Source organism: Macrotis lagotis, chromosome X, assembly GCF_037893015.1.
Source record: "Macrotis lagotis isolate mMagLag1 chromosome X, bilby.v1.9.chrom.fasta, whole genome shotgun sequence".
Classification (NCBI taxonomy): domain Eukaryota; kingdom Metazoa; phylum Chordata; class Mammalia; order Peramelemorphia; family Peramelidae; genus Macrotis; species Macrotis lagotis.
Genome location: NC_133666.1, coordinates 549,009,932 through 549,082,020, shown reverse-complemented (window position 1 = coordinate 549,082,020; position 72,089 = coordinate 549,009,932). Strand labels below are relative to the sequence as shown.

Below are 72,089 nucleotides of genomic sequence, written 5' to 3'. Positions count from 1 at the left end.
TACATCTGACCACTCTCCCCCCCCATGGTCCATCCTCTCCTCCTTTATTCACATCCCCACCCCTTCCCCCTGCTCCCCCCCTCCTTCTTACTCCAGATGTCTATACCCCATTGAGTATATATGCTGTTTCCTCTCCTAGCCATTTCTGATCAGAGCAAAAGTTCCCTCATTCCCCCTTGCCTCCCCCCTTCCATATCATTGCAATAGCTCATTGTAATAAAAAAATCTTATTATGTGAAATATCTTGGCCTATTCCCCCTCTCCTTTTTCTTTCTCCCATTACATTTCCCTTTTTTTTCTATTGACTCCATTTTTACACCATATTTTATCTTCGAATTCAGCTTTCTCCTGTGTTCAACTATAAAAGCTCCCTCTACCTGCTCTATTAACTGAGAAGGTTCATATGAGTATTATCAGTGTCATTTTTCTATGCAGGAATACATGCAATTCATTATCAAGTCCCTCATATTTTCCCCCTCTCCTCCAATCTCCTTGCTTCACCTGAGTCCTGTATCTGATGATCAAACCTTCTGTTCAGCTCTGGCCATTCCAAAAGGAACATTTGAAATTCCTCTGGTTCATTGAAAGTCCATCTTTTTCCCTGGAAGAGGACATTCAGCCTTGCTGGGTAGTTCATTCTTGGCTGCATTCTAAGCTCTTTTGCCTTCTGGTATATTATATTCCAAGCCCTACGAGCTTCCAATGTAGTTGCTGCTAAATCCTGTGTGATCCTGACTGCAGCTCCACGATATTTGAACTGTGTCCTTCTAGCTGCTTGTAATACTTTCTCTTTGACTTGGGAGTTCTGGAACTTGGCTATAATATTCCTAGGGGTTGGTTTTTGGGGGATCTCTTTCTCAGGGGGATCGGTGGATTCTTTCCATTTCTATTTTGCCCTCTGCTTCTAGAATATCAGGGCAAATTTCCTGTAGTAATTCTTTGAAAATGATGTCAAGGCTCTTTTCCTGATCATGACTTTCAGGTATTCCAATAATTTTTAAATTATCTTTCCTAAGTCTGTTTTCCATATCAGTTGTTTTTTCAATGAGATATTTCACATTTTCTTCTAATTTTTCATTTTTTTGGTTTTGAAGTATTGAGTCCTGATTTCTGGTAAATTCATCAATCTCCCTGAATTCTATTCTTTGTCTGAAGGATTTGTTCTCCTTTAGAGAGTTTTCTTATCTCTTTTTCCATCTGGCCAATTTTGCTTTTTAAGGCATTCTTCTCCTCAATAACTTTTTGAACTGTTTTATCCATTTGATCTAAGCTTGTTTTTAGCATGCTATTTTCTTCAGCATTTTTTTGGATTTCCTTGACTAAGCTGCTGATTTCATTTTTCATGTTTTTCCTGCATCTCTCTCCTTTCTTTTCCCAGTTTTTCTTCCAACTCCCTCATTTGATTTTCAAAGTCTTTTTTGAGCTCTGTCATAGCTTGAGCCCAATTTCTGTTTTTCTTGGAGTCTTTAGATGCAGGAGCTTGTGCTTCCTCATCTTCAGACTGAGTGTTTTGATCCTTCTTGGGCTCATATGCAAAATATTTCTCAATGGTCTTCCTCTTGTTTCTCTGCTTGCTCATTTTCACAGCCTGGGCCTGGTTTTGGGGTACTTCCTGAGCTTTTGGGGCACTCCTAAAAGGGTCTCAGTGTGTGAGGCTCTGTCCTCCCTCCTCCCCTGTGAATGACCATAAGTTCCCCCCTCTGCCACAGGGCTGAGGTGGAGGGGGCCCCTGCTGTTCTATTGGGGGGCCTAGACTGCGATCAGGTTCTGAATGTGGTCAAAGCCCCAGAGTCCTGTTCCAGGGGCAGAGGACAGAGCTCTGCAGTCTCTCTTCACTCCCCTCCCTCAGCTCAATGGGCTCATGCCCTGGGGGCTCCTGCTTACCGGCTCTGCCTGCTTCTGTTTCTGGATCAGGGCTGCTGAAAGAGGTGCTGCTCACTGTGTGCCCTGAGGGCTGGGCTCCATGTGCTTGCTCTGGCAGAGGTCCCCCGCAGTTCCCCCACTTTGTGCCTGGTGCTCCCTGGGGTGCAACTCAGGAGACCCCCCCACAGCTGATGTGAGATGGGGCTACCAACTCCCTGTGTCTGCCTCCAGGAGGCTGAAGTTCTTTCACTCTGGCAGGCCACCCCTCGGTTGGGCCGCCCCTCTCACCCTGGGGAGCAGAGCCTTTCTGCTCTTTTCCAGGTTACCTTGAGTAGGAGAACTGCCTCACAGGGTCCCTCTATGGGTTCTGTCTCTTGAAAGTTTAGTTAGAGTCCTTAGTTTCGAAGTTTTATCAGAGAGCTCCTAAGACTCAATCCCTTCTTGTTGCCATCTTGGCTCCACCCCCCCCCCTACAATACACTTATAACAAAATTGACCATGTACTAGGACATATAAACCTTAAAATCAAATGCAGGATGGCAGAAATATTAAATATATCCTTTTCATATGATGATTCAATAAAAAGTACATGTAATAAAGGACCATGGAAAGATAATCCAAAAATTCATTGGAAATTAAATAACTTAATTTTAAAGAATGAGTGGATCAAACAACAAATTATAGAAGTAATCAACAATTTTATCCAAGACAATGACAACAATGAGACATACTAAAATTTATGGGATCCAGTTTTTAGGGGAAAATGTATATCTCTGAATGCTTGTATGAAAGAAGAGATCAATGAATTGAGCATACAACTAAAAAAAGCTAGAAAAAGAACAAATTAAAAATCCTCAAATAGCAAATTAGAAATTCTGAAATTCAAAGGAGAAATGAATTAAATTTAAAGTAAGAAAACCGCTGAAATAATAGATAAGATAACTAAGAGTTTGCTTTATGAAAAAAATAAAATAGATAAAATTTAGTCAATCTGTTTTAAAAAAAGAATGTCTACTGCTATTACATATCAGATACCATGCTAAGGACTGTAGAAACAATGAGAAAAAGAAAGACTTACCCTCCAGGAGCTTATAACATAATAAGAGAAGACAACAAACAATAAAGTGCCTAGTACTGTGGTAAATACAATAGGTAGGAAAAAGGAAGATGGAAGCAAGGGAAGCAGAGTTACTGATAGAAAGTGGCAATATCAAACTGTAGCAGTTTATAGATAGTAGATTGTGCATCAGTCTATTTTTCTGACTGCATATGACTTCATGATGTCCAGGAAAAAAGGGGGGAGTCATTTTTAATCCTTCTACATGCTCTCCCACATGAGTAAAGGGAACAGCAGAGCTATGTAAACTACTGACCCAGACTCACACGTAATAAAATGTAACAACCACTTTTTAAACAGCTGACCTAAATTCATTTCCAAGTTAGCAAACCAATACAATAAAAAGTAAGGGGATGGTGAAGAAACTCTCAGAAACAAGAATAATGAGTCTAACCCAGTAGAATGTGGAGAAAAAGTAATTATGGAACCCATGTGGGCTTCAAGATCACATTACTCTGTGAGAAATAAAATTGTAGAGAAGATAGAAGAATCATTCAACTAATGGTTAAGGTCAAAAAAGAGAAGAGCCTAATGATTAATGGCATAATTGTTGTCCTCACTTTAATATATGTCCTTCATTTTTGAAGACCACGACATCAGGGAGGTGATACCATGACACACACATGAATTGGATTTGAGCCAAGGGGTACTGTGCTAAGTCACTAGCCTCACTTTCTCCTCCACAATCATATGGATCCAGTGGCCAGATATGAATGATATGAATCAGGACAACTGGAGATGGCCCCAGATCTGAGATGATCAGCATTAAGCAACTTGCCCAAGGTCACATAGCTAGTGTCAGAGATTGAATTTGAACTCTCATCCTCCTGATTCCAAGGCCAGTGCTCTATCCACCATGCCACCTAACTGTCCCCCTCAGTTTAATTTATATCATTAGACATATGGGTTATCACAAGCAATCAACTAGTAAGAAAGGACTGATCATTGTGAGGCTACAGGTCAACCTGTAAGGTTGCCAGAAGCAAATAGTCAAATTTCCTCAAATCTGAAGGCATATAACTATGTGTTTTCCATTAGTGATATCTTTATAGAATAAAACTGATGTTCACTTGGTACAAAAACATTCCATAGTCAAAAAAGTTCATAGTGTCCACTCACATATATGATGTGGGGTTCAAAGGAGACCAACAGCACCAGAATGCCAGCAAAAATCTATTAGGGACACATTCCATTATGGCTATTCCTAATCACATAACAGACATGACAATAATATATTATTCTCAGATTTTATTAAATACATAATGTAGATGGGCACATGTTGTCTCAGGATGGATATTCCTTGAGAGTAGAATTTTTTTCTCTTGTATGTTCAGCACTTAAGACACTGCTTAGCAATATTGTAGGCATTTAATAAATGCTTGTATTGATATTAATAAATTTTGTTAATATAGCTAAGTTGTAAAATGGATAAAGTACTGACTTTGGAGTTAGAACGAATAGAATTCAAATCCATGCTTAGACATACTTACTAGCTATGTGACTCTGGGAAAGTCACCTACCAATGCATTCTTCAGTTTCCTCAACTATAAAATGGGGATAATAATAATATCCATTTTGCACTATTCTTAGAAGGATAAAATGAAATAATATTTATTTTAATAAAAATGCATAGCAATGTGCCTAGTACATTACACTTAACAAATGTTTGTTCTCTCTCTCTCTCTCTCTCTCTCTCTCTCTCTCTCTCTCTCTCTCTCTCTCCCTAGTAGTCCCCAGAACTACCATGGTAACATATTGTATCCTGATATTAGGACCAGATACTCTCTGACCTATCCAAATATAGCTGCGTCCAAACAGTGCTTTCTGTCACATTGGATATGTCTTTTGGATTCTGGACTAAAAACAGTCAGGAATCTTCCTTTGACTCCTCATCACAAAATGAACATGACCTAGATTCTTGAAAGTTACAATGGTAGAGATAAGCCTTAGAGTTTCTACTAAGTTGATAGAATAATGAGGTATATCTATAGAATAATGAGGTGCATATATATATGTATGTATATATATATATACATACATATATATGTATGTATACACACACACACACACACACACACACACACATATTTTGGACCAGTGGAGCAAAGCTCAGAGAGGTTCGTCACCAATATGGTTCCAGGTGATAAAATGTTTATTTACCAATGGAAAGTTCTTTGCGGTCATGATTGTTTTATGTTTGTTTTGTATCCTAAGGGGTCAATAATGTGACTGGCACATAATAGATAAATTATAAATGTTTTATGATTGAACCCTCCAAAACACTATGTCAGACATTTTTATTTTTACATAAATATGTAAATATGTGTATGTGTATAAATGAGGAGGGAACAGATATGGGAGACAGCTTTTACAAGAGATAGAATGTGTATGAAGAACAGAAAGTCTGCCAGTTTGGCTAGAAGTTCATAAGGGGCGAAAGTGTAATAAGGCTATGCATGTTTTAAGAAATTTTGTATTATATGTGTATGTATGTGTATGTATGTATATATATATATATATGTATAAAATCATATCAATTTTATTATGGACCTCCTATGTGCCAGATACTTTGACTTATAAATGATAAAATTTTGTTACATTTTATTAATTTTATAAAAAATTTATTTGCATATAAATATATTTGTATGTGCATATAGCTGGTTCTTGTTGTTCGTTATCAAAGAAGACCAAAATGACATCACTATGTTTGAGACAAATTGCAGTGTGCCTTACTGTGACTGATCAGACCAATACGAACTCGGAATGCTCTACTGCAGGTTGGGCACAAATAGTCCATGTGAACACCTGGCGTGGGTATTCTAGACTTGCATATGCCATGTTTCTTTTGAGCTGCTTCAAATATACCTTCCTCAAAGAGTGCAGCACCCTCACTGATGAGGGAACACACTTGCCTTGTATGAGGTTTCCATAAAATAGTCTTATTGGCAAGTGCACATCTGGCATTCTAACAACGTGTCCATCGCAGTTGCACTCTCTGTAGTAATGTTGAAATGCTAGACAGTTTAGCTGGAGAAAGAACCTCAGTGTCTGGTATCTTCTCCTACATAAATGTCCATATATGTGTATTATACATATAAAACCAAAGTGCCTGGCATATAGTAAGTTTTATGATTGAGATATATCTCAATATACGTATTACCAAAGTCTATAATAAATGTTTTATGATTTTATAGATATGCTATATATATTTATATCCTTTTCTCAAGACATTTATAGTCTTATTATATGTTTTTTCCCTTATGCACTTTTCAGTGCAAACTGCCAATCTTTCAGTTCTTCATATACCTTCCATCTCCTTTGTACTGGTTCATATCTGCTGTCTCCTCACCTCTAGCTCCATTTAGAATTCCTAATTTCCTTTGAAGTTCAGCTCAAATTTTGTTCCTAGAGGAGACCTTTTCCCAGATCCCTAAATGATCTTGAATTTTTTTTATATGCTTACATCTCATCTGGAGTTATTTCCAGCCATCCTGATCCATAGCTGGCCACTGGCCAGAGATGGTTCTGGGGGGAAAAAGTGAGGTTGGTAACTCTATATAGCATCCCCTCACTTAAATCTAATTCACTTGCATGTTATGGCACCACCTTCCATGGTTCTCTTCAAGAATGAAGGACAAACAACTTGCTTATATCTGTACATTCTGTCCATGGAATCAAAGGAAAATAGATTTAGAACCAGAAAGAAGCTTAGAGGTCATGATTATTTGAAAAAAAAAAAATGAGGAAACAAACGCAAAGAAATTATGTGACTTGCCCACAGGTTGTAAAGTTATAAAAGATAGCATTTGAACGCAGGTCTTCCTGCTCCCAAGTTCAGCTCTCAGAACACTCCACTGTTTTATCTATTGTCTCCTTGCCCCCCTTGAGATCAAGGACTGACTCATCTTGGTCTTTGTATTCCCAGTGTCTTGCACAGTGTCTGACATTTAGTAGGTGTCTAATAAATAACTGTTGATTGATTGATGTCTTCATGAAATAAATACTGCTGATAGAATTCTCTTAATCTGCCTATCACATCAATGACTTGTTATACATTATCCCTGTTTCCTTGTCTCATTTTCCAGGACCCAGTAGGAGGCAAAGGAAACAGAATTTTGATATTTAGAATTTGGTCTGCAACCACTGATAGGGCTTTAGGGTCCTTTAAATAATAATAGACCGTTTCAGGAATTTAATGGTTAGAGGCAAAGTGCAAGATATTTCTCCCTCTTGTCAACTCTCCATTGACTTTCCAACCTTTTCATCCTTTGCTCATCCAAAAAGAAACTATTACTGAGATTCTGTAAGACTTTCTATCTCTACCCTCCTGTTAACCTCTTAAGTAGGTTTTTTTTTCCTTTTAAACCCATTACTTTTTCCTTGCAAGTCTGACCTTTTTCCATTTCCAGATTGACTCTCTTAATTTTCTACTGAACTTATGCTATGTGACTGAAAAAAAAAAGGAAATGCAAGAAAAATGTGTAGCTGCATTGTGTATTTCTCTGCTTCCCAACGAAGACCCAACCCAGTGTTCCCTGAAGCTCTAGGAGGCCAGTGGCGGGGCTACAGTTTCAGCAGCTGCACATCAACAAGGGACACTCTCCTGTCCGCAGTAACTCACCTCACACCTTGGAATTATTCATGTAATGAAGCCTGACATAACAAGCTATTGCAGTTAAAGAATTGTATCCCAAGTTGAGGATTATGGTTTTGTTCCACTGTAAAAATAATAATAATAATAATATGTATATTTGTATATGGACATAAACCAACCAATACACTTAGCTGAGAGAAGATGTTTACACTGGGGGCCAGATCTTGTTGAAGTTTATAAATACACATCTGGAGAGCTGGAGAATGGAGGGGGAGGGAGGGGAGGGATAAGACCCAGGGATAATGGATTCAATTCAATGGATTGTTACTAAGTTCAGTCATTTTCAATCATTTCTGACTCTTGATGACCCCATTTGGGGTTTTCTTGGCAGAGATACTGAGTGGTTTGCCATTTCCTTCTTCAACTCATTTTACATATGAAGAAACTGAGGTAGCCAGGTTAAGCAATTTGCTCAAGGTCATACAACTAATAAATGTCTAAAGCTAGATGTGAACTCAGGAAGATTTTTCCGGATTTCAGGGTTCACCTGAAGTCCAGTCACTGAGCTACCTACAAGGATAAACAATTTAAATAAACTAATCTTAATACCATATCATAAGCAAATTGAATGTGTAGGGGAGTGGAACATTCTTTTGTTCTCTAGGTTATTAGCAGATGTTTGATGGTGCTGCTGCTGGTACTGATGATGGTATAGCTAACATTTACATAAAACTTTATGGTAAAGTGGCATAGTGGATAGAATTCTGGGTCTGGAGTCAGGGAGATGGGAGTTCAAATCCAGGATTAGACATTTCTTAGCAATGTAATTCTAGACATGTTATTTCACCCTTCTATGCCTCAGTTTCCTCAATTGTAAAAAGGGGATCATAATACCAATCTCCCATCAAATGAGGGATCAAATGAAATAATATTTGTGTAACACTAAACATAGTACCTATGATTTAATAAAAGCGTATTCCCTTCCCAAAGGATTTTTATACATTATCTCAATTAATCCTTAAAACAGTTTTTTGAGTTGGGTGATATTATTTTCCCCATTTTCCCCCATTTAAATCCCCAGATTTAAATTTTTTTTTCCATTTCTGTGCAAGGATAGTCTTCAGCTTTATTCATTTGCAAATTTAAGAGTTCCACATTTTTCTAATACCCTCCCTTCCCTAGCCCTCCCCATGACATGTAAGTATACAGAATTTTCTTTCTCTGGTATAAGTTTACAGATTAGTTTACAGAATTTTCTTTCCCACTCCTGCTATCATGTAGAAACATAGAATCAGAAGTATAGCATAAGAAGGAACCTGAAATGTCATCTTTTCCATTTTAAATTGAGAATACTGAGGACCAATCAGTCAAGAAGTATGATTAAGTACTAACTAACTATGTGTTAGGCTCTCTTCTAAGCACCAGGAATACAAATACAAATAAGAAGACAATTCCTGATCTCAAGGAGCTTAATTTTAATGGACCTAACTGGTAAGGTGACTTGTCCAAAGTCTCTCAACAAATTAAGAGAGTAAGAACTGAAACTCATATCCCCAGATGCTCCACCCATGTAGATTTAGAATTAGATTGATAAGACTCCAGGTTAGTTAGTCTAAGCCAAAACTGAAAAAGGCTTTTCTTACATGGGTCAGTGAAAAAGTGGGAGTGTTCCAAAAGAAAGGATCAGATTTTAAGATACTTTAATACTCCGATAGATCTTCAATTTCATTTGTATGGGTGCTCCCTCAGAAAGTAGAATTTTCCAGGGCGACTAGATGGAGCAGTGGATAGAGCACCGGTCCTGGAGTCAGGAGTACCTGAGTTCAAATCCCTCCTCAGACACTTAATAACTGCCTAGCTGTGTGGCCTTGGGCAAGCCACTTAACCCCATTTCCTTGTAAAAACTTTAAAAAAAGTAGAATTTTCAAGCCACATACACCTATGCATATCATACCATTTTTATCCATGCCTTCCCACAAATTAGCCACAGGGATACCACCTAAGATAATAGGAGTTTTCTTCTCTGTCTCCTGGTGGCATGAGCATCCTAATGGACTACTCCTACCTCTCACTCTATTTCTAGACATTTGGTTCAATTTCCACTCTCCCTATACTGGATATATCTCATGGATATTGTGTGAATCACAGATGCAGTGAGCATCCTATATAGATCTATCACCTTTCTTGGACTTATGCAAAAGGCCGTGGAAAAGTACATGGTGGGTATAAGTAGGCTATAGTACTACAGTCATAAGAGTTACATAGGGAAATGTCATAAAGGATGGCATCAGAAAGATGTATGACTGAAAAAAGAGTTGCTGAGAGAATATCAGTTTCCTTTAGATATAATGGCATCCTCAGAGGATTTGTGGAAAGTCATGGAGAGAAAAACGCAGCATTTATGGCAGGCATGGATGGGTTAGGGCTTTACCCTTAGAGGAAATGTTCACAATAAGATCACATATCCATTGAAGTCTTTTCTTTTTTTAATTTAATGCAATGGGGTTACGTGGCTTGCCCAAGGCCACACAGCTAGGCAGTTATTAAGTGTCTGAGGTCAGATTTGAACTCAGGTACTGCTGACTCCAGGCCCAGTGGTCTATCCACTGTGCCATCACATTGAAGTCTTGAAATCCACTAAAATTTGAATTTTTTTTTTATTTTTGTTTTTTTCTCTTTCCTATTTTTCCATTGGTACAAAATATGAATTTCTGTTCAGGTTTTCAGTTGGACAAATAACAAGCAGTTTTTTCAAGATTTAAGGCTTACAAAATGCTTTACAAATATTATCTCAGTCTATCTTCACTATAATCCTGGAAAGTGGATGCTATTTTTATCCCATTTTGTGGATGAGGAAACTGAAGTAGACAAAAGATTGATAAAGAGGTCTGCTCAAGGCCACAGTGTTGGAAGGGGTAATTAGCAGAGTCATGATTCTTGGATATTTTAGTGTAGAGTCAGCATTTTTCCCTCTGCCACAACTCCTCTGTTTGAATTTCCATCTCTTCAATCCCTCTAAATTGAAACACTTGATGCACAAGCTGCACTGGGGATCTGTAAGGTCTTGAGACTCAGAGCTATCATTTGCATTTTTTGGTGGCTAGGGAAAGTTTTGCAAAAGAATGCATATGGAGGACAACCAGTACTATATATGCTTCCAAATAAATTTCAAAAAAAATTCACTTGGGAGGGGATGGGGCAGATTAGGCAGACACCCTGAGACATCATAAAGTGCACTGCACTTTGGAGGGGAAGAAATAGAGATATGGCTTCCTATTTTAATTAACTAGTAGTCTTGCTAATTAAATGCTCAGTTCAGTTATTTCTTCAGTTGGGTCACTGCACTACAAATTTCAGGACCCAAAGATAAAACTTCAATTATCCCATCCAAGTTAAAGCTATATTAAGGGTTTTACTTGGTTGAAAACTCATGCAAACATATGTGAGCATTATTTGGGAAGAGTTCCCATGAATTCATATTTCCTATTTTTTTCCCTCCCCTTTGAGTTTCCCACTTACATTTCGGATTTGTTCAAATGATCTTTCTCATCGTCTCTACCTGACACTCCAAATAGCTCAGGTTCCTTTCAGAATTTGGCTTAAGTTCCTTGAAATCCGGCAGAAACTCGATCTTGGTTTGTGAACTTTGGCAAAAGAGTCCCTGAGCCTCCTCCAAGCTCCCCCCCAGCTGTCATACAGCATGTGCTCCCCTCGCTGAGCCCCAGGAAAACCAGATGGGTTTTATGTTGTTGTTGGTGTTCACTGGTCTCCCTGAATCCAGATTGCTGTCTCTACTTCTTGCAACTTTATGTCCATCCACCTTTCCTTGGCATGGACCACACCATACTCCTGAGGGAAAAATAAGAATCCTGTGGCCATATTGCAGTCTGAACAAGTACAGCCTTCACAGAAAGAAGCCAGGTTTTTTTTTCTTGGACCCACTCCCAATCCATTGAATGAGGGCAACAGCTCCTACATTCTGGTTTGCCATCTCCCTGGCAAGAAAATTCTCCTAAGTTCCAATACAATTGGAAACATTACTTCTTTACCAAACCTCCTGTTGTACTATGAGATCAGAGGTGCATGCCCCTTATCTCAAATCTTTTAATCTTACAAGGCTAAAATTTTCTGAAGTCTCTCCTCCCCAAGACAAGATGGGAAGTTCCAGTTGAAGAAACTGAGTTCCATACTGATTGATTTACCCTTGGTAATGAAAGTTGGTAGAGAACTAAAATTTCAAACCACAACTCCTGGGGCAAGCATACTCTTGGTTGGGGTAGGGTGGAGCCCGGTGATCTGGGGATGAGCTCCCCATTGCCTGCCTTTAGGCAGCTTCTTCTTTCAAACACTGAAGTTATTTTTGCCAAGTAATAATCTCTCTTCTTTTAGTGGTTAAAGGGCTACAAATCTTTTCAATGCCTTTGAAATTTGTCACCCTGGGTCAAATGCCTGTTCATGTGAGCCCAGTTATAGCTCTGGCTGCAGATGCACTCCCTCTAAATTTAAAGCCAAACAATTCTGGACTTTCCAAAAATTGCCTTGTAAACTTCCTGAGTCTAGCATTTCTGTTAATTGTACCACTATTTTCACAATTATTCCTTTTTAAAGCCTAGAAATCATCTTTGACTCCTTTGTGTTTCTAATAATAGTTAACTTTATATTGTACTTTGAGCTACTCAGTGGTGGACAGGGTGTCCCAAAAATCTTAGGACAGTTAGTCCTAAGACTTTGGAACGATTTGTCTATGTGTGTGTGTGTGTGTGTGTGTGTGTGTGTGTGTGTGTGTGTGTGTGTGTGTGTATACTTATTTATCTATTAAAGATTTATATGTGTACATGTATTCAAATATGTGTAATAAAATATATAAATATATATGCATGTGTGTACAATATCCAGAGCCTTTTGTGTTGTTTTTGCTTCTTAAAAAATAAATCAGTCACTCTACTTCCCAAGGATTTCTTAGAATAATATAATATATAATATAAGACATATATACATATATTCCTCATTTTTAAAGTGAGAAAATTAAAGGAGATATATAAAATAAACAATTTCTGGAGAAGGATTTGAACTCAGGTCTTCCTTAATCCAAATCCAGTGCTCTATATATTATGTTACATTTATCATATGTAACCCATCACTAATTTTTATCAAGTCTATCAAACAATCGCTCTCTTATCCCTTAAATAAGCCAACAATCATTTGATTATTTGCTAGGTGCTGGGAATAGGAAGAGAAAAATCAAATCATTTTATCCCCTAAGATTAGTTCTATTAAATGAAACAATGAGGGAAAGAAACAACATGGAGACTTAAGAGAGAGTGGTTACATGGAGAGATTAAACTGGAATTTGTGTTTGACCTCTGGTTTCATGAATTAAATAGGGAATTCCTAATAAGAAAACTCCCCTTATCAATATGGATAAGTCCATCCCTTGCAGTCCTAGAGAAATATGTGGGGCATAGAGGAGGTTACATAACCCAAATCTAGATTTCAAGTCTAGTTCTATACCCCTCACCATGAGGCCTCTCATTTACAAAATGGGGGGGGGGTATATAAAATGCAGGATGACATGGAAAGTCCTCAAGGAAGAGGTAGTCAAAAATCAATAGTCAATAAACATTTAAAAGGCACATGTAAAAGGCACTGTGATAAGTACTAGAGATGCAAATGGGCACTTGATCTTGACATGGAGTAGAAGCCAAGCAAATGATGGAAAATGGAGAATTACCTGGAAAGATCTGAACTCTTTACAAAGAAAGACTTTGGATGGAATTTATTGCTAAATCCTTCAGAGAGGAGAGAGAACTAAGAAGCTGAGAAGGTATCCAGCACCAGAACTAAGTCAATCTGTATTAGGATGGCTTTCAGTTGATGGGTTTATCCTAGGGGGAGGAAAGATATTTTAGGACTAGAAACCAAGCAAAGCCCTGGATAGGAAATGAAAATTAGTGTCTGAAAGAGGCAAGGGACTCATTTATGCCTTCCTTACCCCTGTGCTGTCACTATCCTAGTCTAGGATTTAATAATCCTGTCATAGAATCACAGGATAGAGTCAACTGGTAATAAACATTTATTAAAAATCTACCAAGTGCTAAATATAAGATTCAGAAGAGACCTTAGAAATCATATGACTTAACCTCCCTCTTCCAGATAAGTAAATTGAGACCCGATGAAATTAAGTGATTTGTTCAAGGCCATTTAACTAGTTAGTAGAAGATCTGTGACTAAAGCCTAATTCTCTTGCCTCCCAGCCTAGAGCTCTTTCATAACACCATAATTCATCTCTCCAAATTCTTTAACCATAAAAGCCATACACAATTTGTCCTTAAATTTTTCAGTCTCTCATCTGAACTCTTGTTTTTGAGTTAGTTTCTCTGTTCATGATAGCTTATCTCTATAATCCATTATTGAACTCTAAAACCACAGTAATCTTCCTAATCCACAACTGTGAACATATACATATACTACTCAAAATCTTCCCCTAGTTCTTATTTCCTATCAAAGAAAAGAGGATATTCAAGGTCCTCCATGATCTGGTTCTGACTTACACCAAATTAGAGTTCTGACTATATCCCTCACATCCCTTCCTACCACATCTCTGTTTCTCTGCTCTGATGCCAAAACGAAACAAGAATCCTTTTTCCTGAACTTAAAATTCCCTTTTTACCTTCTCTGTCTGTTGAAATCCTGTTAATTCTTCAAGTCCCAGCTCAAATGCAAAATTTCCCTAATTCTCCTAGCCAGAAGTGATCTCTCCCTCTTTGGAATTTCATAGTACTTTGCTCATGCCTCTCTTATAGGCTCATTTCATTCTATTTTGCGCAATAACTATTTATATAAATGAGCACCACCTCCTGATACTTTGGATACAGGGACCAGATTCTACTCATTTGTATACATTCTACAGCTCCTATGCACTGGGTGTTGTTCATAGTAGATGCTTAATAATACATGTTCTTTTTTAAAAAATCATTAGTAATTTTGAAAGTTAGTTACAAAGGCTAAATCAAATTTAGCATGTTAAAAAATGAAAGAAGTTTTATCTTTATCTCTTAAATAAAATTGCATTATTAGTATCATCTGACCATCAGTTTAGATTTGAAAAGGACCTTTGAGATCCCCTGATCCAACCTCCTTATTTTATAGATGAGAAAACTGAGACACAGAAATGTCAAGTAACTAACCCAAAGTCACACAGGTAATAATTGGCAAAACCAAGATTTTCTAGGAGTTAAATCTTTTAACACTTTTTTAAAATTTACTCTTATTTTTTCCTGCTCACATGTAAAAACAAGTTTTAACATTCCTTTTTAAAATTTTGAGTTACAAATTCTCTCCCTTCTCCATATCCCTCAATGACGAAGGAAGTAATTTTGTATAGATTAAAAAATATAAAAAATCATTTCCATAATATTCATGTTATGAATGAAAACATATACCACAAATAAAGAAACCTCAAGAAAAATAAAGTGAAAAATGTATGCTTCAATCTGTATTCAAATACTATTCACTCTCTTCTGGGTATGGAGAGCAATCTTTATTTTCAGTCCCTCTGAGTTGTCTTGATTCACAGCATTGATGAGAAAAGCTAAATAGTTCATGGTTGATCATCCTACAATATTGTTGTTACTATATATATATATGTATATATATATATATATATATACATATATATATATATATATATATATAGTGCATTTCACATCGTTTCTGTTCACATGACTCTAAGTTTTACTAAGAATATCTTCTTCATCATTTTTTATGGCAGAATAGCATTCCATTACAGTCACATATCACAATTTTTTTGGCTATTCCCCAATCAATAGGCATACCCTCAATTTCCAATATCTTGCCACCAGAAAAGAGCTGCTATAAATATCCTTAGATATATAGGGCCTTTTCTTTCCCGTTTTTCATCTCTTCTAGATTACAGATCTAGTAGTAGACAAAAGGTAGGCATAGTTTTATAACTTTTTGGGCATAGATCCAAATTGCTTTACAGAATGACTGAACTATTTCACAACTCCTCCAACAGAGCACTGATGTCTCATTTTCCCTACATATCCTACAACATTTGTCATTTCCCCCTTCTGTCTTATCAGTCCATCCAATAGTTATTCAGTAGTACCTCAGAATTGTTCTAATTTGCTTTTCTCCAATCAATAGTGAGTTAAAACATTTTAAAATAGTTATTATCTTAAAATTTAAAATAGCTGTAATAATCTCATCTGAAAATGGTTCAAAACTTTTCGTCATTTATCAATTGGGGAATGGCTCTTATTTGTTATAAATTTGACTCAGTTCTCTATGTTTGAAAAATGAGGCCTTTATCAGAGAAATTTGTTGCAATGTTTTTCCTACAGTTACTGTTGCTAAATGTATTTCCCTCCATTCTATTTTTGCCCAGTTCTGTTTATTCAAATCTCTCCCTTCTTGTCCCTCCTCAAAAGTGTTTTTCTTCTATCCCCACCTATAATATGTCCTCCTTTCATGCATTTTTTCCCATTCACTTCCCCTCCTACCCTCCCAAAGGGTAAGATAGATCTCTATACCCAATTGAGTCTCTGGTTCCATTCCAATGAGAATAAGGCTCACTCAACCCCCTCACCTCCCCTCATCCACTTCACTGAAAAAGCTTTTTCTTGCCTCTTATATATGAAATAGCTTATCCTATTCTACCTCCTTCCTTCCCTTTCTTCCTGTACATTCCTCTCTCACACGTTAAATCCATCTTTTTTTTTTAACATATTATTCCTTCATATTCAATTCCCACCTTTGCTCTGTCTACATATACTCCTACCTGCCCCAATGAATGAGGAAAGTTTGACTGAGTTATCATCTTCCTGTGAAGGAATATTAAACAGTTCAACATCATTGAGTCTCTTATGATTTTCCTTTCCTGTTTAGCTTTCTGTGCTTCACTTCAATATCATATTTGAAGATCAGATTTTCTAGTTTAGCCCTGGTCTTTTCATCTTGAAAGTTTAAAAGTTCCCTATTTCATTGAATGTCCATGTTTTCTCCCTAAAGATTATGCTCAAATTTTACCCAACAGTATCTGATTGTTTATTGTAATTCAAACTCTTTTGCTTTTGAGAATATCATATTCCAATTCTTATGATCTTTTAATTTAGAAGATGCTAATCTTGTATTATCCCGACTGAGGCTCCACAATAATTAAATTGCTTCTTTCTGGCTAGTTGCTATATTTTCTCTTGACCCCCTCCCCCCCAGATTTCTGAAATTTGACTATAATATTTCTGGGATTTGGGAATTTCTTTCAGGAGGTGATCAGTGGATTGTTTCAATTTCTATTTTACTTTCTGATTCTAAAACACCAGGGCAGTTTTCCTTGATATTTTCTGATGACTAACTCTTTTTATGATCATGACTTTCAGGTAGCCCAATAATTTTTACATTATCTTTTCTAGATCTTTTCCTCCTTTTCTAAGACAGTTGTTTTTCCAATAAGATGTTTCACATTGTCTTCTAGTTTTTTTATCTTTTGTTTATATTTATTCTTGGATTTTTATAAAGTCACCAGTTTCCCTTTGTTTCATTCTATATTTTAAGAAATGAACTTCCTTTTCAATTTGACCAATTCTGCTTTTTAATTGACCTTTTTGAACCTCTTTTTTTCCATTTGGCCAAATTTGGTTTTTAAGATGTTATTTTCTTCAGGATTTTTTTTGTGTCTCCTTCACCAAGCTTCTGACTCATTTTCATGATTTGTTTTCTTCCCAATTTTCCTTTGCCTCCCTTACTTGATTTTCAACATCCTTCTTGAGCTCTTCCATGACCTAAGGCCAATTCATATTTTTGTTAGATGCTTTGGATGTAGAAGCTTTGATTTTGTTATCTTCTCCTGAGTGTGTATTTTGATTTTCCTTATCACTTAGTAACTTTTTATGGTAAGTTTTTTTGTCTTCCATTGTCTGTTCATTTCTTCAACCTATTTGTTAAGGTAGGGCTCTGCTTTCAGAGTGGTAGACACACTGTCCTGTTCTGGGGGGCTCTTTCAGCTGTTTTCAGAGACACTGCTAGGGACCTACAAGTTTTCATTTTTTCCAAGGTGATATGATCTAAAGAGAGATTTTTAGTACTCTCTTGGTCTGTACTTATGTCTATGGGAGACCACAAGCTCTCTTCTACACTGGAACTGTAAGGGGCAGTCCCCACTCCCATGAAGTAGCAAGCTCTTTGTTCTACCACTTCCCCTCTTGCTGGGTCTGTGACCTAGATCTGTGACTCAGATTTGTGTATGGGTAAAGTAATAGAGTCCTGCCATATATAACAAAGAGACCCTTGCAATCTCCTTCTGATCTCCTTACCATCTGTAGACCGAGAACCAAAGAAATACTATTGCAGCCACTGATTCAGGATTACTCCTGTGACCTATTGGGACTGCGTTTGCACTGCTGAGGCTTACTCCACTCTCACCCTGGTGCAACAGACTTTTTCTCCTGACCTTCCAATTTGTCCTTGGGTGAACAATCTGAAAACTGCCACTACTGACACTGACCTAGTCAACTGATATCTATTTCTAGATTGCTGCAGCTGGTCTACCCATGTATTGTGCTCCTCTCTCACCCTGGTGCAACAGATCTTTCTCGCTGAACTTTTAAGCAGTCTAGGCTGGAAAATTGTTTCATTTCATCTTTTAGTGAGTTCTGTCACTCTCTAATTTCTTATAGTCATTATTTAATGGTATTTGGAGGAGTTTGGGGGAGAGCTCTGCCATCTTGGCTCCTCCCAATGACTTCATAATGAGGTGAAAGACTTAATCCTTTAACTTGTAATCTAAAATCCTTTGTTCTCAAAGTTCTCCTCCATGCACTGCACCCCCAAATTTCCCTAGTTTTTGCTTGATTTCACCTTTAGCCCAGTGATTGTACATGCTGCTGTTGTTCAGTCATATCCATCATGACCCCATTAGCAGTTTCCTTCACAAAAATATTAGAATCATTTGCTATTTCTTTCTCTATCATCATCAGTGTCACCATCTTTCAAAGTTATCAGTCTGACACAAGGGCAAAGAAACCTAGCAGAAAAAGAGACAATTTAAAGATATCTAATAAATATGAAATTAATTATTGAATTATTGAAAATATTTTAGATTACTATGTGCACTACTATGTGCAATAGTCAATAGTGTCAAATATGCCAGTGACTAATTGGTGATTTTATAGGCAATAGTTTCTATAACATAGCAGTTAACAGAGGTCAAATTAGAGTGCATTGATTTGGGTAATGGTAGGAAACCAAGATAAATCAAGCCAACAAGCAAAATTCAGGTAAAGGATGGCTCCATTTTTCAAAATGGAGGTTTCAGAAGGCAAAGTAAATAAATCAATGACTTGGAGTCAGGATAATGGGAGTTTGAATCCAGCCTCAGACAATTGATACTTATTAGCTGTGTGACTTTGAACAAGTCATTTAACCCTTATTGCCTCACATCCAGGGTCATTTCCAGTTATTCTGATTCATATCTGGCCACTGGACCCAGATGACTCTGGAGGAGAAAATGAGACTAGTGACCTAGTTCCACACCCCCTCATTCAAATTCAATTCACATGCTTGTCATGACCTCACAAACATTAATATTATGAGATAGGAGAAATATAGTACAAGAAAAAGATAAACCAAACATGGCTAGAAATTTTTCTCGGGAAAAAATGTGAGGAGCTTTAGTAAGCCACAGCTTCAATAATTATGATGTTGCTGTCAAAAAAAGGGAATTGAGGAGAGATTAAGGTAATCTTAGACTGCTTTAAATATAAAATTCACAAACTGATAATTCCATTCTCTACTAAACTAGACAGACCACAACTGGAGTATTATATTCATTTCTGAATGCTAAATTTTTTGAGGGACATTGATAAATCAAAAAATATTCTGGGGAGAGGTGAATATAGTGAAGCGCTTGAGTTTATGCCAATGAGAAATCCCTGCAGGAAATAAGCATGTTTTACCTGAAAAGATAGATGGGGATATATGATTCCAATCTTCAAGGTTCTAATGCATTGTCATGAATACTTGTTTTGCTTACTCTAGGAGACAAGAATGCAGGATAAGAGGTAGAAAATGAAAAAAGGCCAATTTAGAAGAATTCTAACAGCTAGATCTATCTAAAAATAGAATATATTACCTCTCCCCAGAGTAAAGGTTAGACCATTAGTTGAGTATCAATACATCTAAAGGCCAGACACTGTATTAGGTATTGGGGATATGGACTAAAACATGAAATAATCTCTGCCCTTAAGGAATTTACATTTGATCAAATGAGATAATACTTACTGAACACAGTACCTTGTATAATAGGCACTATAAAAATGCTTATTCCCTTGCATTCCTCTTCCTTCCCCTTGAACATTTACATATTTCAGCGTAACCTGGGAATAGAACCCTCTCTCTCTCTCTCTCTCTCTCTCTCTCTCTCTCTCTCTCTCTCTTTCTCTCTCTCTCTCTCTTCCCTCTGGACTAGTTCATTCCTCTTTGACTTGCCCTCATGCTGACAGAGACATGAGGTTTTCCCAGACTTCCCCTAAGGAAGTCTACTACTGGAATCACCTCAAGGGTCTGGGATATCTCTGTTGTGGGAGGATATAACCTCTAAGCATCTAAGTCTTCACTTATGAAGTTCCTTCCCTTTTACTCAAAAATCAAGTAAAATAATACTATTGACTTTTAAACATGAAATATTTACCAAACAAGAAGGCAAAAGCAATAATAATCATAATTTGTTATTGGAAAGCAAAAGCAGTAATAATCATATTATTCCATAGATTTCTGAAACAAAAATAATTAAAATATGCCAGGTGCACATTTACAGAAATTTAGCAGTGAGGCATATAAATATGGAAATCTATGTAGTTGGGTCAGTTAATACCTCTAGACTATTGGTCTTAAATTCCTTAATCTTTTTGGGGAATAACTTGTTTCATATATCAATTTCTGGTCAAAATATTTCTCTGTTAACTGTTCTGCTTCATGTCCTTACAGATCTCCTGCTATGCAAAAGTGTTCTCTTGCTATTCTTGAGAAATAAAAATATCAGGATTATTTAACACGTAGTCATCCTTGGCAGAGCATTGGTAGTTATTTCATTGTCAAGCAATTTCTTTAAACAGGAAAACTGTCAAGTTTCACAAATCTACTCTGGGGTTTTTCCCCCTCTCATTTTATAGATAGTGATAGGATCATGCAGTCTTTTCCCTGTCAATTCTTCAGATAGGAGATTGTTTATTTGGTTGTTTCCTTTCCAATTGACAAAGCTCATAGACAGAAAGATAAAAAAATCATATTCAGAGTCTGCCACTACCTTCACTTTCTTTCTTTCAAACTGTAGAAAGCAATAAGGGGGGCACACACACACATACATACACAAGAAAAACTCTGAGATATGTTCTACTTTCTTAGTGGATAGTGTCAATGCAATAGTGTTAAGAGTGCCATATTGCCTTTCTCTAGATAATCACCTCTCAGCAAAGCAATGCTTCTCTTCTAATCAGCATAACTCCTAGGAAAACATCTGTAAAACTGCTCAGCACCTGTCAGCTTCTATTTTCCTGGTTGTCTCCCACCCCACTCTCTGACTTCCCATGCCTCATACCAGGGGCCTCCTCATAAGCACTGATCCATCCCTAACTTATGATGTGAAACTCTAAATGGGACATCTTTCTGTCAGGTCTGACCCCAACAGTCCTTTCATAATCATCCCACCTTCTCCCTCAAACTGTTACTTTATTTATAGATTATCAACATTATACTTCAAAACTCTAAAAACAGTCATATGTAATTAAGCTGATAAATCACAATGTACAGCAGACAGTGCTCTGCCTTCACACAGAGCATCTCAGTACATTTATCTGAGGAGCAGTTTCTTCTCAAGTCTACATGTCTATGCCTCTCCTGAAGCACTTTTATCAATGCAAAGAACACAAGTCAAAGACACAGATTGAAATGGAGATAATAACAACATGCCAAATAATGAGTGGGGTCAAAGAATAAATCACAGGAACACAACTAAGTGAAAATAATTAAAATGATAAAACAGCATACCAAAATTTTTCAGCTAAAAAATCCCTGAAGCAAAAATGATGTTCCCAAATAGAAAAACAGATTAGTGAAGCAAATATATGTATAATTTTAAGTAAGAAAATAAACTCTAAATAATTATAAGAGATGTTTTGAAGATTAAAGGAAAAGTAAACAACCAGAAGACTACAGAAAAAACAAAAAGCAGATTCTTTAAAAATAGTAAAAAAGGGATAGAGCACTGGCCCTGGAGTCAGGAGTACCCGAGTTCAAATCTGGCCTCAGTCACTTAATAATTACCTAGCTGTGTGGCCTTGGGCAAGCCACTTAACCCCATTTACCTTGCAACCCCCCCAAAAAAATAATAATAACTCAGGTGCTCTATCAAGTGTGACACCTAGCCGCCACCCCCAAAACTATTTTGACTAAGTAGATGATTATCATTAGAAAAACAATTAATGTAACTAATTAAATATTGGGAGAAAAAAACTTGAAAGCCTTTTTAACAAAGCACAAGACTCATTTGTTAAAAAAAAATGACTTCAAAATCCATAGTGATGATTTTATTGTGACAAAATAAATCTCTAAAACCAAAGCTTACATCATTTTCTAAGGAAAACTTTAGATGCTTTCTAGGGAAAACTTTAGATGCAATTATAGAAGTAGAGAATGAATTTCCCCCTTTCCTTTCTATTATTTGTCCTACTTTTATAAATCTAATTAGATAATAATGACAAAAGAAAAAAATTAAAGTTAAGAACTTTGGTAAAGGGGAGAGAAAATTTTACAAGAAAAGATAAAACCTCTTTACACAAGGCATGATGATTTACCTAGACAACCCCAGACAATAAGAAATGAAACAAAGACAAAAATTTTGAAAAGACAAATTATGGCCCCAAAATATTAGCATTTTAATAGAGCAATTAAGAAATTCAGAAGGAAATAGCAGTAAAGTATACCAAAAAATATATAACTACCAAAAAATATTTGGGATTCAATCCATTCTAACATACTGAAAATAATTTAAAAATATAGGAAACTCTTTAAAGAAGTATTCAGAAGGATAATCATTGCTGAAAGTCAAGACACATAAATACAATGAAAATTTTCATAGAATCATAGACTAAGATTTAAAAGCACTTCAAAAGACATTGAGTTAAAATCCTTCATTTTAAAGAAAAATAAAGTAATATCCAAGATGGTTAGGTGCCTTGCATAAGGTCACACAGATAAGTAAGTGTCTGAGGCAAGATTTGAACCCATTTTACTGACTCCAAGTATAAGGTTCTATCCACAGTGCCCTCAGTTTGAGAGTTCCTAAATTTATTTACATTGTGTTACATGTGCCCAACTAGCAATGGCATACTTTATAGGGCAAGTTAAAATAATAGCATCTTTTGAAAGACCAAATAATCCAGAATCTTAAAGAAAAATCATGAAAATAAAAGTAGGAATCAAAGAAGAAGTATCTACAAAGTTTAAGTAAAACAGTAATCACTGATTAATAAATGACAAAGTGTGATTCATGAATGAAATAGAATTTCAATTTGTTATAAGAAGTTCCTTGGACCTTAGATTTCTTATCTGTCAAATAAAGATAGTGTCTAAGACATTCTCAGAAACTGTATGATCTCAGAAAACTCTTTCAGCTCCAGATATATGAACCTATAACGATAAAGAATGGGAAGTGTAGAAAGAACTATACTTGAACTGATTCAGAGTGTAGTAAACAGAATCAGAAAACTAATATGCATAAAGACTATACCAATATAAGTAGAAAGATTAATAAACAAAAAAAGGAGGGGAACAAAAAGGGGAGGGAAAAGGAAAATGACATTCTAACTTATAAGAATTCTTTTTTTGGATAAAAATAGGAATAGCTGGACTGTTGAAGTCCTTTCCAGTTCTAAAATTTGGTGATTGATGAAACAAGGTACCTAAGTAGACAGAAGGATTCAGAAGAGATTAAATGTGCTGGCAGAGTTAGTGCAAGAGCTGACAAAGTCTTTCTTTTTTAACCAGTCATGGCAATTTTACTTTTACACCATTTCTCCATGGTACTAGTTATCCATCTGGATATTCAATGATAACATATTTTCCTGCATTACATAGTGGAAAGACATCAAGAAATCAGTTTCTAGATTCCATTTTATCAATAATTAGCTTTCTGACTTTGAGCAAATAAATCTATGGAGGCCCTATTTTCTTTATCTTTAAAGTAGAAAGGTTGGATCAGCATGGTTTCTATGGTCTTTCCAATACTATTATTCAAAAACTCTATGTTTACTCTACTCAAGCCAATATATTGTGTCTGTTCCTCCTAATTTCTCTTCACTCTGAGGTGACAGTGAATTGTTAATTAAACTATGTGAATGTCCTTTTTAGCTAATTATTGAACCATCAAAAAAGCTGTTCTGATGTAAAACAGGTCTTCTCAATATTTTGTTTCATATATGTATATGCACACACATAAACACACATAAATATACATCATCCAGCATGCATTTTATTAAATTTCATAATCATTTTCAAGCCAATGTATGTGTGCATGTGTGTATACGTATGTATCACTGTGAAAATATGCATATATATATTTATATATATAAATGTATATTTGTTAGGTTTTTGTTCAGTCATTTTTAAGTCATGCCCAACTCTTTATGACCCCTATTTTGGAGTTTTCTTGGCAAAGACACTGGAGTGGTTTGCCATTTTCTAACTAGAAAACTAAGGCAAATAGGGTTAAGTGAGTTGCTTAGGATCACACGGCTAGTAAGTGTCTGAGGTCAACTCTGAACATCTTCTACTTGACTCCAAGTACAATACTCTATGTATGATATCATTTGATTAATATAAGTGTGTCTATGTATATACTCATTGCACATATCTATACACATGTATACATATAATGTGTTTGTGTGCAAATAAATATATACATATTATGCATGTTTGTGTATGTGTATGTGAATGTGTATGTGTACATACACACATAAATCTGTTTCTGTTTCTAAGGGGTCCAGTAGACACACATAAAAGTGCCAGATCTGGGTTCAGGAAGACCTGAATTCAAAACTGACCTCAGATACTTACTAATATGTAACCCAAGGTAAGTCACTTAATTTCTGTCTGCATCATTTTCTTCATCTATAAGATGGGGATAATAATAGCACCTACATCTCAGTGTTCTGAGATTCAACTGAGATATTTGTGAAATGCCTAGCAAAGAGCTTGTTATTATAGTAAGCCCTAAACAAATGCCTGATTCCTTCCTTCTTCCCTCCTTCCCTTCTTTGTTTCCTTTTTCCTTCATTCTTCTCTTCTTTCCTTCTTTCCTTCTTTCCTTCTTCCTTCATTCTTTACTCCTTCCTTTCCTTCTTTTCTTCTTTTCTTCCTTCCATCCTTCCTTTCTTTCTTTCTTTCTTTTTTCTTTCTTCCTTTGTTTCTCTTTCCTTTTCTTCTTTTCTTTCCTTCTTTCCTTCCTTCCTTTGAAGTTACTAAAAAGAAATTCAATTAATCTGACTCAGTTTGAAGGCATATTAGTATGTTAGATAGCACCACTTATCCTTTTAGGTCATTGGCATTGAGAAGCTCCTGAATGATTTCTTGGGATGAAAGCAGCCTTTGCATTAAGAGAAATTCACATAAGACCAGATTTTCATCCTGAGGCTGACTTCCAAGTGCTATGTCCCAAGTTTTATTTTATCCATTCCTTCAAAAAAACAGAAGGCTGATCTTATTATAATCCCTTCCTTCATTCTATTGGCAACTATAGAATAAACCCTCAAAGGGAAGAGACTGTTTCATATATTTTCTGCATCCCCTGAAGAACTCAGTCTAGTACTGAGCCCATAGTGGCTGCTCAATAAATACTTGTTGATTGATCAGAATGAAGACACTGTAAGGAATTTAATTAAAATGCCATCAACTCAAACATATTCCACATCATCATGTAGAAGTTTCCAGGTCTTGGCCAATTTCTCAAGGTTGCTCAACCTATTTAGAGAGGGAACTGTCAAAGTCCAGGTCCACAGATGTCAAACACATTAGTTTTTTGTTATTTTTTCCTTATTTATATGCCGCAGCACCTAACATAGTGTCTTACACATAGTAGGCACTTAACAAATGCTTGAAGTGAATTAATCCCAAGCATATTTAGTGCATCTCACACATTGTAGACAAGTTGTTGGCAGTGCCACTGTCATCTTAAGTTTTAATTCAACTCTCCAAGATACTAGCCAACTCATCCATCTGCAAATTTAATGAGCATACACTATTCCATCATATTAGTCATGAATAAAAATACTGGAATGTGCTATGCTAGGCCAAGACCAAGTGGAACTACTTGCACAGTCTTAAAATTGGAAAGGATCTAAAGGGTCATCTTACCCAACCCATGTCTAAATAAGAATCCTCTCTTCAACATACCTGACAAGTGGCTATTCAGTCTTTATTTCAAGACTTTCAGTGAAATAAAACTCCCTAGAACCTGAGTCAGACCAATGTTATATCAAGCCTAAATTTGCTTCTTTGCAACTTCCATATTTTGCTCCTATTTTCTCCTTCTAAGTCCAAGCAAAAACAGACTAAACCTTCTTCTGTGTGGCAGCCCTTCAAGTATTTAAAAATGGTTAGCATGACCCCACTCAATCTCAACCTCCCCTTGTGACTGACACTGATCCTTCAATAACTCATTAGTAATAAGCCTTTATCAGGGTCTATTCATCTGACAGTTGCTTGATCTAAACCAGACCTTCATAATTTCTTGAAGTGTATCTCAGGAAATTCTATGTCACATTCAAATTCTGTAAGCCCAGATCATTGGTTCACAGTTCTTTGAATTCCTCTAACTTCAATTTCCACAACTTTCTGCTATGGATTGTGATGGTCCTGAACCTTGAAATGCTAATAAATAAAAGTATTTTCTGTATTTGTATGTATGTATTTTCTGTAACTGTATTTCAGTTATTCTTTGCTAATGATATCTCAGAGTAGAACTGGATTAATTTATAATAGGAAGCATTCAGTTCAGATATTCATTCATTCTTTCACTGATTTATCAAAGCAAGTTGAGTTTCTGAGGCACTAGAATGGTTACCAAGAATTATGTTTTTGCTTTCACTTCAAGTATTATTTCCATGTGAATGACAATAATTTAAACGGTTATATTTTATTTGAGTAATTCTTAAAAATGCTTTTAGAACAGCAAGAAAGCAAATGAAAAGTAGCATACCCTGCAGAGATGAAGAAACCATGGAACTTTTCTAAAAAGCATTGTTTTAAGTTCAATGAATTCATAAGAGCATAATTCTATTGGTCATTTTTTCAACCTCATCATTTTATAGACGAGGGGGAAAAAAACCATAGGGGTTATCCAGAGGGAGTTCGGACAATAACCCAGAGGTTGTATCCAAGGTCACCCAAGGAAAAATAGGAAAGCCAAATATTCAAAACCTGATCCATTCTGTACAATAACCACATAAGAAGAAGAAGAAGAAGAAGAACAACAGCAACAATAATATTTATGGAGTACCTTAAGGCTTACAAAACGCTTTATAATTATCTCATTTGAACCTCACAACTACCCTGGAAGGAATTATTTCCATTTTAAAGATGAAAAAAACTGAGGCAGACAAATGTTCATTGATTTTCAAGAAGTCATTCAGGTAGTTGGTTGGTTGGTTGATCCTAGTCCTTCATTATTGAAGAAGATCAAAATGACATCACTATGTTAGATCCAGATACAATATGTTTGACTCTTTCTGATCAGACCAATATGAGCTCAGAATGTTCTATGTGAACACCTGGGTAGGTTTTGTTAAACGTGTGCCTCTCATGTTTTCTTGGAGCTGCTTCCATTCTGCCTTGTTCATAGAGCATAGCACCCTCTCTGATAAGGACACAACATAAATGGGTGGTCCTGTGCCAGGGTCTCCCATGCAGTGCAATCATACAGGTAGTAATTGTCTACAAAGGTTTAGCACTCTGTATAATACTTTGCACTTAACAGAGTGCCTGGCATTATTAAGTGTTTAATAAATGCTTTTTGACTTTAACATACTTTATATGCATTATACCACTGGGTCTCACAATAGCCCTTTGAAGTACTATATTCTATAAACTATATTTGAGTTAGGTAGCATATTACTATATTCATTTTACAAATGAAGAAACTGAGCATCAGAGAGGTTAAATGAATTGCTCTTGGTCATATAACATAGCATCAGAGGTAATATAATGTTGCCAGGATGTCCTGACTTTAAGTTCATGGCTCCATACACTACTCCTCTTTGAAATATTTTGTTAGACAGAAATCAGTAGATCAAGTATGAGATTTAGCAGGCAATCTTATTCCTGAATCACCCATAGTTCTCTATCATATTTTTAAGGCAGTCAGGTTAAGAAATCTGCCTCAGGTCACACAGCCAGTAAGTGTTTCAGGCCAGATTTGAATTCAAGTCTTCCTGACTTCAAAGATGGTGCTCTATCCACTGCTTCATCTAGTTGCTCCTCTCTACCCTATTCTTCCACTTTTTGGAGTTTTGAAAGCACATTCTAGGATCTAAAAGCCCTGAGACTAAGGCAATAATAAACTCAACATGTCTGAAACAGAATTAATTCTCTTCCCTCTCCCCCTAAAACCCTCTCTCCTCCTCTTATAAATTTCCCTGGTGCAGTTGAAGCACCACCCATGCTCCCAACATAGTCTCACACTGTCATCCTCAAATCCTCACTCTCAGACACCCATATTTCTGTTGTTTTGTCTTGTCCTTTCTACCTTCTACATTTCTCAGATATATCCATTACTCTCCTTTCACACACCCATCACCCTGGTACAGGTGCTCATCACCTCACATCACACACAGGCTATTGCCATAGCCTGCTAATAGATCTCTCTACCTCAACTCTCTCCCTACTCAAGATCTTATATATTGGGCAGATCTATGTCACCCTCCAATTCAATAAAATCCAGTGGCTCTTTGTCAACTGTAGAATCAAATATAAAATTATCTGGTTTCAGAGTCCTCCAGAATCTGGTCTCTTTCCACCTTTCTAGACTTTTTTCACTTCATGACATACTGTGTATCATAAAATCCAGGAACACAAGCCAACTGCACAGAACACTCCATCCTCCATGCCCTTTCACAGGTGGTGTCTGCCCCTTTATCTCCACTTCTCACTTGCTCCAAGTTTCAGTCCAGGTCCCACCTTACATGAGTTTCCCTTCATTCATTCCTCCTCCCTACTACCATTACCCCTAGAGCTAATTTTGCCTTCTATCTGAAATTACATGCCACTTATACTGTATATATCTTGTCTATACAGAGTTATTTGCGTATTGCCTCTCCCGTTAGAATTTGAGCTCCTTGAGGTCTGGGATTCTATTTTTGTCCTTTTCGTATTTAGCACAGTCCCAGGCCATTCCATCCTGGTTGTTGTTTAGACCCTGATTGGCTCAAAAAGAAGGTAAATAGCATTTATTTCTGGTTTGGTCAGAAACCCTGAGCATCTTCCTTTCCCAGATTGATGTTTTTTGACTAGGGAAAAGAGGCCATTCTTTGCCTCATTTCTTACCTAGCTTTAATCATTGAAGGGGCATTGTCTCAATCAAACTTTAGCTTAAAAAAGGTCAAGGTTTCTCATTGCATCCAGGGCCATCTCCAAGATCCATATTTGGCCTTTGGACAAGTGACTCCAGAAGAAAAAGTGGACTGGTGTCTTAACACAGCATCCCCTCACTCCAATCCAATTTACTTGCTTGTTGTGAAATCACCTACCTGATGGCATGTTCTTCTTCAAGAAAGAACAAACAACAGCAATCATTAGGCTCATAATAAGTACTTAATAAATACTGATTGATGATGAAGATGACAATATATAATAATAGCTAACATTTATAATAGAACTTAACAATTTTCAATAGACCTAATATAATCATTTCATTGATCCTCTCAAGAACTATGTGAGAGGGGCACTTTTATTATCTCCATTTTACAAATGAGGAAATCTCAAGAGAAGTAAAGTCCCTTTCTAGCAGTCACACAGTTAGCCTCTAAAAGGGGCTAGAGGGGCAGCTAGGTGGCACAGTGGATAGAGCCCTGACCCTGGAATCAGGAGTACCTGAGTTCAAATGTGGCCTCAGACATTTAATTACCTAGCTGTGTGACCTTAGGCAAGTCACTTAACCCCATTGCCTTGCAAAAACTAAAAAAAGGAGGGGCTTAGAATTCACATCTTCTTCACTACAACTCTGACACTCTATTCACTGCTTCATATTGATTCTCATTGTATCCACAGTTCATGTTTAGGAATGACTGACAAATTAGTGACTAGATGAATAAAATCCCCCTGCTTTCTACTCTCAAGTTATTTTCTCTAAATGTCTAACCTGGGCATAGGCATTTCATAGCCCTAAAAGACAATTGGAAAGAGGCTCTCTTCAGACCCCAAAATGCACATATAAGCATTTCATCATAAATTTCTTAAACCATTGTTGGTAGGACCACAGAGGTTGTTTTACCATTTCTGTCATAGTTAAAACCTGAGAGACAAATGCATTAAGGGGCCAAAATATCAAGTTTTTTTTGAGTTGGACAGACTTAGGAGCAGCTGAGAACACACAAGCAGCTAGATTCCTACTGACAAAACACTTAGAAGAGGACATTGCTTTGGGCCTTGGAAATTTTCCAAACATGATGTAGGTTATGCCCTCCTCTATAAACCTTATTCTCCTGCAAAGAATATTGCTGATCAAATAAATCTAAATTTTGCATATTTTTTCTCCAATATCATTTCAAATCCAGTTGGACTTGTGAGTTTGAGACACTATTGCCCTGATCCCAAAGTATCAGTAATCTGTCTTACTAATTGATACTCAGTAAAACATCTACCTTCTAGCTAAAGGGGGGGGGATGGCAGCAGCCATCCTGTGCACTATAGGTTAAAGATGTTTAATTTCAATGACTCAAAATGTATGGGGAGTGAAAAAATGATATGTCTTCTTTAAAAAGTAATTTTCCTCAGAGTTCAAATATATCTCCCACCACCCCCCCTCCAAAAGCATTACCATTAAGAGTTGTTTCAAAGGAATGCCTATGGTTTCTGCTAACTTCTTATTACACAAGCATCCTTCTATAATGTAAACCAAGGGCTGGGTGATAAAGCACACCAGTTGGAAATATAAACAGATGCATTATGGATAACTTAAGTAATGCTTTCTCTCCTGTGAATACAATTTATGTCACTTAAAAGCTCAAATCAAAGGAAGCTTACTTTTGGTGATACTTAGATCTGGGAGATGTACCAAGCCCTAGCAACATTAGCAAATTAAAGCAAATGCCATCCATGCTCTATGTTAGTATTTTAGGGTTCAAGATTAAACGAGATGGAAAATGTGTATGATCCCTTGATAAGTGTAACTTGCCCCAATTTGGCAAACTGAAAGGAGTTAAAGGCCAAAAATAGCAGTTTAGCTGTGCAACTTTTTTTTTTTGCAGTAACTTTATAGCTCTACACTCTGCCTTGTGTTACTCATTTTGAAAAAGAAAGAAAATATGTATAAGAAAACTTAATTTTAATAAACCATCCTATTGAAATCAACCAAATTAAAACCTATTCCTCATGCTATTTGAGGGTGTTCTAAAGTTCTAGATGAATCAAGTCGAGAAATGTACATAAAAGTCTTTGATATCATGAAGAATAATTAATTGCTTATAGCAGGTCATAAAGTAATAACTGCACCCCATATGGTAGAGCCTCTGTTTAGTATTATAGTTTTTTTATTACCAGAAAAAATGGGAACTTTTAAGCAAAAGAAATCTGAGATTGTTTCAAATTCTTGAAGTGCAACTTAATTTCGTTAACTCTTACACTCTTCCCTGCTGATGTTTAACATTGAGTTCAACTTGTACAATCAAGGGATTTCAAAAAATATCATGGAAAGAAGCCAAGTATGGACATAATTTCAGAGAGCTGGACATCTTCAAGGTTTCTCTACACTCCTGGGAAGCAATTGCTTGGAAATAGGTGGGGAGGCAGGTGACAGTATTACCACTTGATCGATTTGTGTGGCTGCTTCATGTCTATAGCTGAATTCTCAGTCGTGCTCCATTGATTCAAATATGATTAAGTCAGTGTGGACTGGCTTCTGTCCCTGCTATTTACCTTCTCGTGACTGCATACAGAGTTATAGTCACTAGTTTCTTGATGCAAAAAGTTATGCAATACAGAAGACAAGACAGGAGGAGTCCCCAGAAGTTTGAAGTTTCTAAGACATGGATTCTTAACTTGGGTGTTTTGGAGAACCTTTCAATCATCTAAAGAAAACTATGGACCTCTTATCGAATTTTTTTTAATTATATGAAAAGGAAATGTTGAATTTTAGCTAGAGGCTAGCAAAAAAATAAGGATAAAATATTTTCTATTCGGGTGCATGGATACTTGAAATCTATCCATGGACCCCTTGACATATGCGCCTCAGATAAAGAGCCCCTACTCTAGGTGCTCTTGACCTAGGGAAATATCAATTGACCTGTGAGGTTAGACTAGGAGATATGTTTAAGGGAACCAAGATGCAGCATAATGCAGTAGAAAATAGGTTGGATTTAGAACCAAAGGCTCTAGGTTTAAATCCCAGGTCAGCAACTAATCAATTGTATGACTTTGGGGGAAAATTTAACCTCTCTGGGTTTTAGTTTCTTCATCCGTAAAATGAAGGGGTTGGACTAAGGTCAGTTAGGTCCCTTCCAACTCTCAATTTATGGTACTGTGAGCTGGGAGGATTAGGAAGTGAGGAGTGTGGAACAAGGCCCAGAGGCCAGGAAAAATTTCTCATCTACCCTCCAAATGGATTCATTTTCTTTTCTATCCAAATATCTGCATCAAAATCAGTCTGGACCCTAGACAGGACCCTAGAAAAATCGTCCTTCCTTCTTTTTCTTCCTTCCCTTCTTCCTTCATGCTTTCCCTCTTCCCTTCCCTCTCTCCTTCCTTCCCTTTCTTTCCTTCCTCACTTCATTTTTTCTTTCATTGTTTCTTTTTCCTTTTTTGTTTGATTCTTTCTTTCTTATTTGTAACCTGCTCTGTTTTTTATCTAGATTGATTTACCTCTCCTTGATCAAATTGAAGATATCCAGGAACTCACTATCTTAATGTCAAACATAGTGAGAACAATCAACTAGCTTAGCCTACCTCGGAACTGCCCTGCTCAAAAGATCCATCAGTCTCCATCTCTGAGGTAGCAAGAATGACAGTCATGAGCCACCTCTTCCTTCTACTCATCAATTGATTTCTAGCTTCCTTATCATAATAGTTCTGTCTCCCCCAGCCTTCTTTTCTTTGGTCTAAATTGTTTTAATTCTTTAATAGAGTCAAGCCCACCGGCACACACACACACACACACACACACACACACACACACACACACACACACAAAGTCCATGAAAAATCCTCACATTATTCAGATTCAAACTGCTCTTTATTAACTTCCTTCCAAACTTCAAAGGTATTCTACCAGTCCCTATTACCAAAAATTTCTAGATTTAGAGCAGAAAAAGGACCTTAGAGGTCATTTAATCCAAACTCCTTATTTTACCAATGGGTCTTGGGTCATGATCCTATAATTGCTTGTGTACCCATCAATGGTGAACTTCTTTTGTAGGTTCCTTCCACCTAAAGATCACTTTATAACCTCTTTCTCTTTACATGATTGGGTAAGAGATGAGGAGGTGAAATATATGGATGGATTCCAAGTAACTAACAATAATGTAAACTCATCATATTGCTATCATTGGCACCACTAAGAAAAAGACTGATCTCCACAGCTACTCAGTACAAGAAATTTTGTCACTGTCATAATCTCAAAAAACATCTAATTGGTTTCTTGGTCACCTTTGTCTTGTTTAAGTGTCCTGGAATCACGAGGATTTATTAGTTCTTTCTTAGAGATGTTTTCTGTCTCTATTTATAAACTTGACCTCAAGACTGCACCTTCCTAAGAAAGAGTATATAGCAAAATCTTTGAGTTGAGAATAGTTAGAAATGTGTTTCTATTTTTATTCCTTCACCTTTTCTTCACTTCCTTCTCCTCCTTCCTCTTCTTCCACTTCCCTTATCCTACTCCCAGTTTTATTCTCCCTTCTTCACCTTCTTTCCCTTTACCTCTTTTTTATGTGTTTATAGCTTAGGGATGAAAATTGAGGATAGAAATGCTAAACCATAGGCTAGATTTTGATGGGCTGAAACCAGGGCAGAATGATTTTACCACATCAGTTCCTGAGCTATCCCTTCATACCCTTCCCCTCCTGTCTTCCCTCTCCCTTCTCCCTGCACCTGTACATTTAATGTGTCTACCCCACTACTTCTTCCATCTTTGTGTATGAACTTCTACATGATGTCATTAATTTTTCCCATCCCCAGTGAATAAAGCCCTGTACTTGAGGTCAGGAAAGTGTGAATTCAAATCTGGAGACAGCTCTTACTGTGTGATCCTGAGCAAGTCACTTAACCTTGTTTTTCCTTAGTTTTCTCAACTATAAAACTGGATTAATTTAATAGTATTTATTTCTCAGGATTGTTGTGAGGATCAAATGAAATAGTTAATTTTTTATAAAGCACAGTGTCTGAAATAGGAATGCTTATTTAAAAGGATTTTTTTTAATTATTGCTTCCCACCTCCCATCTTGTATTTAACTATTTTTAAAATTAACTATATTTCAATATAACTATAATATTTTCTATTTATTCCCTATATATTTATTGCACTAGTGATGATTTCCATATGCTGGTAGACAGTCAGAGTTGCCACTTATTCCTCACCCCCCAACCATGCTTCTTCATATTGCTGACTCGTCTACTCTTCTCCAGGTACTATAACTGGCTCCACTCTATCACTCCACTCTTCCACTCCTTACAGTGATTTTCATTTTAAACTAGGTACTTTCTATGCCTATCCAACTACCTAGCTGCCCAGCTATTGTCACCAATTCACTTACCCAGAGAACCCATTATAAATACATTCCTGCCCCAGGAAGTTGTAAAATAAGTCAATAATTCTCTTTCATCTCTGAGAGCCCAGTCAGAAATCTATCTCTGGCAGCTACGCAGATCTAAATCTAATACTTTCTCCTCCCAGGCTATTTCCAATTCCCTAGTAAGATAATCAGCCTTCATTTCACAAACCAAATGATTTTCAGCAACAAAGAATGTATCTTGAATACCTCAAGTTTAATTGATCCATGAAACTTTGGATCTGGAGTCTTTGAATCCTCCTTCTTGGTATCAGTACCTCTATGACATCTATTTATCTGCTTCTTCCATGGTTTCTCATTTTCTCATTTTCTTCCCATGTATTTCAGTTTAGGAGGGGTACATGGTTAATTCACAATCACTCTCACCAATAGTCTCACAGTCAGAGCAAAACTCCTTGGGACAAGGAAAAGGAAGATTTCTGCCAGCAAGCATTCTTCTCTAGCATCCTCTCCTCTACACCATCTGGAGGAGATATGGCCAAGACAGAGCAATACTTATATACAAGGATATTTCTTCCCAATAAAATGTGTGCTTTAGAGAAAGAGTTGTAACTTCTTTCTTTATATCAACCAGTATTTAGGATAGGGCACATAGTAAGCAATTAAAAAAAATTTTGGTTCATTGGTTACCTGAACTAATCAGTTGATTAATGTAATTTAGAAAAGGAGAAGTAGAAGTAACTGTAGCTGAGGGAAAATGGATGAGATATCTGCATCTTGATTTGCCCTTTTAACCAATTCATCTATAGCAAAAAGATGATATAAATTAAATAAATGCATGCCAAGATTTGGGTGATCTAAGTGAAAGACTTTGAGAGTCAAAAAATCTATTTGTATATACTCATGCTTAGATTATATTTCTCTGCATTTGGAAATTAATTGAAAGATAATAAAGCAATCTATTTTGCTACATGACTTTGGTCATAAATTATGATCATGCTCTCCATGTATTGTTTTCATTAAGTATCTATCAGTGTATCCTTGTCTTTATAAAGATCTTGACTCCTACTTCCCTCCTTTCCCCCACCAAAATACAGGGTATTGCCTCTAGTTTCTACCAAATAGCAAAAAGAAACTATGTTGCCAAACAATGGTCACACCCATTAACAAATTGTTGAAAAACAAAAATTAATAGAAAAAAATGCCCCAAAACATTAAGGAACAAGTGGATATTGACTGAATTAATAGATGAGATGTATTGAGACAAGACTGTATTCAGAATAAACAGTGCCCTCTATGGTTAAAAGAATCTAAAGGGTGCTCTCAGCTGCTGAGCATCAGTGAAGAATATATAGAGGAATACAGATCCTTCTGATCTACTGAGTTAGCCCCATAACTCTTGACATAATAAAAATATTCATTTAAATATGTTTTCCCCCAGATTCAGAGGCAGCTCTACCTCTTAAAACAGTAGTAGCAGTCTAAGACCAGAAACTGAAGTGAAAGTTTTGGTTTGCATTTTCAGAGAGCACATCCTTTTGGATGTTCTTTAAACCAAGGCACAGTCCAGAACAAAAAGCAAAGAACAAAAAACAAAAAGCAAAAGAATAAGACAAAAACCATGAAGAACATAGTCTAAAAGTTGCAAAAAGAAAGGATTATTCCATTAAATAAACTTCTCTGTAAATTATGCAAGCTCTAAAAACCCAGAGAGTGTATATGAAGTAACTATGTGCCTGATCTCCTGACCCTGAATCTGGTTTTCTTCCTTTCTTACAATACATTGGACAAGAAAACATTTTAATGTGTCCTTATATTTTCTGACAGATTATACTTCAAGAAGGAAACAGTAAAGAACAGTAAAATACACACTCACCAAAAAAGAAAAGAAGCATTGAAATTAATAATTCTATCTGGCAATAATAAAGTATTTACTATGCCCCAAGCACTGTAATAAGTTTTGACAATTATTATATCATTAGAGCTTAGTTAGGCATTATGATTCTTCCCATTTTACAGTAAAGGAAACTGAAGCAAAAAGTAAATAGTTTGCTCAATGTCACATAGCTAGTAGGTCTCTAAGGCCATATTCCATTTCTTTATAGATATACCACCCATTAATTCAGCCAATGTCTATGATTTCTTACAATCTACAAAACATTCTTAGATCCTAGTTCAATAGGATCGAAGTTTAAATAGGATCTAATAGTTCAAATAGCCATTTCAGTTATGTTCAATTTTTATGTGAACCTATTTGAAGTTTTCTTGAAAAAGGATATTGCAATGGCTTACAATTTCCTTCTCCAGCTCATTTTACAGATGAGGAAACTATGGCAAATAGTTAAGTGACTTGCCCAGGGACATATGACTAGTAAATGTTTTTGGTTAGCTTTGAACTCAGAAAGGTCCAACAGTCTATCCACTGTACCACTTAGCTGCCCAACTTGATAACAATTGTGTGTATAAATAAATGAGAGTTATATATATACATATATATGTATATGTATATATATATATAGACAGAGATTAGAAGAGACAGAAAAAGAGAGAGTCAGAGAAAAGAAAAGAAAGAAGTAAATAAATGAGAGTTAGATATATACATATATATGTATATGTATATATATAGATATATATGTATATATAGACAGAGATTAGAAGAGACAGAAAAAGAGAGAGTCAGAGAAAAGAAAAGAAAGAAGAAAGAAAGAAAGAAAGAAAGAAAGAAAGAAAGAAAGAAAGGAAGGAAGGAAGGAAGGAAGGAAGGAAGGAAGGAAGGAAGGAAGAAAGAAAGGAAGAAAAAAGAAAGAAAAGAAAAGAAAAATGGGATGAAGGGTTAGGGGGTTTCAGAGAATAATTCATCTACCAGATAAGCAAATCATAGAGCTATAGTGTTGTCAATGTGAGGAAACCACAGAAAGGGGAAGGGAAATATGGATTAAGTAGAGAAGTTACAGTTATTTGCATATGCATAAATTAGCATGTGCATATATATGCATTTATGTATGTATATATGTATAATATGTACAACAAGAATAAGATGAATCTGCTATTTACTACCTCTGAGACCTCTTTAAACCTGTTTTCTTATTCTGTAAAATCAGGATGCTGAGTTAGATGACCTTTATGTTCCTATCTAATACTATCTGCAATGCTATTTTCTTTATGGCTCATGGCTCATGTCTCCCCTTTCTATAACTCTTTCAGTTTATTCATTCCTTGTTATAACCGAATGAGGTAGAGTTGGATGCATGTGACTTTCTTCATTTTACTAATTTATATTTTTTAAAATGAGAAATGGGTTCAGAACAGTAGGTTGTAGCTTCTGGGTCTTCAGACCCAACATCTAAGGTTTTTACAACTATACTACCTTAAGTCTCTAAATTATCAATAAGATGTTGTAAAATAAAAGGAACAATGAAGGTACTAGTTTATCCCCTTTCCAAAAATCTCTCTCTTGTAAAATAAGGGTTCTGGGAACTAGGGAAAGGTGGTGACCTCTCTGGTAAATCTGATTCAACCAGGGAAAGGCTATTTAGAAGAGGGCCAGCCCAAGAGGGAGGTCAGGGTGGGAGAGTGCCCACCCAGCCAGAATAGCCACCAGCCAGTACCTCCACAATCCCCTGACCTAGTCCTGTAATAACAACTCCAACAGAGGAGTTAATCTCCTTAATGGGAAACAGAGATGTTTCTTACTTAGACCTTTTCCAGCACTGGTATTAAGCAATTCCAATCTCCTGATAGCACCATTTAGATTGCTTAAGATAAAGTTTGTTGAGCTTGGGGGTGAGGTGCAGGAGGTGTTAGTGTTTGGTCAAGTACAGCAAGAACATTGGCTATTCAGAAAATACATCTGCATAGGAAGCCTTCTCTCCTATTATCTTTTTACTACTTCTTAGGTGTAGAAAATAGAACAGAAAGGAGGCTTGGATTAATGGGAGGAGAAAATGTTTTCTACAAGAAAAAGCTTCCTGTCTTCCTTGCTTCCACTCAACTCCATCCCTCAACTGCTTTCCTGGGGAGTTAGTTGAGAGTTCTTAGAATTCTAAAGCTGGAATAGAGCCTATAGTCACTGAATCCAGGGACTCAACCTGCCACCTTGTTTTATTTCCAATATTCTGATAGCTGTACTTCAATATAATTGTTTTTCTGATATTCTATGATATGCATTTGTAACACAAGATCTTTTAAAAATAATATTTACTTCCAAAGATAAAATCACAAATATACAAACTTACACCACCACTCCCACTCAATACATGGGAGGTGTAATCTACCTCCTCTTCTCCTCTTACACCTCAGTCCCCAGGGAAGATAAGAGGATTCATAGTTTAACGAGATTCCCATTAGAGCACAACTTGTCCACACTGGAAGTAGTAAATGGGAGTTAAGGAAGAGAGATCAGCTGAAACATGGAGGACCAATTTCAAAGACTCAAGAAACCAATCAAAAGTGGTTATCCCACCTGTGGGGTAGGGGAGACAGCAGGCTCCATCCTAGGCAAACTGACCATACATCTATAAAATGAGGGTAATAATAACACAGGATTATATGAAGATCAAAAGAAATAATATAAATAAGGCATATGACAAAGCTTAAAATGCTATGTAAATATCAGAAGTATAACATAGAAAGTATTAATTCTGTAGTCAAAGGTAGTTACCTGTCTCTGATGTTTGTTCCCTATGTGATCTTGAACAAGTCATCTCACTCTTTGTGCCTCAATTTCCTCATCTGTAAAATAAAGAAGGTGAGTTAGATAGACTCTGAAGGGTTTTTCTATATTCCCATAGCCATGCCATAAAAATATTTTTGTCCCATTCATGTGCTGCCTTTGCAAAAAATCATAACCTGGTGATTGATCAATTTTCTCAATGATCTTTCATAAGCCTTATGTCAACAATTCTCATTCATTCAGAGAAAAATGAAAGACTATAAACAGATACAAAGGGAAGGAAGCAAAATCAGATAAATAATATTAGGGTTAACTACAACAATGTAAATGGAAAAAAACAATAGCAAAAACAACAGAATTATAAGGACAAGTTTGTCCCTAAAGAAAAATTTGGGAAAAGTATCTCTCATCCCTTCCCAGTTTTTTGCCAGAATTAGGGGATTGTGGGTATGAAAAAGTATATATAACATCAAACTTCTTCAATATTTTGCTTAATTTTCCTAAACATTTTTTCTTTTTGTTTTAAATTATCTATCATAAGAGATGATTCTCTGGGAGGCTCCAGAGAGGGATTTAGGATACATAGATGATCTAAAAATAAAGGATAATAAAAATGGAGCTATGGCTAACTATGTGGATGGTTTACAGGTCATCTTAGGAAAGGCAAATGATTGGTGGGACTATATTTATTAAATATTAAATGGATTTATTTAAAAGTTTAAAACTATTCTGAGTATCTCTAGAAGCAGGTTAAAATATAGCTAGGAAATATTTAACAAAATAAACAAAAAATACAGTGCAACATAATGTTGATTTTTTAAGTTGGCAACACTAATTCCCAAAGGCAACAAGACAAACCACCTCTTAAAAACACTTCATCCCACCTTGTCCAGCTAAAAAATGTCTCCTCATTTTTCACCTGGATGTCTACCTTAAGACTTCTCTGAATTTTCCACTATGTCCCTGTGTCCTTGGTCACCTTTTCCCCCTCCCTTCTTTTTCATCTTTCTCTTGTGTGTGCCTTTTCCCCATTAAAATATAAACTCCTTGAGGGCAAGATTTGTCTCATTGTTTGCCATTATCCCAGCCACCCCGAACAGCAATGCACTTCCTTCCTTAATCATGCTCTTTTCCCCTGTTTTAACTTGATACCCTGAGTTCATTTTGTTCTTTAATGGTATTGATGCTCCCTGGCTTTACCTTTGTGCATCTCCTCTGAGACACCCAGTGAATGATTCATACCCCACTGACACATAAACTGACTCACAACAACTAACAAAATCTCAATTTCCACATAGTTACATTAACTCATCAGTTTTCCTGCTTTCACACACTCCATACACTATTTACTTAAAAGTCATTCTCATAAATTCCATCATAAACAACAAGACCAACCCACACCTAGTCTACTGGCTTTTGGCATCAGGAAAATAATCTGATGCTTTATAGGAGTTGCAATGGTAGTATCAGTCAGTTGGTTAGTTAATAAGCATTTATTAGGTTCCTGCTACAAGCCAGTCTGCAGTAACAACAATAATTGATATTTAGATTGTACTTTTCCAATCATCAAGCATTTATTAGGTATTTATTATGACACTATGCCAGGTGCTGGAGATTCAGGCAAGAAATGAAACAATCCATGCCCACAAAGAACTTACATGTATGTATGTAAGGATATACAAAATATATAAATTAAAATATTAGGTGGTTTGGTTGGAGAAGGCACTGGCCAATAGGAGCATCAGGAAAGGATATAAGCTGAATTTGTAATTAGCAAGCCTTGGGTTGGAATTCTTTCTTTGACTATGGACATGTCAATTAACCTTTTGGAGACTCAATTTATTCGTCTGCTAAATGGAGATAATTTTACTTGTAAATAAGAGTCTACCTTATAGAAAGTTGGGAGGCTCTGATGACACAGCATATCTCTAAAGTGTTAATAGGGTTTCCAAATTCAGAATTATAGCCATAGAAGTACAGTATGTCAGCATCATGAAGCTCTGGGTCTGGAGCTACTCTCTCCTCAATATCTATCAACTGAACACAAACAATGGTTTTCCTGATTTTTATATATAGCACAAGTTCTGGGCTCACTCTCCCAACTCACAGTTGGAATAGTAGTAGAATCTCTAGAGAACAGCTGAATACTTTCCCCTCATCCCTTTACTCTGGCTCCAACTAAGGGGCTGGTCTTTTATTTCTGGTACTGTCATTCACAGGTCCTATCCATTATGTTCTACCCAATATAATTTGACCAAATAACATTGTCCTAGTATCAATTAATTAACATCAATTAGCTTTTAAATTAGAAGGTAAAGATGAAAGTTGAACAGCATCCTAAATAAGTGGCATATACACCCTCCTCCTTACACCTTAATAAACTTCCCACCCATCCGACCAATTTTACTTTTGTTTGCAGCTTGGCTGATAAACAAATGACTCTCTTGCTTATAGGACATGTCTTTGTTGAGAGATCCCTATGTGCCTGGTCTGTGTAAAGGGGAATCCTCAACAGAATCAGCAATTATTGCTATTGGTTCTAATTACTGGAGGTGACCTTTGATGACTCCTCTGACTTTTCAAAACTCACCTGTTCTGTTCTGTCCCTGACACACATTCATCTAAGATCAAGAAAGAATAAAGATAAAAGATAAAAGAACAGAAGTGGGAGAGGAAAAGAGACACACAGGAAGACACAGAGGGGATCGGGGAGAGGGGAGGGGAGAGGAGGGAAGGGGAGGAGGAGAAAAAAAGTGAATATGCACCCTCATTTCTGGTTCAATCTATTGATCAAAAGGCTTTTAACAAAATGGGGGGGTTAAGCTTGACTTTTTTATGTTATGAATAATCATACCATAATTTTTTGTGTTTTTGTTTTTGAGAATGAGTTGGGGGAAGGGTTATGGGACAGGGTGAGGTGGAACTTTGGTTTTTGATTTTTTTTTCAAAATGTAGTATACATGGATCTTTGAAGCCCTGACTGGCTGAAGAAAAGAACTCATGAAAAACTCTCCACAGATTTTCTGGCCCTTTAAAAACTTTTATTTTTCTTCTCCTATAGTTTTAAAGCATTATTAAATCTAGCTGAATGCTTGGGATTTGGAGGAAAAAGAAAAGAAACAACTGAAACATTGATTTTCCTCTTTTGGATATCATGTTTGTTTTGACATGTGGGTGTGGTGGGTCTTTCTGGCTCAGTCTTACTGCCAATTCAACATTGGGTGCCTACAGGACACAGTACAGTCATGTCTGTGTTACTTGGACAAGGAGTATCGTTTTTCACTTTGCAGGTCATTCCCACACAGCTGTAAGACTCAGGTGTCATACATCCAAGTCCCTTTGCCCTCTCATTATGATCTTAAGCAACATACATATATGGCACATAATAAAAGCGGATTGGTTGCAAATTTAATGTGGGTGTGATGGTGGGCTTTCAAGGGACAGGCGTTATTACGATGGACCACAGGGGAAAGATCTAGGGCTTGAAATTAATGAGACTTTGGACCAAGAATTACTCTTTGTCTCATTAGGGTCCATTTCTAGAATGGTGACTGGATACTATCAATTTCTACTACCTCCTTATTTCTTTGAAAGTTCTTATTTTCAATTTTAATGGAAGGTCTTTGGTTTGGATGTTTCTGACATCCAAAGGCAGTGATCTGCTCTCATGTCTTGGTATTCCATGATGAGAAACATGAATTCTCTTCTGTCTCTTAAAACTCATTTTGACTGGATAGAATATATGGTTACCATCACACCCGCATTAAATTTGTGGCATGGGGCAGCTAGGTGGCATAGTGGACAGAGCATCAGCCCTGGAGTCAGGAGGACCTGAGTTCAAATCCAGCATCATACACTTAATAATTGCCTAGCTGTGTGATCTTGGGCAAGTTACTCTACCCCACTGCCTTAAATTTTAAAAATTTTAAAATTTAAAAAAAATGTGTGCTATATCCCATAGGTACCCATTGTGGCAGTGACTCTTCCCACTGCTATTCCCTTTCCTCTGAGGATGCCTCCATTTAGTATATGTGTGTGTTTACAAATGCATATATATTGCATAAAATATTTTGTATAGTTTCTTCTCCAGTAGAATGTGAGCTCATTACAGAATCTGAACAATCTATATTACACCATCAAATTTTAGTAATGAATAATTTTGGGGCAGCTAGGTGGTGCAGCAGATAGAATGCTGACCCTGGAGTCAGTACAAATCCAGCCTCAGACACTTAATAATTACCTAGCTGTGTGACTTTGAGCAAGTAACAACCCTATTACCTTACCAAAAAAAAAGAATAATTTTGAAAGATTTAAGAATTCTGATCACAGCAACATCAAATCATAATGCTAAAGGACTTAAGATAAAGAATACAACCCATTTCTTAACAAAAAGGTCATGGACATGATGAATAATACAACCCATTTGCTATCAGAAAGATCATTGTCATACGCAGAATGAGACATAGCCAATATGGGAAATGTTTTTTACTTGCCTCAACAGATATTGTCACAAGCTTTTCTGTTTCTTTTTTTTCCCATTAGGGAGGGGTAGGAAAGAGAAAAATAAAATTTTAATAATTTAATTTTAGAAAAAGAATGTATGTTCCTTGAGGAGAGGGACCATGTTTTTGCCCTTAATTGAATCTCCAGTACTTAGCATAGGGTCTGACCTAATTAATGTTTGCTGTCTGATTAGATGATTGACATAAAATAATAAATGTCTTCTCATTCACTCTTCTTTCTTTTGAAACAAAATCTGCCTTCCTGTGATTTCTACCCAAAGTTGTACTGACAGACTCACAAGGATCCTGCACACCTCAAAACTCAGTAAGTGCTGCAAATTAAGGCTTGATTTATTGTTTTGTTGATTGTCTATTCTAGACTTAAGAAAAGTAATGAAGAAAACAGTAATACAGATCTAACTCAAAAGTGTATCATGTATCTTTTTATTTTTAAAGCAAGTTGTTAAACATTTATCAGAATATCATTTCTTTCATTCCTGGGTCATTAGTTTGTCCCCTGAAGAAAAGCAAAATAAATCTAACTCCAAAATCTTCAAGTATGTAAGAAAATAATCCCATTAAACCCCAAGATTTCTATTCTCCAAGCTAAATATCCTTATTTCCTGAAAAGCATCCTTCTAAGTGAAGGTTTCCGTGCCTTCACCAACCTGACAGTCCTTCTCTGGAAGTAATGCAGCTTGTCAATAAATTTCCTATAATGTGTCTCATAAGACTGAACATCAAAATATCAGTAGCATCATCAAAGCATCATGGTTATTCCAGTGTAGGCAAAAGAAGAATCAATGAACAGGTAGTTACCTGAAAAATAACACCAGAGGACTCTATTCAAGCAGAGGCAATAACTAATAATGGAATATTTCTTATTTGTTTGTTTGTTATTCAGTACTTCTGAAGAGATGTCACAAGGTGATGTCTTGACTTGTCCCTGATTTGGATTTAAGTGAGGCAGAGCTCCAGAGGTCATTGTAGTCCAATGGCAAGAAAAAAGTCAAGACAACTGGTGAAGACCCAACCCAGAATATTTAAGACCAATATTCAATGGCAGAAAGTTTCTGATGATCCCAAAATGACTAATGCCATTCTCTAGTAGAGTAAAATTGAATATAAGGGATCTCCCACCTAATGAACTAGAGTTCACAGTGATCTCATACTTGTTTATAAGTTTTCTGTAATTATTTGATGTACCCACTGGGTTGGAGGGGAGAGCTATTCTATATTTTGTGTTCCCCAAAGAAATGATTTGGGATGCCCTCATTTTGTTTGATTGAAATTCTGCAAGCAATCAACTTAGAGACCAGGGCAAAGTCATCCATCCTCACAAAGAGTATGGTAGAGCAGAGAAAGCATTGGTGTTAGGTCAGGGGACCTAAGTTCAATTCTTGCCTGTACTACTTGCTATCTTTGTGACTTTGAGCAAGTCATTTCTCTAGTCCCCAGCTTTCACATCTGTAAAATAAGGGAGTCAGATTAAATGACCTGTAGGGTTCCTCTTGGGTAACTATGTTCTTATCAAAATTTAAAAATCCTATTGTCTTTAAGACATACTATCCACATGTAGTTCAAGAAATAATTTGAGAAAATCTAGCAAAGTGTTTTCTGTATAGAGAATAAAAACAATAATATTTATAAAGAGAACTGTAAAAAAGAGAATTGTGTATAACTTTTGTGATAAAAAAAAAGTGCATTCCTATGCCACCTGACAAGTATAACAAGAGTTAGAAAAACACAGCTGGGACTGGTAACTGCTTCTACAGGTGCTACAGGCCCTACCTCCCCAGCTGTCACAGCTACTGGAGACCTGAAAAATGCTTGCCATCAGTCAGTCAATAAACATTTATTAAGTGCTTACTGTATAGCACAGACTATGTCAAGTCCTAAGGAAAAAAGGAAGGTAATAAAAATCACTGACCCTGCCTTTGAAAGTGTTCATTTTCAAACTGGTGAGATAATAAGAAAATAACTATATGTGTAAGCTATATACAATATAGACAGGAGAAGGCAATACAGCAGTGGAGGGCAGAGGAGACAGGAAATTTCTCACAATGTTTGTGAGAAGGAAATATTTGAACTGAATCATAAAGAAAACTAGGAGATGAAGATAAGAAAGGATAATATCCCAGGCATGGGAGACAGGCAGCTAAAAGTTATGGAGTTGGGAGATAGATTGTCAAGTTTACAGAACTCTAAGAAGGCAGGTGGTTTTGGACTGTGACATATAGAGAAAAGAGAAAAATGTAAAAAGATTGGAAAGGTTTGAAGAATCCTACTTGTGAAGGACTTTTAAATCTCAAACTTCCCAGGATTGTTGAGAGAATCAAAGGAGACAATATCTATAAATCATTTGGCATAGTGTCTGCATATAATAGGTGCTTAATTAATGCTTTTTTCCTTTTGTTCATTTTTTAAAATATTTTATTCAGAAGGTAATAGACGTTAGGTCATACAGTAAATAGAACAGCAGGGCCTGCAATTAGAAAGACTTGGCTTATTATGAGGATCAAGTAAGACATCTATAAAGTGTAGGGCAGAGTCTGGTACACAGTGGGTATTTAATAAATGCTTATTCGGAAAGTGTTAAATACATAGCAAGTCCTTAATAAAGGCTTATTTATAAAGTGTGGAGCACAGTCTGGCACGCACACACAGTGGGTACTTAATAAATTTTTGTTCCTTTTCCTAACAAGTCAACAGAGCCTTTGGTATTCTCAAATTATTCAGCATTAAAAAAGAAAATGGCTTTATCAAGAAGTAAACATTTTTTAAATATGCACCAAAAAATGCTTTATCATCTACCCTGTCTCTGTATCCAAAAAACATAAGTACTTTCCATCTAACTTGCATATGAAACCTCCTATGTATATTGTCTCTATTAAAATAAAAGTTTCTTTATAGCTGGAACTGCCTTGCTTTTTTCTATATGAAACTCCAATACTTAACATAATGTGTGGTTACATGAGTGCTCATCATCCATCCATTCATTCATTACTTCATTCCAAGTACCCAGAAAAGCAGAAAAATGAAACAACTGAATGTTTTAGCACTAAGCTCTTACCAGTCTGGTTCTGGCCTTGTCATTCTATTGAAATTATTCTCTCCAAAATTAGCAATGATCACTTAATTACCAGATCCAATAGTCTTTTTTTTCCAAACCTCATTCTCCTTGAGCCTGTGTCACTGTTGATCACTCTTTTCTCTTTGATACTCTGTGTTTTCAGGACCCTACCATCTCCTGGTTCTCCTCCAGCCTAGCTGATTGCTCATTCTCTGACTCCTTTGCTAGATCCTCTTCAAGATCAAACTCTCTAATCATAGGTATCCCACAGGGTTCTGTCCTGGCCTTTTCTTCTCAGTCTATGTTTTCTTACTTGGTGAGCTCATCAGATCCTTTGGATTTAACTACCATCTCTATGCTAATAATTCATGAATCTACCTTTCCTGCCATAACCTCTCTGCTGACTTCCAATCTTGTATCTCCAACTTCTTTCAGACATCTTGAACTGAATGAACAGTAGACATCTTAAAATCAACATGTCCAAAACTGAAATCATTATATTTCCCCACAAATTCTCCCTCATTCCAATCTAACCTATTACTATAGAGGGCAACGCCATCCTCCCAGTCCCTCATGCTCAAAATATAGATATTATCCTTTATTCTTCACCATGACTTCCTCCCCAGATCCAGTCTATTGCCAAGGCCTATCAGTTTCACCTTTGCAGCAATCTCCAATATGGCCCTGGCTCTTCTCTGATACTGCACCACTCTGGTGCAGACCTTCATTGTCTCATGTCTGGACTAATTCCATAGCCTACTGGTAGCTCTGCTTGCCTCACGTCTCTCTCTACTCTAAGACATCCTCTATTTGGACACTTATGTGATTGTCCCAAAGCATAGGTCAGAATAGGTCAGAGTTTCAGAGTTTCAGAGTTTCTCTCTCTCTCTCTCTCTCTCTCTCTCTCTCTCTCTCTCTCTCTCTCTCTCTCTCTCTCCTTATTGCCTGCAGAATCAAAGACAAAATCATCTGTCTGGCATTCAAGACCTTTGTAACCTTCCCTCTCCTATTTAACACCTTACATCATACCACCTACTCTTTGATTCAGTGATACAGGCCTCCTTACTGTTCCATGAACAAGATATTTCATCACTTGACTCTGGGTATTTTTCTAGTTGCCCCCCCCATGTCTGAAATGTCCTGCCTTCCTTGATTTCCTTTAAGTAACTCTCATATACTACAAGAAGCCTTTCCCAATCCTCTTAATTCTAGTTCCTCTTTTAATTATTTCCTATTTATCCTGTAAATAGTTTGTACTTTAGTCATTTTTAACTTAAGTGTCTGAGCTTGAAGTTGCATTTGAATTCAAGAAGATGAGTTTTCCTGACTTGAGTCCTAGTATTTTAACCAGTACGCTCCAAACAAGTATTAATCAGATACAAAAGGACAGAAATAAGAGGAAAGGGGCAGCCAGTTCTCTGATAGCCAGAGTTTGACAGTTGCCTGAGAGCTTTTTATTGGGGGGGGGGTTAAATAAAGCAAATGGAGATGAATTTTTAAATTATAGTGCCAGCATATTGTCCTGGGAATGCAGTGGATGGAGAGACAGACCTGGAGTAAGGATGAGTTCAAATCTGGCCTCTGACCCTTACTAGTTTTGTGATTTGGGGCAAGTCACTTGACCCTATTTACCTCAGTTTCCTCTTCAGTAAAATGATCTGGAGAAAGAAATGGCAAACCATTCTTTGCAAAGAAAACCTCAATTGGAGTCACAAATAATTGACCATGACTGAAACAACTGAAAAATAACAACAACCTTGTCTTTACCACTGAATAAATTAAAATGAAATCCATAGCACCTGTTGGCAGCTCCAAACCAAAAAAAAGGGGAGCTTACTAAAGATCGAATATATCAGTCCAAGCAGAACTATATGTGTGTAAGAAATAATAAATATTGAAACAGGACTAAACACCATCAGAAAAACGCAGCTTAAATTAGGAACATGTTTGAAAAGACAATTAGAAAACACACAGAGGATTAGAGGATCAGTCCATCAAATTCTGGGAGAAGAGATATTAGATGTAATTTTAAATGCCAGAAATAAAACTGAATAAGAAAGGAGAATTTTCAAATGCACAAAAGGAATGGACACTGAAGGAGAAGATTTTTACTTACTACTCAAAATGGATATTCAAAAGATATAAGATCTGGATTAGAAAGTTGTGTCCCCATGTGACTGACCAATCATTAGGTATTTTGAGATTTCACCATCTTAACATGTTTAACTATGTTTCTGAATATTTCTAGAGTATTTTAAGGCTTACAAATTTCTTGTCTTGGGACTTCTGTAAAGCAAGTGTTATATTTATTTGACAAGTGAAGAAACTGAGTTTCAAAGTGTGACATGCTTGTAGGCATGCAACTAGTTACATAACTGAGTCTAGATTCAAATCCATCATTTGGGACTACAAATCATCTTCTCTTTCCATTGTATAACACTACCTCATGTGATCACTATTTCTGTGTCACAAAGAGTAGAATTTTTAAATCATAAAACATGCATATTTATAAAATGACATTTTAAAGAGTTACTTACTGTACCCCCTTGCTATATTACTAAATTGCTGCCTACCTTCCCATCCCTAACCTCTGGTTCTAGTTCATTGAGAAGATTGTAAAAACAGTGACTGACTTTAGTCAAGACCCCTGATTTGAATTCCAGCTCTGTAACTTTGTAGTTGTTCAGTCCTGGAAATAAATAAAAACCTCACCCTTCAGTGTCCATTTGCTTTGTGCACTTGAAAATTCACTTTTCATATACAGTTTTATTTCTTGTACTAATATCACATCCAATTTCTTTTCTTTCAGTGAGTCTACTATAAATGTAACTTTCATCATGACTCTGTGCAAGTCTCTTTACCTCTCTTTTATCTTAATCTGTAAAAAAGAGATGATAAAATTTTCTTTTTTTAAAACTTTTCTCTTTTTAAGTATTATTATTCTTTTATAACATACAAAGATAGTTTTCAACATTCATCTTTTTTTGCAAGCTTTTCAGTTTCACATTTTTCTACCATCCTTTCTTCCCTCACCCCCTCCATGACAGCAAATAATCTGATATAGATTATTCATGTTTAACATAATTCCATATTAGTCATATTGTGAAAGAAGTAGAACTAAAGGGGGAAAATATGGGAAAGGAAAAAACATAAAAAGAGTTTTAACAACTGAACACATAGGAGCAGCTAGGTGGCACAGTGGATAGAGCACTAGCCCTGGAGTCAGGAGTACCTGAGTTCAAATCCAACCTCAGACACTTAATAATCACTTAGCTGTGTGGCCTTGGGCAAGCCACTTAACCCCATTGCCTAGCAAAATCCTAAAGAAAAACCCTTTAAAAATGAGCATATAATGCTTTGCTCTCTTTCAGACTCCATAGTTTATTTTCAATAGATGTGGATGACATTTTTGATCACTAGTCATTTAGTACTGTCCTTGATCGCTGAACTGCTGGAAGGAGCTGAATTCATAATAATTGATCACACAGATATTTTCACACCTGATTTCTCAAGGTTGTTGTGAGGAAAGTGATCAGTAAGCCCATATAACAATAAAACATATTAAAATCATTTTTACATTCAACATCATTTTTTAAGTTTTGATCTATAAACACCAACTTTTTCTCCTTAAGAACAAATGAAAATATGGTTACCAGATTGACTATTGAAATATTTGAGTGCATTAATGATACAAATGGGACCCAAACACAATGGGTAGATGAGGGGGGAAAAATCAAGTGACATGGAAAGTCAGGCAAGGCTGTCTCTGTAACTCCTTACAGTATGTTTGGCCAATAGACTTTTTTTTCTAAGAAAGTACATACATATCCAGTTTCAGAGAAGTGGAGGGTAAAAGACAGAAAAGGGAACCCAGTCACAGTCTATGCAGATGAAATCACCCAATAACAAAATAAGAGGCCCAAGCATTAAAACGAAAGTTTGCCAGAAATCCTGGAGTAAGAGTTAACAAAACAAAGTACAAAACCATAAAGTGGGAGACCAAAGGAAATACAATGTCATTGCAGATGTAATAGTGGAGGCTGGGCCAAGTAGCATTTTTGACCTTCAACTCTGGAAGGTAAGAAGCAAAAGGGAAGTGAGAAATGACAATAAAGGAAAAGGGAAAGATAACAAAAAAGGGAGATTGGAATATTGTCTTTGTATAAAACAAGATCTAGAGCCTTGACAAGAGCTATGGATTTGCTATCAGGAAGCTAGGGTTCTAATACTACCATTTCATCTGTGCAGGTGAATCTCAGTCACCTTCTCTGTAGAATGGAAGAATAAGACTAGGCAAATCTTCGTTTTTCTTCTTTTTTCTTTTTTTTCAATTTCATGCAAAGATAGCATTCAACATTCATCCTTTTTCAAGTTTTTGAGTTTCATATTTTTTCTGCCACTCTCCTTCCCTCCTCCCTCCCCATGGCAGCAAACAATCTGATATAGTTTGTACATGTGTAATCATATTTAAGGTATTTCCATATTAATCATGTCTTAAAAGAAGAAATAGAATTACGATAGGAGGGAAACCATAAGAAAGAACATAAAGTTTTAAAAAGTAAACATAGGGGCAGTTAGGTGGTACAGTGGATAGAGCACCAGCCTGGAGTCAGGAGTACCTGAGTTCAAATCCAATCTCAGACACTTAATAATTACCTAGCTGTGTGACCTGGGGCAAATCATTTAACCCCATTGCCTTGCCCTGTTCCCCCGCCCACCAAATACATTCAGATTCCATAGTTTTTATTCTGGATGTGGATGGTATTTTCCATAACAGGTCTCCTAGGATTGTCCTTGCTCACTGAACTACTGAGAGTAGCTGCATCCATCATAGTTGATCATCTACAATGTTGCTTTTAATGTACAATGTTCTCCTGGTTCTATTTACTTCACTCAGCATCAAATCATGCAAGTCTTTTCTAGACTTTTCTGAAGTTTGCCTGCACATGATTTTTTTTACAGAAAAATAGTGCTCACATTCATATATCATAGCTTGTTCAGCCATTCCCCAAAAAAGAGCTGCTATAAATATAGAAGAAATGCAGAATGTGGACAACCAAAGCTAGATCTTCTTTAAAATCTGAAAGACTTCATATTTGAAGAGGAATTTGACTGGGTTTGCCTGTCCTCAGAAATGAAAAATTCAGTCAGCTAGAAGGTACAGTGAGTAGAAAACTGGGACTGTCACCGAAGACATGTTCCTAAGTTCAAATCTGGTCTCAGGTACTTACTATTTGTGGTGACTCTGGGCAAGTCACTTAATACCCCTTGCCTCAGTTCCCTCATCTGTAAAATGAACTGGAGGAGGAATGGAAAACCACTCCAATATCTTTGCCAAGAAAATCCCAAATGGAGTCACTAAGAGTTGGACACAACTGAACAAGAACACATGAGACTTTCTGCAGTTTTTCCTTATCCCCAGTTCTAAGGTCTTCCCTTTTCAAATTACTTTTCTTTTATTTTGTGTATATATATATATATATATATCTTGTATTTACCTAGTTACTCATTGTTTCCTTCATTAGAATGAATATTTCCACAGTAGTTTTAGTTGAATGTAAAGCTGGGAGCCAGATTGCAGAAGGTACAGAAGAGAGCAGGAAAAAAAAGTATAGGCAGCAAAAGAGATTGCTTTCTCAAAGAGTTTAGCCATAAAAAGCAAGGGAAATATGTAACAATAACTCCTGGTTGAATCAAGTAAAGATTTTTTTAATTTTTTTAGTATGGGGAAGATATCTTTATAGACATCAGGGAAAAAGTTAGTAGTTAGGAAGAGAAAATTAAAGAGAGAGGGGATGATAGTGGAGGTAAATAAATATGTGTGTGTTTGTATATATATATATATTTCTATATGTATGTGTATTTGTATATGTATATGTATATGTATTTGTATATGTATATATACATATAATTCCTGGGGTGAGGGCCTTTTTTGCTTTTCTTTGTATTCCTAACACTTATTAAAGTGCTTTGAATAAATAAATGATGACAATGAGGATGATAATAACGATGATGATGATGATGATGATGTTTGTCCTTTGTTCTTGAAGAAGACCATGATATCAGGGAGGTAATGCTATGACATACATGTAAATTGGATTTGAGTGAGGGGATTCTGTGCAGTGTCACCAGCCTCACTTTCCAGTGGCCAGATGTGAATCAGGACAACTGGAGATGGCCCTGGATTCGAGGGAATCATGGTCAAGTCTCTTGCCCCAGGATACACAACTAGTAAATGTCTGAGAACAGATTTAAACTCAGGAAGATGTCTTCCTTGATTCAGGCCTAGTATTCTGCCCACTGCACCATCTAGCTGTCTGAATTTTCCACTTCTGGGGACCACAAACCCAATAAAATTTCTCTTCAAATCTAAAATCCTTCAGAAACTTAAGTGTCTTAGGCCTCCTGACTTCAAGGCCAGACTATTCACTGCACCAACTAGTTTTCCAAAAATATTTAAATAAATATTTAATAAATGTTTGTTGATTCACCAACACATAGGAATGCTCTGCATTGCTGTCTCTACTTGTGAATCCCTCCAGTTACCCCTTTCACTTGCTTGTAAATTTGCTTTACTTAGACTTTACTGATGATACTGTATCTATTCATCCACTACTTTTCAGTCAAGTTCTTGGTCAACTGCAACATCAAAAATAACATTTAAGTTGTATCTATTATGGGTCAGACATTATACTAATCACTTTAAAAATATTATTACATTTGATTCTCACACCTACCCTGGGAGACATAAATGATATTATTATCCAATTTTACAGTAGGGAGTCAGAAGCAGACATAAACAGAAGCAGGATTTAGCGACTTGTCTAGAGTCACAAGCCTGTTAAGTATCTAAGACCAAATTTGAGTTGTGCTCTTCCCAATTTAAGCCCAACACGGATTCAGCTAGGACAAGACAATGACTTTCTCTGAATCTGTTTTTCACACACACACACATACACACAAGTTGATTACATTTACTACTCCACCTACCTCCCTAGGTTATTATGAGGATCAAATGTTTGTAAAGAATTTATAATAATAAAATCCAGTGAAAGTCATTGCCAGTTGTCATCATCATTAGCTGGTACTTCTCATATTTTTTTATAAGATTCAGCTAGAAAGGTCTCTGGGACAAGTTGCTGCTCTGCTATTATTCTTTTATATTTCATGGGTGTTTCACATGTGGATAAGATAACTCCCTTTCATAAGTGAACAAATAAGTATCAAATTGCCCAAAGACCAGGAGCTCACAAAATTCTCCAGCCCCCCCCGAACCAGATTAAAATATTAATGGGAAAATATTTAATAAAAGTACAATAAAACATTTATGATTTTTAAGTTGTGACTTTTTAAATCAATATACAGCTAACAGGGCTCCATTAGTCCTTGAGTTTGACATTACTGCTCTTTGGAATCATTGAAAACATCCTTGGGGAAAAATCATAGCAGACAGATTGACAAAGATGGGATGTGTCTCACCCGTTTCATGATTGCTTAAGCTTCTCTAGTGAATGTCTATATTCCATATAACTTAGAGATTATAAGATGTGGTAGAGTTGTCTCTACCAGAAAACAGTGTTTTCAAGTGTTATTATGTCCAAGCTATTGTAGTCTAATTCTATGATAGTAGTCCAATTCTAATAGATTCTGTATGTACCCTCCAGAATATTTTGAGCTCAATAACGGTAGTAAAGGGCTTTGTCATCTGTCAGTCCACAAAAGAAAAAAAGTTTCAAAAATACAATTCCAGCCACCAGGTCTTGTCTTGCTAGCAATTTGGTAGGTGCCAAATTTTTACAGCCTGTAATGATGTACTGTACAATTTCTCCTACATCTACACTGATCACTAATTCCCAGCTCCTTAAGGATAACCCTTTTGTTATTTCTGGTGCCAGTGATCTAGTCCTGGATGCCATAATAAACCTTCCATTTCCATAAACAATTCTACATGACTTAGAAACTTATTTGATGTTTCTTTGTTGATATATAGTTGGCTGAATTCATGTGAATGTTGCCCATGAAGGACCTTTTGATTCCATTCTTGGATCTTAGCCATTTCATAGGCCACATCTGGAAGCCAATCACTTTCAGTTACATTCAACAAATCCGGTGTTGTGCAACTGTTATCATTAACTATTGCTTAGGGAACTGATATCTGTTCTTTTACCTGCAAAAGTATCACCATAGTTTTTTTTTTTTACCTCTTTATCAAGTGCTCTAAGAACTTCTATCCATCTTGTTCCCACTTCTTTTTCTTGTCTAGGAAAAGTTAACTTTTCTAAAGCATCTTCCTAGGGTCATGAGTCCTATGTTTCATTAATATTGTAAGGGATTTTGTTAGAATATTTTCTAAACCTCTTAAAGTCCATTTTATCATTCCAAAATTGAATACATTAAAACTGGCATTGAATTTATATTAATTACTTTAAATATGGTCTTCCCATATAGTTTTTATTTCAGGATGCCAATAAGCCTCATCCTATTTAGTCATGGTCTTCTCTTTGATATTTTATATTCAATGTGTCTGGCTTAGAGAAGATGAAGGTATTTTTAGGTATGATCTTTATCCATTGATTCAATGTTGCCTCCAAATGCAATCTTTAAGTCTTAAGTCTCTATTTTTCTTTGTCATAAGTTAAGAACTTTAGGTTTATCAAGTTCAAATTACCTTTTAGAAAAGATCTACAAGATGAAGTAACTGCTGAATATGTTTTTGATGGAGCCAGATAGTTTGATATCATCTACATTCATCAAACAATTAATAATTCATAGCTAGTTCTATTTAGGAGACATGATAATGGACTTTAGGCTATTAAAAACCATAATGAATTAAAATTATCTCCCTGAAATACACAATAGTTTAAAATAATTCTTCTTGACAGTGTTTAGTCAATGGCACATTTTAAGGAGAGAATTGCTTCCATTAGAACATCAAATACTCTTATATTCTTACTATATTTGAGTAAACCATGAGTGGCAAGCTGAATCAAAGATGTTGCAATCATTGATAAAGAAAAAATAAATATTACAGTAAAGTCTTCTGTTAAGAAAGGTGGAATCAATCAGTCATATATGCTTGCTATGTACTTATTATGTGTCAGGCATTACAGTAAGCACTGAGGAGATAAGGGGGCTACCACTAAAACATGCAAAATAATGTATGTGTGTATGTATATATTTATATATGTTTATATGTATGATATATGACATATATATCATATATCTCAGAGGGGAAGCACTATATGAAGTAGGTAAAGGGGCTTTGGTCGCAATCCAAAAAAATTATTTTACAGGAAGTCTTAGGAATTCAGTATTAGCAATAAAAAAATGTTTGAGCTGATAATTATAGTTCTTATCTGACTCCACTGTTATCCTGTTCTGGAGAATAGTATATATTAACAATGTGCAAATTTTCTGTTTCTCATTTAATTCAACTTAGGTTTTTATTGGCTTGGACTTCTGATGACCAAATAGAAGCTGTTATTTTTTACTTAATAACTAGTGGTGCTTTAAAATTTGTAAAACTCTTTGCAGATTACCCCATTTCATTCTCATAACACCAATCATTAGTGCTAATTCTCATCCCCATTTAACAGAAGAAAAATTGAGGCAGAGAGAAATTGGGAAGACTTACCCTATATCACACAACTTGTTGTGTCTAAGGAAGATTCAAATTTATCTTCTATGTGCTATTCAAAGTATTCCATCACAATCACAAAACATGATTTCTTCACCCATCCCCCCAGTTGATGGGCATCCTCCCAATTTCCAACTCCCTGCCACCAGAAAATCCTGTTATAAGTATTCCCATACATATAGGTTCTTTTAATTTTTATTTTTTATCTTTTAGGATATAGATCTAATAGTGGCACTGCTAGGTCAAAGGGTATGTGAAATTTTATAGCCCTTAGGGCATGGTTCCAGATTGCTCTAAAGAACGATTGATTATAATTCCACCAAAAGTGTATTGATGTCACATTTCCTCCCACCATCCCTTCCAACATTTGCCATTCTCCTTTCCTGTCCTATTAGCTAATCTAATAGATATGAAGTAGTACCTCAGAATTGTTTCAGGTTGCATTCCTTCAATCAACAGCACTTTAGATGACCTTTTTAATGGCTATAGATATCTTTGATTACTTCATCTGAAAACTGCTCATATCTCTTGATTATTATTTTGTTATCTCTCCCATTTCCCATTTCTTCTATCACCCCCTTTCCCTTCTCCCCATTTCCTCCCTCTTTCTCATAGGGTAAGACAGATTTATATAACCAGTTGTATATTACTCTCTATTTCAGTCAATTCTGATGAGAGTAAGGTTCACTAACTCCTCCCCACCTTCCCCATCTTTCCCTTCCCCTCTTTTATGAGATAATTTACCCCATTCTACCTTTCCATTTCCCTTTCTCCTAGCATATTCCTTTTACACCTCTTAATTTTATTGTTTTAGATGGCATTCCTTCATATTCAACTCATGCCCTGACTCCAGTCTATTTAAATTCCTCATTGGTCTAATGATGAAAAAGTTTTTATTAATTGACAGTATCATCTTTCCATGTACAAATATAAACAGTTTAATCCTGTTAAGTCAAGATTGCTTGAGAATCATCTTTTTGATTGAATGTTCATTTTTGCCCTGAAGGATTATATTCAGTTTTGCTGGTTAGATGATTCTTAGTTTTAATGCTAACTCCTTTCTCTTCTATAATATTATATTCCAAGCCCTCTGATCATTTAAAAGGGAAGATATTAAATCTTGTGTTATTCTGACTATGGCTTTAAAATATTTGAATTGTTTTGTTTTGCTTTATTTTTTCTAGCTGCTTGTAATATTCTTTCCTTGTCCTGGAAGCTCCAAAATTTGACTGTAATATTCCTGAGAATTTTCACTTTAGCCTCTCTTTCAGAAAATAATCGATTTTTTTCAATTTCTATTTTACTCTGATTCTAGAATATCAATGCAGTTTTACTTGATAATTCCTTGACAGATGGTGCCCAGGATTTTTTTTTGAACAAGGCTTTAAGGTTCTCCAGTAATTTTCTAATTTTTCTTTCCTGAATCTATTTTCTAAGTCAATTGTTTTTCCAATGAGATATTTTATCTTGTTTTCTAATTTTTTTCATTTTTTTTGTTGTTTTTGCTTCTTGATTTCTCATAAAGACATTAGCTTCCATTTTCTCAGTTCTACTTTTTATGGAATTATTTTCTTCAGTGAGTTTTTGTACATCCTTTTCCATTTAACCAATTCTACCTTTTAAAGAATTGGGTTTTTTCCTTCAATGATTTTTGTGCTTCTTTTTCCTTTTGGCCAGTCCTGCTTTTCAAAGCCTTCTTCTCCTTGTTGGCTTTTTTTACCTCTTTTACTATTTGATCTACTCTGTTTGTAAGTTGTTATTTTCTTCAGAAATTTTTGTATCTCCTTTACCAAGATGTTGACTCTTTTTTCATGATTTTTCTTGCATATTTCTTTTCAATTTTTATTCCAATTCTTTTACTTGATTTTTAAAATCCTTTTTGAGCTCTTCTATGACCTGAGACCAATTCATATTTTTCTTGGAGGCCTTGGATGTTGGAAATTATACTCTGTTATCCTCTTCTGAGTATGTGTTTTGATCTTTCTTGTCACAATAGTAACTTTCTATGATCAGAATTTTTTCCTGTTGTTTGCTCATTTCTCAGTCTATTTCTAGACTTTTTACTGTTTCTTAAAATGACGCTTTGCTTTAAGGGTGGGGAGTGAATTATCCCAAGGTTCAGAAGTTTTATACAGTCATTTTCAGAGATACTTCTAAGGATCTATAAGTTTTCAGTTCTTCCAAGATAGTATGGACTAAGGACAAGTACATTTACTACTTTCCTGGCCTGTACTCTGCTCATGAGTGATCACAAATGGCTAAAAGATCTGGTATACTAGTGCTCCTCCTCACCCTGGGACTACTACCTAGGACTGTGACTCAGATCTGAGTATGGGCAAAGCAATAGAGTTCTATGCTAGTGCCATTAAAAGAGACCCCTGTAATCTCCTTCTGATAAGTTTTTCAATCCCTTACTGACTTTGGGCTGAAAGTCCAGAAGCAGCAATTGCTACTGATGATGATTCAGTGACTCCCAAGGCCTGCTCCTGATTTGTTGGAATCTGGTCTTGGGTGGGGGGGGCATGAATCCTCTACTCTCACCCAGGTGCAATACACCTTTCCTGCCAACCTTCTAAATTGATTTTGGCTGGAAAATTATTTGACTGCATCTTTTTGTGAGTTCTGTCACTTAATGAATTGTTTTATGGCATTATTGAAAAGTATTCAGAGGGGATTGGGAGAGAGCTCAGGTGAGCCACTGACTTTCTCTACCATCCTGGTTTCATCTCTCTTTCTATAATAGATTTTTGATTGATATTACATTATTTATTTGTTCTTGGCATTACTTTGACTCCTTTTCTTATCCGAAATTTTTGCTTTTACTTTCAATTGTTAATTAATTTCATCAGCTAGAATTTCTACTATTCTTTTATTTTTCTGGATTCCTTTCTTTTTTGTTGCTTTTAAATTGGTAATAGAGTATTCAAGTTTTCAACTGAACAAACCAGGTAAGAATTTATGTCAACCCCCAATGCATATTTTCAATATCTCTCTCAATTTCCATCTGATATAGCGATATGTGAGACCTTTCCCAAGACGGTATTTCTTAAAAGCTGCATCTTTCCTCCAATGGTTATTTCCATGGTAAAAGTCACTACATATATACTGGAAAATGCAGATCCAGAAATGTTTCCTTTGAAATGCTGTGCAAGAATGAATTTATTTGTGATCATTATAGCAGATACCAGTTTCTAAAATTTCCCTTCTTCCAGTATAATTATCCTTCTAGTTGGATTAATGCCATCAAACTCAAAAAGGAGTTTTGGAATTCCAATCTGAGTAAGCTCATTTCATTTTCATAATCAATGTTAATTCTCATTTTTTTTTCTTCTTTTCAAGTTTGAATTAAGTAAAGATTTTCATTGGTCTTTCCTCTGAAGACTGCAGGTCTTAAACTTTTCAAGATCTTAATTTTTTGTTAAATCTTCAATTTCATCTCTTATTTCAAGTCATCTAGATTTAGGGATTTTTTAAAACAATTTCCCTGGGGAAGCTAGGTGGCACAGTGGATAAAGTATCACCCCTGGAGTCAGGAGTACCTGAGTTCAAATCTGGCTTCAGACACTTAATAATTACCTAGCTGTGTGGCCTTGGGCAAGCCACTTAACCCCATTGCCTTGCAAAAAAAAAAAAAACAAGCTTAAAAAAAAAAACCAATTTCCCTTCACTGAATATCACTGAACATGATGTGATGTGACTTGGAGCTGAGAGTACCTGTTGTGTCATATGTGTTCCAGGCTAAGAGCTATGAAGGGTTAACACAGAAATAGCTATGTGCTTTAACCAGCAAGATGTACTTCAGAGCTTTGATAAGGGAGTAGCTGCATGTCTGAGCTAACGAGGTGTATTCCCAGGCTCAGATAGATAGCGCATTCTGAGATAATTACCTTCTGCACTCTTGTTTATCAAAACACTGTTTGGTTCTCAAAACAATCACCTAAGACATACACAAGGATATGCATGTGAAAAAAAAATGCTTGCTAACACGCTTATGTAATTGGTTACGTAAATGTAGAGTATAAAAGTATGTATCCTGTGATCAATAAACGAACCAGCTTATGCATCATATTGGTGTCGGCCTGAGTTCCCTCTGCTGGACTGCACAAGTACCATTGACAAAAAAACAAAAAAGGAGTCTGTTGATGTTGGGATGCAAGGACATGGTTTCCTCATCATCATCAATTACAGGTAAGGGTTACAACAAAATTCCCCCTTCCTTATACTGTGCTCTACTCTACTTCATAAACAGATTCTAGCTGTTAACCTTCTGATTTTCAAACCTGAACTCTGAAATTTCTCAGGTCTTAACTATTTACGATATAAAAAGATAGATAAATGGTATGGTGGATAGAATGTCTAGTGTTAGGAAGACTTGAACTAAAATCTCACCTCCAGTATTTACTAGCTGTGACCCTGGGCAGGTCATTTAATCTCCAATAATCCCAGTTTCCTCATTTGTAAAATTAGGATAATAATAGCACCTACATCCCAGGGTTATTATGAGGATCAAATGAGATAATAATTATAAAGTACTTAGCATAGTGCTGATACATAGTAAGTGTTATATAAACATTAGCTAGTAATTGTACTCAAGGTCTTAGTCATAGTAGCGATAGTAATGGTAATGGTGGTAATAGTGGTGGTAGCTCCAGTAAGAGCAGGAGTAAGGAGTAGAAGGAGGAATGGTGAAGCATTTAGCATAATAATCATTTAATAAATTTCTTTTTTTCCTTCCTCTTAGAGAGGTTAGTTTGGAATGAACTATTCTCAGTGAAAATATGCTATTTCTTTGCAATCTCTATTCCCTTGTCTAGTTTTTCACTAAATAGCCCTTTAGTAATATTCCTAAAATTTTGACAAGAAAAAGTCATTTTTCTAGATTTCACTGGTTCCATTTTTCTTCTGTTTTGGAAAACCAGGTCCTTTGTCTTTCTCCAGTCCTGTCACAACACTCCTGTTTTTCATGGTCTCTCAAATAGTGGGTCAGCAACCAAGTATCTTTTGGTGTCCTAGAATCCTTTAATATGTAGAAATGGTGACTTGAAATTACCAACTCTCTTCATATCTTCCTACTTATATGCCCCATTAACGATTTTTATTCTTTCCTTTCTGATACAAAAAATCATTCCATTTGGCAAAAACAAAAAGAACCAAAATAAAGGTTGGTCAGAAATACTTTTTCATCATTAACCATTATCATTACCTAATATACCCCAAGGATTAGTCTTATACCATTCTTTATCATCCTTTTCCCCAATTTAGCTTTTAAATTTTATTTGTTGTTCTTAGTCTTCACAGCCACAGCTCATTCTGATTTAGGCATTCCTGAGACAATTGGTCCAGGGAAATAAATTTTATCCATCCTTCATAATCTGCCCTTGCTTTCATCTCCTGTATATCCTTTATTAATATTTTATTAAATATTTCTCAATTGCATATTAAAAAAGTTATCATTCATTAAAAAATTTCCAGTCCTAATTTTCCTTCAGTCTTGCCCCATACCACCTTTTGAAAAGGCAAGCAATATGATGTCAAGTACTGTATGTCTTTTTTAAATACAGGTTAGTCTATGCACTTATTTTATTCTCTTTAGACATATCCCTTTCCCTCCTCATGAGAATTAATTCTTTTTTCTTTAAAGATTTTATTTATTTTGATTTTTACAATTTTTCCTCTAATCTTACTTCACTCCCCCACCCCCCACAGAAGGCAATTTTCCAGTCTTTACATTGTTTCCATGGTATACATTGATCCAAACTGAATGCGATGAGAGAGAAATCATATCCTTAAGGAAGAATCATAAAATAAAAAAGATAGCAAGATCAGACAATAAGATATCAGGTTTTTTTTTTTCCTAAATTAAAGGTAACAGTCCTTGGTTTTTGTACAAACTCCACAGTTCTTTCTCTGGATATAGATGATATTCTCCATTGCAGACAGCCCCAAATTATCCCTTATTGTTGCACTGATGGAATGAGCAAGTCCATCAAGGTTTATCATCACCCCCATGTTGCTGTTAAGGTGTACAATGTTTTTCTGGTTCTGTTCATCTCACTAGCATCGGTTCATGCAAATCCCTCCAGGATTCCCTGAATTCCTGTCCCTCCTGGATTCTAATAGAACAATAGTGTTCCATGACATACATATACCACAGTTTGCTAAGTCATTCCCCAATTGAAGGAAATTTACTTGATTTCCAATTCTTTGCCACACAAATAGGGCTGCTATGAGTATTTTTGCACAAGTGATGTTTTTACCCTTTTTCATCATCTCTTCAGGGTATAGGACCAGTAGTGGTATTGCTGGATCAAAGGGCATGCACATTGTATTTCCCTTTGGGCACAGTTCCAGACTGCTCTCCACAAAGGTTGGATGAGTCCACAGTTTCAACAGCAATGTATTAGTGTCCCAGATTTCCCACAACCCTTCCAACAATGATCATTATCCTTTCTGGTCATATTGGACAGTCTGAGAGGTGTGGGGTGGTACCTCAGACATACTTCAATTTGCATTTCTCTAATAAGTAATTATTTAAAGCAATTTTTATATGACTATGGATCATTTTGATCTCCTCATTTGTAAATTGCCTTTGCATATCCTTTGACCATTTATCAATAGGGAATGGCTTTTTTTTTAAATTTGACTAAGTTCTCTTTTAGAAATTCTATGTATCTCTCAGCTTCAAATGAGTTTCTTGTAAGCAGCATATTGTAGGATTCCAGTTTTTAATCCAGTCTGCTATTTGCTTATGTTTTAAGGGATAGTTCATCCATTCACATTCAAAGTTATAATTACTAACTCTTTATTGCCCTCCATGCTATCTTCCCTCTCTTTGTATTTTTATCCCTTCCCCCCACCTTTATCTGTATTCCTCAGTATTTTGTTTCTGAATATCACCACCTTCGGTGTGTTTGCCCTCCTATATCCACTCCCCTCCCCATTCTCTCACCTTTCCAATTTTCCCTTTTCTCTTTCCTTCCTTCTTTTCCCATTTTTTCTGCTCTTCCATCCCCACTTCCCCCTTTCCCCTTTTAATACTTGAAAGGTAAGATGTTTTTTAAGTCAACTGAGTAGGTATGTAAGTTAACTTTAAGCCAAGTCAAATGAGAGGAAGATTCAGGTGTTTCTCATCTCCTCCCTTCTTCCCTTCTATTACAATAGGTCTTTTGTACCTCTTTATGTAATAAGATTTACCCCATTCAATCCCCTCCCTCCTCACATCTCCTTCCTGTCCCCCTTTTTTAAGGAGGAAGTATTTTTAAATCATTCTATCTGAGTCATCGAAAAATCCTGAGTATCCATCACTTCTTGCTAAGTATATTCTCTCTAATAGAGTTACAATTCTTGAGAGTTATTAGAGTCTTTCTCCTAAGTAGGGATATAGCCAGTTTCATCCCATTGGGTAGCAGTCTCATGGCTAAATCATGAGAGTCCATCACTTCTGGCTAAGTATATTCTCTCTGATAAGAGTTACAATTCTCAAGAATCATGAGATCTTTTTCCCATGCTGGGATTTAGCCAGTTGGATAGCAGTTTATTTTTCTTTGCCCCCCCCTTTGTTTTTTTTATGTGTCTCTTGAACCTCCTGTTTGATGTCCAAATTTTCTATTTTAGCTCTGGTTTTTTAATCAAGAATTGTTAGAAGTCTTCTATTTCATTAAACATCTATCGTTTCCCCTGAAAGAGAAGGCTCAGTTTTGCCAGATAGTGGATTCTTGAATGCATTCCAAGCTCCCTTGCACTTCAGAATATCTAGTTCCAGGCCCTTCAGTCCCTTAATGTTGATGTAGCCAGGTCCTGCATAATCCTTACTGTGGCTCCTAAATTGTTTCTTTATGGCTGCTTGCATTTTATCTGATAGCTCTGGAATTTGGTCACAGCATTCCTTGGTGTTTTCATTTTAGGATCTCTTTCTGGAGAGGATCGATGTATTCTTTTTTTTTTTAATATTTTATTTATTTTGAGTTTTACACTATTTCCCCTAATCTTACTCCCTCCCCCCCACTCCCAACAGAAGGTAATTTTCCAGTCTTTACATTGTTTCTTTTTTTTTTGACTGTGTTTTGCTAATTGTTTTATTACCACAACTAGTACATAGGATGCCCAACAACGCAATAGAGATCGAGGTGTTCCCATGGCAATGCTGAAGATAATTCAGTCTCTGGTATTTGGAATTTAGGCTTCAGTCCTTGTGATTTAGATTGCTCTCAGGGCAGGAGGCATAGGCAATGCTCTAACCAGACTTGAACAGGAGGATGGTGACCTGGCCCAGGTAGAAATAGATGAAGTGTTTTGTCTCGTGCATCACGTAGCTGCCAAAGTTCCTATCCACAATGCAGTGCCAGGTTGGGTTATACTTCTTGTCAAACTCCTTCTTAATATGGGCTGCCATGTCCTTCTCTATGTTATACTTCTCCAGGGCCTGGGTGGCACACTCCACAGAGTCCTGCTGCATTAACTCTGACATATCCACATTTTTGATCATGGCCTTGCGGTCATACATGATTACCACAGGTCTGGGGTGCGGGAGACTGCAACGGGTCGTGTCAGGAGGGGGCGTTGGCAGCAAGGTTCAGGCACTCCATCCAACCGGGCAGGTGCTCTTGCTGCCTAAGCCATTGCCCTTTACATTGTTTCCATGGTACACACTGATCCAAATTGAATGTGATGAGAGAGAAATCATATACTTAAGGAAGAAACATAAAGTATAAGAGATAGCAAGATCAAACAATAAGATATCGGGTTTTTTCTAAATTAAAGTTAATAGTCCTTGGTCTTTGCTCAAACTCCATGGTTTTTCCTCTGTATACAGATGGCATTCTCCATTGCAGACAGCCCCAAATTATCCCCGAGTGTTGCACTGATGGAATGAGCCAGTCCATCAAAGTTGATCATCCCCTCATGTTGCTGTTAGGGTGTACAGTGTTTTTCTGGTTCTGCTCATCTCACTCAGCATCAGTTCATGCAAATCCCTCCAGGCTTCCCTGAATTCCCATCCTTCCTGATTTCTAATAGAACAATAGAGCAATAACACAGTTTGCTAAGCTATTCCCCAGTTGAAGGACATTTACTTGATTTCTAATTCTTTGCCACCACAAACAGGGCTGCTATGAATATTTTTCCACAAGTGATGTTTTTACCCTTTTTTATCATCTCTTCAGGGTATAGACCCAGTAGTGGTATTGCTGGATCAAAGGGTATGCACATTTTTTATGCCCTTTGGGCATAGTTCCAACTTTCTCTCCAGAAACATTGGATGAGTTCACAGCTCCTCCAACAATGCAGTAGTGGATGTATTCTTTCAATAACTATTTTGCCCTCTGGTTTCATGATATCAGGGCCATTTTCCATCATTAAATCCTGTAATATTAAATATAGGCTTTTTTCTCTTTAATGTTTTCAGGAAGAGCTATAATTCTCAGGTTGTCTCTTCTCAATCTGTTCTCAAGGTCAGTGGTTTTTTTGATGAGTTATTTTTCATTTTCTTCTATTTTTGATTTTGCTTAACACACTCTTGCTATCTCATGAAATCATTAGTTTCTACAGACTCCATTCTTTTTTTTAGAGAAGAATTTTCTTCATTTATCTTTTGCAACTCCTTTTCCAGTTATTAATTCTATTTTTGAAAGTTTTCCCTTTGACTAATTGAGGTTTTGAGAGAATTATTTTCTTTTTTACATTTGTCTAATTGTATTTTCCAATGATTTGTCTTCTTGTTATAAGGTGTTAATTTTCTCTCCCAAATTTTCCAATTGATTTTTACACTCCTTCCTATTTCTTCAAAGAAGTCTTTCTTTTTTTAACTTAAAGATTTTATTTATTTTGAGTCTTATAATTTTCCCCCCTAACCTTACCTCCCTCCCCCCAACCCCTACAGAAGGCAATTTTCCAGTCTTTACATTGTTTCCATGTTGTACATTGATCCAAATTGGACATGATGAAAAAAAATCATATCCTTTAAGAAAAAACATAAAGTATAAAAGATAACAAGATCAGACAATAAGATATCAGTTTTTTTTTTCTAAATTAAAGTCAATAGTCCTTGGTCTTTGTTCAAAATCCACACATCTTTCTCTGGATACAGATATTATTCTCCATTGCAGACAGCCCCACATTTTCCCTGATTGTTGCACTGATGAAATGAGTGAGTCCATCAAGGTTGATCATCACCCCCTTGTTTTTTTGTTTGTTTGTTTGTTTAGGTTTTTGCAAGGCAAATGGGGTTAAGTAGCTTGTCCAAGGCCACACAGCTAGGTAATTATTAAGTGTCTGAGACCAGATTTGAACCCAGGTACTCCTGACTCCAGGGCCGGTGCTTTATCCACTATGCCACCTAGCTGCCCCCATCACCCCCTTGTTGCTGTTAGGGTGCACAGTGTTTTTCTGGTTATGCTCATCCCACTCAGCATCAGTTCATGCAAATTCCCCCAGGCTTCTCTGAATTCCCATCCCTCCTGGTTTCTAAACAATAGTGTTCCATGACATACATATATCACAGTTTGCTAAGCCACTCCCCAATTGATGGACATTTATCAAGGAAGTTTCTTCTTGCTGAAGAGCAAGTCATATTCTCCTCAGAGGTGCTGGGTCTCTCTGAGTTAGTTTCTTTTCCTTTCCAGAATTTTTCTATGAACCCTCCTATGCACTGGCTTTTCTTCATTATCCTAAAGACCTTGTGTTGAGGAGGGGCTGGTTCATAGAGGTTTGGTGTGGGGATCCTAAGAGGCTTTACTCACTGAATGTAATATCTCCAGCTGGCCAGTAAGGGGTGCTGGTTGCTTTCTCTGGAGTGTCTAATGACCTTGATTGAGGCCCTATCCCCTGGCCTGGAGGGAATGTTTGGAGCTGTTAAATACTTTTGTCTTTGATCAGTAGTGGGCTATACCCTGGGGTGAGGTACTCACTCCACCTACTGTCAGCTGAGGTGGTTCTGTTTCTCACATACCAGTGCCTGGGGCAGAAATAGTCCTCAGTTGTGTTTGTTCTGGGAAGAGGTTTCAGCTGAAATGGAGGTGTGGGCTTTGAGTTTCTCCAGACCAGAGGAGCCCAGGGATGAATGTCTGCAACTCTCCTGCACAGGAACTCTCCCTCCAGCCCTGCCCACAAGTTCCAGATGGTCAACACCATCACCAATACCTGTGCCCCCTAGCTGACCCAAGCCATTGTGGGAGACCAGGCTCTAGCCCCACCATTGATCAGGCTAATCTGTGACTGATCCAGGTTCCCAGGCTCTCACTTGTCCTGTGCCCCTGGCAGAGTCTGCCCTCTATGCCCAGACTCACTCACAATTAATCTTGAAAGACAGATCCTGAGGTGGATGTTCTTCTCCTGAATTTTCTTTCTGGGTTTTGTCGATTGGATTTCTGTTAAGAGGTTTGTTTCATATTATTTATAAGGGAAGATCTGGAGACTTTAGAACTGTGCCTGTCTTTTCTCTGCCATCTTGTTCCCAGAATTAATTCTAATAGGATCTGCAGAATATCATTCATGAGAGTTATCCCATGAATCCTGAGTTAACTTTGAAACCAGGAGACCCTTCCTATATTTTTCTGAACATTTTGAAAAGTGTTATCTGTACTTCTATGGTACATGTCAGATTTGCTTCCTTCTCCTAACAAAAATAATAAGACTGAATCATTGCTCCCTCATAGTGGTCTGGTCATTTTCCCTTATTGGTTCCTTTTATCTTTTGAATTATTTCATTTTGTTATTGTTTTTAAAAAATGAACCCAGTAATAGATATCGATCTGAGATGTATAATTAGTAAGATAACAAAGTAATGGTCTCTGAATCAATAAGCTATATGTAGTTCCTTGAGAATACTGATGAGATTTTGAGAGTTGAGAGAGTGAAGTTTATTTTTGTTTAATAGAAATTTGAGTGCAGGAAACCAACATATAGAAGTTAGTACTTATAAAAGAGTGTTAAAAATGAATTTTAAGGGGTGGCTAGGTAGCACAGTGGATAGAGCACAGGCCCTGGAGTCAAGAGTACCTAAATTCAAATCCAGACTCACACACTTAATAATTACCTAGCCGTGTGGCCTTGGGCAAGCCACTTAACCCCATTTGCCTTGCAAAAACAAAAAAAAAATGAATTTTAACTCCATTTAAATTTAAAAATCAATGAGATACAGGATAATAAGAACTTTTTTTGAGAAATGTTGATAGAACACAGGACTAAAAGTTTGGAGAGCAACTTCCTTTCATGCTTCAATAACTAATTCACTGTGTGACTTTGGGTAAATCCTTTAACCTTTCTGGACCTCAGTTTTCTCATTTGTAAGATGAGGGCCTTGAACAAGATGGTCTCTAAAAGCTTTTCCAGTGCTAATATTCTATGAATTTATTCATGGAAAAAGATACTTTTGAATCTTCAGTCAATTTTTTTCCCTCAGTTAAAAAAAAAATGAAAATGGGGGAAAACAGTTGCTAAAAACCTCTCTTACTAATTTGTTCCAAGGTTGAAGAATGAGATATCAGAGATCTCAGAATTCAAAGGAACCTTTGAGATCATCTAGATCAATCCATATCCAAGTAAGAATCTTTTCTATAATATTCCCAACAGGGCTATTTGAAGACCTCCAGGAAGAATTTCTTCCACCAGTTCTTCATACTCCCTCCCTTTTTTTCCCTTCCTCTTCTCTGCCCGTCATGTGAGGAATCATACATTTCCAATGTGGCTTCTCTCCCCAAAAGAATATAAATTTCTAGAAATAGAGATCTGTTAAAACAGACTTTCTTTAAACCCATTAAGATTTAAATGGAGCTACTTCACTATGACTTAAGCCCAAATCCCTCTGGCTCTTACTGATCAGTCAATAAGTATCCCAATCCAAACTTCAGTTGGTCATCGCTGGTTCAGTGTTAGTCATTGGGTCTTTTTGGCTCAGAGTGAGTGTAAAAAGCAATTGTCACTGTTCTGATTGAAAACTCTGAAGGTCATACATTCCCAGACTGGTTTTTTTTTTGAATAGGTAAAAGATGTCATTCTTTTTGCTTCATTTCTTACTTAGTCTTTATCCCTGAATGTGATTAAGACAAACTGAGTCCTGGGAAATACTTTAGTTTAAAAAGGACAAGATCTTGCACAGCATTCAAAGCTATCTCCAGTCTTCCTAATCTGCTTGCCACTGGACCTAAATAGCTCAGCAGGAGACAGTGAGGGTTGGTGACTGTGTCTAGCCCTGTCTCACTTATATCCAATTCACTTGCAAGTTAAGACATCACTTTACTGATATCATTGATCTTCTTCAAGAATGGAGGACAAACAATATCAACAATATTTTTGGACAATTCTTGGACCCTGTCTTGGATGGGACTTGAGTCACTGTGAAAAGTGCCTAAGTAAATTCAATTGCTGTCTTGACAAAGAAGCCTAACCTCTACAGAGATGAACACACCCAAGGCTAAATCAAAATTGTCCAAGAAAAACTTCTTTCTGCATAACACACAAAATGGATATTAGCCAAGCTCTAAGGGCAAGCAGAAAGGACACACTGCTTTGGCTATCATTGTCATGGAGACAGTGACAAAGCTGTAGCAGAGAGACATAACTACCAAAATTGTCAAGTTATTACAGAGAAACAAACAAAAATCTGAGAAATGACTTTTGTTCCTAAGATGATTTCCTTTTTACTCCATATTGAGTCAGGATAATAATGATGCCTTAAGGGCAACATAACTAGGGTTAGTTTTTTCATTTGCAGCCACATTCAAGGAAGCTGGTTCCACAAATTTAATGGTTCTGCCATCATTTTTGGCAGTCTTTATAGCCTTCTGAATTTTGCTTTTGAAAAATTGGAATTGTGAGGTCTTCATTTATTGAAATCATTGGCAGACAGCTAAAAAGGACCTTAAGGTTATCTAGTTCATTGTTTTCAGATGAATAAACTGAGCTTCAGCAAGGTTAATTCATAACTTTATAATCTCTTACTCTGAATTTGAGCTTCAGAAGCATTCAGATGAAATAAATACTTCATTTTCAAAAGATTAATCAAAAGCTTTTTAGTTTTAATGCCACTGGGTTTTTTTAAAATGGTAAAAAATTCTAGAGTAGCAAAATCTTACCCTCACCAAAGGTGGAAGCAGAGTTCAATGATTTGGAGTAAGAAGTACTGGGTTCAGAATCTACCTTTCATAATTTCTACCTTTGTGATTTTGGGCAAGACATTTACTTCAACTGGGTTTCAATTTCTTCATCTGTAAAATGAGAAAGTTGAACAAGATAACATCCAACATACCTTCTAGCTCCAGGTTAATAATTGTAAGAACTATGTTGACCCTCTGCTTTTTTATCCATACAATGCAGGTTTGGGTTTAGATAGGGAGGGGAGGGAAAGCGGAAAGGGAATTAGCATTTTTATATGTGCTTAGGCACTATGCTAAGAAGTTTTATGGACTTTATCTCTTTTAATCCAAACAACACAGGATAAGTGTTACTATTCCCATTTTGCAGAAGAAAAGCAAACAGAAATAAGTGACTTATTCAGGGTCTCATAGTTAATAAGAGTATGTAGTTGGACTTAAACTATGATCTTCTTGATTCTAGGCCCAGTATTCTATCCAACCTAGCTGCCTGCTCAAAGGATAGTTTTAGAGGTAGCTTCCAGATCAAAATTTCCAATTCTATTCAAGAATAATAGGGAATAAGTTCTGTGAAGCATAGGAAGGCTATGTTAATCCAGGTTTCTCTCTTCCATTGAGGATGGCTAATGTGTGCATGTCTTCCACAGATGCCACCCTAACCTATCATGGAGGTGATCATGGGTTCTCAGAGGCAATTCCATCAGAGTGCAAGCACAAGAAGATCCTGTCGAAGATTTGAGTAGAGACAAAAAATTTGAGTACAGACATTTGCCTGTCATTTGGGGATCACCTTAGTTAAGGGTCCAGGAGGTTTTCACCAGACATTTGGACAGCAATCATTGAATTTTAAGGGCATAGCTTCTCATGAAACTAGTTACTATAGCACAAATGGACTGTGAGCAGAATGAATACTTTGTAAATTCCTCAATATTATGTCATTTTTTTCATCTCTATATCATCTAGCATTTAGCATCATGGTTAATGATTACTTTTTGAATTGAAATGAAATTAATTTTACTGAATTAAAGGAGTACCCACACAAATGAAATCATTAAACTTTCCCAGTATTGAAGTTACTTAGACAGCCCATATTCTCAAACTCATACATACACAGAGAAATTAAGAACCTGGTTTAATAAGCTTGTGTGTTTTCCATTACAAATATAACAATTTGCCAGAGGCTTTACTTTTCCTATTCATTTGTTTTGAAATAAATAATGACTCTCCATCATTTTCTCCCCAGGTTTCTGGATGGGTCTGCTTTCAAAAGATCAGCCTCGAGCCAATTTGTTGCTGTAGTTCAGTAGATACTTTGGTCATCTGTTGCTTTTCCTGAAAACCCAAGTACCATGGACTGCTGGATCCTCAGTTATTAAGATCTGGGAAATATTAAAGCATGTTCCTGAGTTTCATCCAGGCTGATTTTACTGTAATTGAAACCACAGTACAAATGGGGTGGTTGTTGCTGCCAGGTTTAAACCTGTGCTTATACACGAGTTGAGTGGAAAGGACTCTTTCCGGCAACTCAAAATCTGGGAG

General features: G+C 36.4%; 1 protein-coding gene and 1 long non-coding RNA gene across 2 annotated transcripts; one reads left to right on the top strand and one right to left on the bottom strand.

The window, feature by feature from the left end:
* Positions 1 to 19,246: 19,246 nt before the first annotated feature.
* LOC141496959 (uncharacterized) lies at positions 19,247 to 71,433 on the top strand. The gene is made up of 4 exons (XR_012471207.1): positions 19,247 to 19,331; positions 44,035 to 44,078; positions 60,479 to 60,651; positions 71,198 to 71,433. It is a non-coding gene; the product is annotated as an uncharacterized LOC141496959 (long non-coding RNA).
* Positions 64,697 to 64,966, bottom strand: LOC141502340 (dynein light chain 1, cytoplasmic-like). The gene has a single exon (XM_074207014.1). It carries the CDS (start codon positions 64,964 to 64,966, stop codon positions 64,697 to 64,699), a length of 270 nt encoding a protein of 89 aa, XP_074063115.1.
* Positions 71,434 to 72,089: the final 656 nt, after the last annotated feature.

Excerpts from the sequence above, each read along its gene's own strand:
- LOC141502340 (XM_074207014.1), bottom strand. The coding sequence starts at position 64,966 with ATGTATGACCGCAAGGCCATGATCAAAAATGTGGATATGTCAGAGTTA.